The sequence below is a fragment of the Bos mutus genome, chromosome 1 (assembly GCF_027580195.1).
Source record: "Bos mutus isolate GX-2022 chromosome 1, NWIPB_WYAK_1.1, whole genome shotgun sequence".
NCBI classification, from domain to species: Eukaryota; Metazoa; Chordata; class Mammalia; order Artiodactyla; family Bovidae; genus Bos; species Bos mutus.
Window position 1 is genome coordinate 150,219,145 of NC_091617.1, and position 72,089 is coordinate 150,291,233.

A 72,089-nucleotide genomic window follows, 5' to 3' on the forward strand; every position below is an offset into this window, starting at 1 on the left:
CTGAAGAATTGGTGCTTTTGAACTGAGTGCTGGAGAAGACTCTTGAGAGTCCCTTGGACTGCGAGGAGATCCAACCAGTCCAACCTAAAGGAAATCAGTCCTGAATATTCATTGGAAGGACTGATGCTGAAGCTGAAGCTCCAATACTTTGGCCACCTGATGCGAAGAACTGACTCATTGGAAAAGACCCTGAGGCTGGGAAAGATTGAAGGCAGGAGGAGAAGGGGACGACAGAGGATGAGAGGGTTGGATGGCATCACCAACTCAGTGGACATGGGTTTGGGTGGACTCTGGGAGTTGGTGATGGACAGGGAGGCCTGGCATGCTGCAGTCCTTGGGGTTAACAAAGAGCTGGACATGACTGAGCGACCGAACAATAACACCAGTAACAAAAGTGGCAAGATGCGGGTTAAAGTCACAGAAGCAGATCTGGCATAACTTCAAGATGAACCTTCCCAGTTACACACCTGCCTGTTGCTGTAAACCTCTGTATAACACAACTCCTCCCCCGCCTCCAGCTCCTCAGAGCAATTCTCTCAGGGTTACTTTAGATGCTGTCTCCCAGGCTTGAAGTCCTAAAAATTCCCACCGAGTAAAACATAACTCTCAACTTTTAGGTCATGACTGTTTTTAAGTTGGCCGTGTGTGACATGTCTGTGATTTTTCAAAAGAAAAAAAATAAAAGTCCAAGTCTCCCAATGAGTGGGCAAGAGGTTTGACTCTTCCTTGAATATACAATTCCTGGGAAGAATGTGTTCCTCTCACAAGGTCAACATCACCATCTGGACTCCAGCTGACTTGGCAAGCAAAACATGTAAGGAATTCACTGCTTTAATACAATCGATCACTTTCGGCAAGCAGATGAAAATAAATTAAAAGGAGCCAAATTTTCTAATTGCCAGTAAATCTGCGGATGATCAACTTTGAAACCTTGTTGGTTCCTGTCTTTCCACGGATCGCCATGTGTCATATTCCGCTTCCCATGTTGTTGGCAAGCTGACCAGATGGAAACCAGGCTGCAGCCTTCAGGCAGGTGAGAAACAGATGGCCCAGGAGGAAAAAAAACCAGAAAGCCAGAAGGCTGGGAGTCGGCACACGAGCAGCCTGCCTGGGTCAGGCGCCCGGGCCATGCGGGCTCCAGAGGCTGTCCCAGCTCTTTGTCCTTGTTCTGTTATCAAGGATGGGATGCAGGTCACCTGTAGGCTAGAAGTGTGATGTGGGGAGAGGAGGGGGGTCTGCAGGGTGGATCCGACCATCTGGCTCCCAGCCTGGCTTACAGATGAATAAAGGTGACTATTTCTGCTCTTCTTCTGAGACCACTGTATCTGTGAGACAGTCTTTTCTATTCCCTTTCCATCTGCCTTTAGTGTCTTTACTATCTTCTGTCTGTTCTCTAGGAAATGGTCTTCTGCATCTCCACTGTTTCCCACTTGCAAATCCCTTGACAATGTATCTGGTCATGTTGAAGGAGGAAAGGAGCTGGCCGAGCTAACTCCATCTTGAAAAAGAGGGAAACTCCATCTTACATTCCCAGTGAGTTTTGGAGTATGTGCCTGGGAGCCATGGAGATTACATGCCGACGGCCGAACAGGCCTCCCAGACTGAGAGACACCAGATTCCACACCAAGAGTTCCCTTCGCCAGAAAGAACGTAAGAATCCCCTGTGTAGTCAGTCTCCTTTGTAATCTGTATGGCACCATTGCTGTAGGTTGCAACATGTAACCAGCGGACCCTTCTGATTATGAATCATGGCTGTGACCTGATTGTATCTCCCTTCAACACTTTCCAGGCCAGGTTTAAGGAATTTGGGGATGTGGGCTTGAGCAGTACACTTAAGGTATATAAGATTTTCACAAATGTCTATCCGGGTCCCTGGCGAAAGGGGAGACCCTGCCTCGGTCCTGCTGATGTAATAGCCCTCCACAATCCACGCTGTCCTGAGTGAGTTGGTTTCCTGGAGTGTTTGGCTATAACAATGTATGCAGTCACAGCAGAGCCAAAATCAAGCTTGTAATTCACACTTCTCCATCGGAAGGTTCTCACAATCCTTCTCCCAAAGAACTCTGAGCCCAGACCCTGTTCAACTTTGGGTGGGTCCTCAACAGAGGATCCTACTTGACCTCATTACTTAACAACAACCCATCAGGAAGGACTGGCTCTGATAAAACAGAATTAGGATGTGGTCCCTCTGGAAAAACTATTTCTGAGATGCAAAACAGAACCGCAATTCTATCTGTTCTCCTCCAGGTCTCTTCTCCTGGGGCCAGACGCTCAGTGATTTGAATGGACCAGCTCAAACACCATCTCATCTCACCCGTCAGTGAGGTATTTTCTTCCTGTCATTTCCTTCTGTCCTGGGCAAGGCAAAGGATGCTTTCAGATTTTCAACCATCAGGGCACAGCAGGATTTTCAGCTTAGAGGGCAGTGCTGGTGAGGCCAAGGTAGAAGCTAAAAGACAAAGGAGAGGCAAAGTAGAAATAGATCCAAGACATATGGGAAAGCGGGGAAGCAGGAGGCCCCAGAGCAGCTGTGGAGTCACAGACAGAGGGTGCCATTCCTAATGCCTTCTATTTGCAGGGAGCAGCCTTGACCTCTGAAAACCTAGCCCAAATGCCAGCTCTGCTATTTCTTTTGTGTTAAAACTGAAGTATAGTTGATTTGCAATATTCTGTTAGCTTCAGGGGTATGGCAAAGCAAATCAGTTACACACACACACACACACACACACACATATGTACATATCCATTCTTTTTCAGATTTTCCCATATAGGTTATTACAGAATGCTAAATAGAGTTCCCTGTGCTGTACGGTAGGTTCTTGTTGATTCTTTTATATAGACTAGTGTGTATATGCTGATCTTAACTACTAATTTATCCCTTCCCCTAACACGTCTGCTTTGGTAACCATAAGTTTGATTTTGAGATCTGTGAGTCTGTTTCTGTCCTATAAGTAAGCTCATTGGTGTCACTTTAAATTAGATTCCACACATAAGTGATATCATAGGATATTAGTCTTTCTCTGACAGAGGAATGAAGAAGATTCAATACACACAGATACACATTGAAATATTGCTTGGCCATGAAAAAGCATGAAATAAAGCCATCTGCAGGCACACAGATGGACCTTGAGAGGATCATACCAAGTGAAGTCTCAGTTCAGCTCAGTGCAGTTCAGTCGCTCAGTCGTGTCTGACTCTTTGCGATCCCATGGACTGCAGCACTCCAGGGCTCCCTGTCCATCACCAACTCCCAGAGTTCACCCAGACTCATGTCCATCGAGTCGGTGATGCCATCCAGCCATCTCATCCTCTGTCATCCCCTTCTCCTCCTGCCTTCAATCTTTCCCAGCATCAGGGTCTTTTCCAATGAGTCAGCTCTTCTCATCAGGTGGCCAAAGTATTGGAGTTTCAGCTTCAGTATCAGTCCTTCCAATGAACACCCAGGACTGATCTCCTTTACAATGGACTGGTTGGATCTCCTTGCAGTCCAAGGGACTCTCAACAGTCTTCTCCAACACCACAGTTCAAAAGCATCAATTCTTCAGTGCTCAGCTTTCTTCACAGTCCAACTCTGCTACTTCTTAATTACAGGGTTTTTAGTGAGTTACTTGCTCTCTCTAGGCCTAGAGATCTTATATTTGGCCACACAGCATTACTAGGATGAGAGGAGCAGGGTACAAATCATGAAAGTCCCAAGATTGTGGCAGACACACAAGGTTAGTAGCTATTACAGTGACCACATTGTGTGAAGCTCAGCACAGGTTTTCACTATTCCCATGTTCTTAACTGGCCCCTAAACCCAGGGGAAAAAATGAAATTGGATAATATAGTCTCTTACACTTAAAAACAACTCTTTCCTAAAATTCTAAGAACAGCGCTCGAAGTTGTAGGTTTTTGTTTCATTTATAATTTGTAAATGGCCAAATTGAGACAGTGAAAATTGTGCCAAAAGAATAGATCCCCAGATAGTTAGGTAAAGAGAAAAAGGGAGAGGATGAGAGTGAGGGGGAAATAGGAAGGGAGGAAGGGGAGGGAGGAGGGGGAGGAGGAAGTGGGAGGAGGGGAAGAAGTGGGGGAAAGAGGGGGAGGAGGGGCAGAGGAGGGGGAGGAGGGGGAAGGCAAGGGCAAAGGGGGAGAGTCCGAGTGCCTCTGAGCACATAGGTAAGTCCTGAGATTAAAACAGATCCTTTTCCTCCATATTCTCTCTGCTGCTGCTGCTGCTAAGTCACTTCAGTCGTGTCCAACTCTGTGCGACCCCATAGACGGCAGTCCACCAGGCTCCCCCATCCCTGGGATTCTTCAGGCAAGAACACTGGAGTGGGTTGCCATTTCCTTCTCCAATGCATGAAAGTGAAAAGTGAAAGTGAAGTTGCTCAGTCGTCTCTGACTCTTAGCGACCCCATGGACTGCAGCCCACCAGGCTCCTCCATCCATGGGATTTTCCAGGCAAGAGTACTGGAGTGGGGTGCCATTGCCTTTTCCCCATATTCTCTCTAACGTTTATTATTTGTTGATTTGTTTTTTGATGATGCCCATTCTGATAGGTGTGATACCTCACTGTAGATTTAATTTGTGTTCCTCTAATAATGAGCGATGTTGAGCATCTCTTCACATGTCTGTTGGCCATCTGCATGTCTTCTTTGGAGAAATGTCTGTTTAGGTCTTCTGTCCGTTTTGTGATTGGGTTATTTTTCTGATGTTGAGCTGCAAGTATATTTTGGAGATCAATCCTTTGTCAGTTGCTTTGTTTGTGTATGGCAGAAACCAACACAACATCATAAAGCAAATATCCTCCAATTTAAGAAAATAATTAATAATTAAAACACTCCCAACGGGTCCCTGGTCACGAGTGTGGAACTACTGCAGAGAGGTAACACCTCTCAATTGTAAACCACCATGCAGTGCACAGCAAGTGGCCACCTGTTGTAAGTGGATTTCCTCTTCCTTCCCATACTGTGCAGGTTTCATGACCCTGGCGCTTCCTATTTTACAGATAAAGAACTTGAAGCCCAGATGTTTAAGGAACTGGTCAAGATCATTAGTGAGTAGGGAAGCCAAGGCTGAGGCCCCACCTCCTAACAACTTCTCTGTTAAAAGATCACACTGTTAAAACAAATGGAAATGCCTCCACTCCCAAGTGGTCTGCTTTCTCTTCTACTCATTTGTGCTCAGATACTCAGTTGTGTCAGACCCTTTGCAACCCCATGTCAGGCTCCTCTGTCCATGGGGATTCTCCAGGCAAGAATACTGGAGTGGGTTGCCATGCCCTCCTCCAGGGGATCTTCCCAACCCAGGGATTGAACCCACGTCTCTTATGTCTTCTGCACTGGCAGGTGGATTCTTTACCACTGAGCTATCTGGGAAGCCCATTTATCCACATTTATTCTTGGATGTTTGGAGACTGGACCAGGCTCAGCCTCTGGATATCATAGAAGATGGCTCTGGAGTTCCTCAATGAGAAGTGCCTATGGACATAAGTTGACAAGCCTCTGATTCATTACTCACAGTCTTATCTTATTTCACTGACTTCCTTGGGCTTACAAGTTAGCAAAAATAATATTTTATAAACATGGACTTTGGGGGTAGTACTTGTAAGAGCTACTCAAGAAATACATACTTTGTTCTGTATTTATTTGCCATACATTTCAAGAACTAGGTGCATTTAAAATATTTACATTATTTGAGGAGGGGGGATTATCTGTGTTGATTGGGTTGGTGCCAGAACCAAGCACAGACATACACTAGATGAGCTTAGTCTACACACCAGTCCCCCACAGGTTTAGTAATTCTATTGTGTACATAGGAGCACCCGGGACCAGAAGACATTATCACTCATCCAAGGTGGGACAGATCCGAATTTGATCCATGTCGGCCTGATTTCAAATCCTGAGCTTTTGACACCCCCACCCTGCATTCATTCTGTTAGGACTGGCTATAAAATTGGGGGGATCACCACGAAATAAAAACACAGTACCCCCTGTTCAAAAAGTGTTAAGGATCTCAGGATGGTGGCCACAGAGCGCGGCATCAAGCTCAGGGCCCTTGTGAGTGTGGAGTCCTGTGTGCCGCACCAGGTTCCATGCTCCCTGATGAAGTCTGTCCTGCATCCTTCTACTCACACACCCGACAGAAGTTCCTTGCCTTAGGAGTGAATTACCTGTGAGCAGGAGACTCACCCCGAGAGTGAGCCCTTCAGCCTTCACTTACAATTTTGTCAGATCTGTGACTGATTTCTTCTCAATAAAAACTAAAGCGGAGCGCTAGATGGACACACTGAAAGAGATTCACAGATGCATTTTTAGAGAAACGTATGCAATGTGCCGATTCTTCAAGGCATCTCAGCTTTGTCTGGATTTTCTATTTTTGCAAAACAGCTGGGACACAGGTCCAGTGAAATAGCTCCCTGGTTCCTTGACCGCTTGGAAATCAGAATGTGGCTAAAGGGAAGATTAGCTGATCACCCAGGTTCGCTAGAAGTGCCTTCCAGAAGCAGAACCGGACACAGGATGTTTGAAGACCAGTTTCCGACCGACCGCTCCGTTTCCGTTTCCGTTTCCTTACGATTGGAGAGACGTTAATGGAGCCTGTGGGCACTCGATGTGTGTTCCGGTGGAGTTTCCCTGGAGAGCAGCACAAGACACCGTGTCCTCCGTGCCCTGTGCCTCTGCCCACTGGAGGCTCAGAGGGGCTCCTCAGCACACCCAGAGTTCCCACCCACACCCCTCTGTCTCCTTGGGACCATTGCTTCATGTAGTTGAGATCCATCTGGTTACAACCACAGCCCTGGATCCCAGTGTGCAGCTCAGAGCCCCTTCAGAATACACACCGGGGAATCACAAATCCGAGGAATCCACCCTGGCAGTGTGCCGACCACATGTACGATTCTGGAGCGTGAAGAGTCTCGAGGTGAGTACTGCTGATCACTGAGGGCCCTGCTGTTGGATTAGACTCTTTTCAAAGCAATAAGAGCATTCAAAGATTCTTCTAGAAGGTGGAAATTTGCTGGAACAAAGGTCCTAGAGAGACATCCTTAAATGTCAGTGGAGTTTGAATTATTATTATTCCCTAGCACAGCAGTTCTTAAGAGCTATAAAGTCACCTATGAATTTGTTGCATACTCCTGGGCTGCCCATTCCAGAGTCTAATTAAGAAACTCTGCAGTGGGGCCCGGAACCTGGAGTTTTGGCAAACACCTAGGGAATTTTGAAGCAGAGAATGCATGGCTATACTGGAGGAGTTTTAATCAATGCCCAAGAAATCATCCAGGCTCCTTTACCCAAACGGGACTGGAGAGCATCAGTTTTTCCCACTCTGGGAAGCAAATTTCCTATCTTGGCCATGTTTTGTGTTCTGGACTAACTGGGTATATTGCTATCTCTTTCTCTCTGTCCCCTTCTGCTGTGGATTCCAGAAACCCATTGCATCTCATGCTTCTCAGGGTTTAGTTACCTTCAAATGCAGAGAGGTGTTAATTCTGATAAGAAAAACACTTTGATTTCCTAGATATCTCAGGAACAGTACACTAGCTATGTCCACTTAAGAGCCAGATTTAAAGGGCTAAGAAAATATATGTCTTCAGATTGAATGGTCTGACATAAACCTGGTTGGCTCAAAAAATCTGAAACATTTTAATGTTAAGACCCTTCTTTTATCCACGCGTTTCTTTCACACACTAAGAATATTGTCTATTTTAGTTGCATAAATATAGAAGAAAAAGGACTGAAAGTAAAAATGCAGATTTTTTTTTTTTTTTGAGTGTCCACAATAGCTAGACACGGGAGGGATCCAGGAAAACTCTTCAAACGACATAAAACTGTCACCACCTGTCGCAGCAGAAATAGTGGGCACTTCTCAGCATCAACCACGCCCAAACTTTGTTCCAAGAGAATAAATTAAATGGCATTCATCTCAGGGCAATGGACTGAGCCTCTGAAATTCAACCCTTTCTTTTCCATGTAGTTGGTGCCCCCTAGTGGCTGAAGCTCCAATACTTGGGCCACCTGATGCAAAGAACTGACTCATTGGAAAAGACCCTGATGCTGGGAAAGATTGAAGACAGGAGGAGAAGGGGACGCCAGAGGATGAGGTGGTTGGATGGCATCGTGGATTCAATGGACATGAGTTTGAGAAAAGTCCTGGAGATAGTGAAGGAGAAAGGAAGTCTGGAGGGCTACAGCTCATGGGGTCGCAAAGAGTCGGACACAACTGAGTGACTAAAGAACAAGCGGCTGAAAGGACCTTCCCTCAACCAGGAGCTGGATGGTCTCAGGAACAGACCCAGTCAACTCTCTCTCTCAAATTCAGGTTTTTGAGCTGTGCCCTCAGTTGCTCGTGAGACCATCAGGGACTGAGGACCAAGATCGGAAGTGGAGGGAACTTCACTGATTTTCCATTGCAACGTGCTGAGCATTCCCCATGCGTTGTCTCATTAAATCCTCAAAAATCGGGGGGACTTACCGTCAGCATCCCATTCTACCATCAGGTAGTGGAAACAGTGGGGTCATGTGTCTGAAGTCATTATACTGGTACCTGCAAAGCCAGGATCTGAAGCGAGCTTGACTTGACCCCAGTGCTCATGCCTTTCCCCAGCACCCAGTAAAACAACCAGAAGGAAAGGGAACAGTGGGACCCGCTGCCATCAGAGCATCTGGGGCTGGGAGAGAGCTGAACCTTCTGGGCCTCTGCCGGTACCTTTGTCCACATCAGCCTGGGATGGAAGGATGTTCCCCTTTTGCCAAAGATTCCTGTTGCTTTTCCAGCCCTTCCTGAAAAAAGCTACAGCCTGCACCAGAGAGTGCAGTGGAGACTCCCTTGGGGACTCAGTTTCCCTCCAAATATATATCCCAGCAGCATTTTATCTTCCGCAACTGCTGACTTGATGATCAGGGTAGGTTTCTCCTTCTTCTAGAAAAAAAAAAAAAATCCACCCTTAAAGAGATGTTCTGATCTTTTCCTCATTTCTGGTCACGTGCACTGTTATTCCTCAGATCCTTACCACAACCCCTCTGATGCTCTATGTCTCCACTGAAACTGATTTCACATTGAAACTAAAGCCGAGTCTGTCCTGTGGGCAGTGCAGGTCAGAAATTGTTGGACTAGAATGATTGGTGTATAATTAGGGTACACTGAAAGTCTGGTAGGGTGCTTCACTCCATCCATCCTGATGGTAGGGTAAGGACCAAGAAGAATTCATTCAATTATATGAAATTAATGAAACTGGAGAATAGGTAGCTGGACTGACTTAAACAGTAAGAACTAAGTCAAGGTATTACAATCGCCCATTTAAAATCTTGAGGTTTGCTCTGCTGCTGCTCCTGCTGCTAAGTCGCATCAGTCGTGTCCAACTCTGTGCGACCCCATAGATGGCAGCCCACCAGGCTCCCCCGTCCCTGGGATTCTCCAGGCAAGAACACTGGAGTGGGTTGCCATTTCCTTCTCCAGTGCATGAAAGTGAAAAGTGAAAGTGAAGTCGCTCAGTCGTGTCCGACTCCTAGCGACCCCATGGACTGCAGCGCACCAGGCTTCTCTGTCCATGGGATTTTCCAGGCAAGAGTACTGGAGTGGGGGGCCATTGCCTTCTCCCGAGGTTTGCTCTAGAGTTGTCATAAACCTACTTCCCTAAGAAAATTTATTTTCAGAGGGAAAATGCTAGAAGGTGAGCCAGAGTCACTGTATTTTGATAAGACAGGCATGAAGCTGAGGACATCTTGGTACTTGTAGAGCTAAGCTCTGCCTTAGAGAATGCCAAGGAAAGCTGGTTGAGTCCATCTACTCAGGTGAAGTCCACGTAGGCACCACCTGCCCAAGACTTCCCAAGAGCAACCCCAGGACACGGGGGGCTCGGGAAGCTACAGAGGGTCACACAGATGGTGGGGCTGTTGCTCCTTTCAGCGGCACAAGGCATCACTGCAGTGCGGAATGGTCTAGAAAGATGACAGCATCTCAGCACAGAGCCACCTGCTTGAAAAGGGGTACCTTGGCTTCAAAGGCAGCCAGAGTCAAGCGAGGGTTTAATTCTAAAGAGGCAACAATAACTGTTATCTACTAGGTACTTCAGAGCAAGGAAAACATGCAAAAGAAAGGTGTGTCTTTCATTCCAGTTTCATTTGTCGAGTGTCCTGTGGCTGTGGGGCATCTAGAGAAGAGGAAGCCCATGCCACACACAGAATGAGGCTGTGCAATGAAAGCTGGGTTTAGAACCCCACAAACCAAACCCCATGGGTATTACTAAACCACAGATGGAACCAGAATTGAAAACAAGACAATTTATCAACACCAATAATCAGCAACAGCTGCAATGGATTGATAGGGGAGAATCAAAACTCAGTACTCTTGCTTGTTAGATCATTGAACATGGAATAAAATTGCAACATTATAACATTTCTAGAATAGCAGAGGTGCAAGAGCACGCTTGGAATAAGGGCCCAGCCTGCAGAAGCTTCCCAGGTGGCTCAGATGGTCAAGAATCTGCCTGCACTGTGGGAGACCCAGGTTCAACCCCTGGGTAGGGAAGACCCCCCTGGAGAAGGGAGTGGCAACCCATTCCAGTCTTCTTGCCTGGAGAATCCCATGGACAGAGAAGCCTGGTGGGCTACAGTTCATGGGGTCACAAAGAGTCAGACATGACTGAGGGACCAACATTTGTCCAGAAACTCAGTGTACTGTGCCCTCAAGATCCTTCAGTTCAGCAAGACACCAAGAGAGCACAGTAGCCGAGTACCCACCAGGACATGAACGGTGTACACTACAGAGGACCAGGCTTTCCAGTTAACAGAATTGCCCGTGCAGAGCTCTGGCCCTGGGGACTTAACGGCTTCAGTTTGCTTTAATACCTCTTAACAAGGTGTGTGTGTGTGTGTGTGTGTGTATGCCTACACACTCCTGTTTGGCTCATGTTTGTCCATTTTCTGAGATTATCTTATCTCCTCCAAAGCATCTTCCAACGCCTTTCTCTGAGCCCGCTTGTATATCTCTCTGGATTGCCAACCACCCACCACCTCTTTACAACTGCAGTTTCCAGAAAAACCCCCATCCTCCTAGAAGCCTAAAGAATCATGACTGTTTTGCCTCGGGGTAGGAGAGTCATTCTCCACTACTTTACAGAAAACCAGAAAGCATGAACATCAGTTATCTCCCTTCAGTGTTCAGTGTTCGACGTTCAGTGTTGAACGACCGTGCTTTTTCTGAAGTCACTGCTTGTTCACTAATTCATACAGAGGGATGTTTCACATACTGTGAAGGGCTGATGAATCAGAAGTGTGAGTCTCTTGGCGGTTCCCCAGATGTTAAGAAAGGGAATTAAAGAACATTATATCACATCAGGGAAGATTCACTAGAGAACGTGGTCATCCTGCTGACACTATCTGTGGAGCTCTGGTGCGAATATTTAAGCCATTCTAAGCCATTCCCTTAAACTTATCTGGTCTTAATTTTTACCTCCTTAACTCTAGAAGCATTTTTCAACTGTTATCTCCCACCTAAACAGCCAAGTTTTCTTAAAAGCACAGGAAGCAGAACTTTACTGGAGACTAGGAAGAGGAAGATTGTCAGTACATAGCTGCAAAAGCTATTGTAATTTATTAAAGCCTCTTTAGGGAGGCATATTTCCAAGACTGTTTTTGTTTCAATAATATGGTGCAAATCAGATGCAGACTTATTAAGCTTTGGAAAATGCCTAGCACATACGAAAGATATCTGTGCAATGAGGTATGATAAGAATTTTTATGGATGGAAGCTTTGCAATTAAGTACGTGTTCACTATTGTGGAAACAAATGAGAACAAACAATAAAAGGAGCTTTAAGGGAATTGCCACAGAGCCACCTGGATGGACTCCTTGTGAGGTGGTACTGTAGGTCATGGTATAAACATTCACGTTATTCCAAAAGAACTTCCCTCATTTCCAAGGGTTATAACATTGTTGAAAGCAAACAGTACGTGGATCCACTGACATTGGCAAAAAGGGTCATTTTGTCACCCCATTCAAGAACCTACTGTCTCTTGCCCATTAAATGGATTCTTCACAGCCCTCTGGGTGAAAACCAAGACCCTCACTCATGGCCCCCAGTGACAGCCCCTTGGCTCCAGCTGACCCACTTCTTCTGATACTTCCACCATTCTTTGCAGATTTCTCATTCCACATTACTAGTGAGAATAATGTGAAATGAAGAATTCACCTGCCTCTTCTCTGAAAATTCATGCCCTTGACTTTCTTTAAGATTGGTTGGAGGGCTTCCCTGATGGCTCGATGGTAAAAGAACCTGCCTGCCAATGCAGAGGATGTGGGTTTGACCCCTGGTCCTGGAATCTCCTGTATGCCAGGAGCAGCTAAGCCCGTGTGCCACGACTATTAAGCCTGTGCTCCAGAGCTGGGGAGCTGCAACTTCTGAAGCCCATGCTCTGCAACAAGGGATGCCACCTCAAGGAGAAGCCGGTACACCGAAACTAGAGAGGAGCCCCCACTGGCTGCGACTAGAGAAAAGCCCACATAACCCAGCACAGACAAAAAATAAAAATAAAGTGATATAAGAAAAGATCTGATAGCAAAGAGGTTTCAAAAAGCATTCCTCTACTTTTCCCCCCAATAATTTTACAATTCATTCTTTATTCACTGCCTCTAGCACTTACAGAAATAATTTATGAAATAGAATATTGGTCTTTTTTACATTTTATTGGAAACATCTCCTCAATTTCACTGGTGTGTATATTTAATAATCCAATAATTTATTTGAAATGGACCTCTATGTCTTCCTTTTAAAAAAATTACAGTATCAAGCATTATCTGGAGTCAGAATAGCGAATCCTATCATGGCCATCCAATCAATTTGTCTTGACTGTTCCATTCTCAAGCTGAAGTTCATGGTCCTGCTTCATGCTTATCAACACACAAAGCTGCGCTGATGTTGCCTTTCTTTAAACATGACTTGCCCACACTCCACACGACCTTCAATTGCGACGCTTTTCCTCTGTTATCTTTACATCAAAACTGCTCCAAAGAATTGGCTACCTTTACTGTTTTCTCACAGTAAGTTCTCCCTCCAGCCCATTTCATTCAGGATTTTGGAAACCACCCTGGTTGAAATCACCTGTAACTTCCGTCTCACCACATCCCTGTGAAAGTCTCATCCTTCATCTCATTAACATCTTTATCAGCATTTGACCCTGATAATCCTTCTCTCCTCTTTAGACATTCAGAAGACTACATCTCCACACTGTTTTCTCACCTTCTCAGTTTCACTGGCTGGTATCGACTCCTCTTCCTGACCTCTAAGCACTCTCCTAGTCTTTTTTTTAAAACTTTTTTATTTCATGCTGGAGTATAGACAATTAACTGGAGAAGGAAATGGCAACCCACTCCAGTATTCTTGCCTGGAGAATCCCATGGACAGAGGATCCTGGTTGACTACAGCCCATGGGGTGGCAAAGAGTCAGACACGACTGAGCACACAGCACACACAGACATATTAGCAGTGCTGTGATAGTATCAGGTGCTCAGCAGAGCAGCTCAGCCATACGTATACATGTATCCATTCTCCCGCAAACTCCCTTCCCGTCCAGGCTGCCACATAACACTGAGCAGAGTTCCCTGTGCTCTACAGTGGGTCCTTGTTGGTTATCTTATTTTTATTTATGGCTGCATTAGGTCTTAGTTGCGGCCTGCGGGGTCTCTTCACTGCGGTGTGTGGGCCCTTTGTTGCAATGTGCAGGCTTCTCTCTAGTTGTGGTACCCGGGCTTTGAGGCCCTGGAGCAGATGGGATCTTAGTTCCCTCTGTGTGATGTGCTCAGTCACTCAGTCGTGTCTGATTCTTTGGGGCTCGGTGGACTGTAGCCCACCAGGCTTCTCTGCCCATGGAATTTTCCAGGCAAGAATGCTGGAGTAGGGTGCCATTTACTTCTCCAGGGGATCTTCCCCACCAAGGGATCAAACCCGAATCTCTTTTGTTCCCTGTATTGGCAGGCAGATTCCGTAACACTAGAGCCACCTGGGAAGCCGCCTTTCTCATTCCTTGACCAGGGATCACACCCAAGTCTCCTGCATTGGAAGGCAGATTCATAACCACTGGACTGCCAGGGAAGTCCTTGTCCATTTTAAATACTGCAGTGTGGACTTGTCAGTCTCCAACTCGCTAACTATCCCTAACACTCTCCTAGTCTTGACTGAATTCCTTAAGGCACTCAAGTATACTTCAGGTCCCCATTTCAACCATCTTTATTCTAGAGCATTTCTCAAATGCCATTGTTTCCCAGTTTCCCAAAAGTATATGGAACTCTGTTCTTGGACCTCACCTCAATCTCTATTTATTCCCTAGGTAATATTCTCCAATTGCCTTCCTTGAGTTACCATCTGTATGTTGATGGCTCCGATTTATATTTTCAACCTCACCTTTCCCCTGAGCTCTAAGCAGTTGGATACACAAGTCTTCTGGATGCCTCCTTTTGTCAATCAGCTAAAAGGCTGGAAACTTAATCTTCCAGTTTCACCTGCCTTTCCGTTTCTGGTTACTGCTGCGTTCTGTTACTGAAATGCACTAGTGTGAGATTTTAAAGGTAAAGGAGAAAAATTATGTATTCTTATGTCATGTGCATCAGTGTTGGACATTGGAGCTCTGGCAGACAAGTTCTTTTCAGTGACCTGTGGGAGGTCCATTGAGACTGTTCCTCATGGGGGCAGCTGCAAGCATCATCTCAGTTTCCTGTAGTTTGCTAATACCTGGTTAGAGGCAACAGCTCCTAAATTCACTGGACCAAACAGTGGTGGCAGAACTGAACACTGTTGGTCACCTCCCCTACCTTGTGTTTCCTCAGCTCTTCCTAGGTTTCTGGAAGCTCTCAATTCCCTCTATCAAGCCTCTTTCAGCTCAAGACACCTGGAGTAATTTCTTTTTTTTTTCTTTTCTGCATGAAAACCCTCAGTGATATAGTTACCCATCCTCTTTAGCTAACATTTACCCAGTTGCAAAAAACAAAAATTTGGGATTCATCCTGACTCCTCACTTTTCTCTGTACATCCCACATTCAATCCAGCAAAACATCAGGCTGGATTTTCCTCCAAAATATATGCTGAATCTTACTCTTTCACATCCAAAGTGTTCTCATTTCAATGAGACGATCTGTTTACCAAATTTCTTTGGGATTATCTATGTTATCCACCAGAATGTTCACAAGATGGCTTGGTCAGCAAGTTCACCACTGTGTCCCATTGCTTAAAATTCCATCTAGCATGTAGTAGGCATTCTATAAAAGTTGACTGAATGCATAACTGGATTGCATTCCTCCTCCCTTCAGAGACAGTGAGCCTTCCAAGAGGCACAGGTAGTCACACTCATAAGACACTGAGGAAGTCAAAAGGAAAATTCAAAAATGTCAAGGTTGTTAAGGACAGAGATCACTTACCTAAATATACCTAAACTCTTAAGGGGAATTCATCTGAAAATAAAGATAAAAACTATTTTGTATGTCCCTCCCTGAGTAGCAATTTCTCTGGGCACATGTTTTTAGAAGTTTCTTAAATATACTGTGTCCATGTATAACATTCTGAAGTTGATTAACACAGCTCAGACTCCCTGGGAGGAATCCAGCTAATGGATTGACCCTTGATAAGTGAATGTATATCATATGTCAAGGTCAATGCTATGCGCTACTCAAGTAATATAGTGAAGAACAGAAAGTCAGTGGAGAAGAGAGCAATGGAAAATTACAAGTTAACAGTCATCTAATGGCCAATGAAACTTATTTGACTGCCAATTTTTTGCCTTGGTGGAATTATTTCTGAGGAGCCAAAATTAGTAGGGGAAGTTTGAAAGACATTGAGCAAGAAGTTCAGAATGAAATGCAGGAGGCATGATCTCCAAGAGCTAGTAAATAGTTGCATATTTGCATGTTAACTCTTCCCCCCACCACCAAGGGTGTAATTGCTTCCATATGAAAGCTTCTTAATATCAGCTCAAGATGCTAAACTGCTCATCTTCTTGGTGACTGATGATCTCATAGCTCAGGGCTGTAACTATTGGAGGAGCTGTACCATCTCTTAATAAGCATACTTATCTCTGCTAAGTAAGATGGAGAATATGCTTGCTGCAGAAAGCATCAATCTAATGCTAAGTCTTTTGCCCTGAGCAAGGAAGCAAAGGAAAGTTGATCCAATACTTCATAATACTAATTAAATATGTATAGACATGAATAAATACATGCTATTAATAATAATAACTGTGAAAGATATTAATTCTGTCCTCCAATTATTTCATTTATCTCCCTTCCAGACATATCACTGACTTTTTTCCTGCTTCCCTTAAGGCCCCACTTGACTACTTAAGTATTTCCAGCCCAAAAAAATGAGATAGTCATCACTGCAGTGAGGCTATCTTAACTGAGACAAGCAATTACTGAGTGCCAGAAACTTTGTATTAAAATTACTTGTATTAACTCATTATTTCTCATAATATTCTTACAGTGTAGTCATTTTTATTATTCCCATTTTACAGACAAGGGAACTGAAGCCTAGAGTGGTTAAGTAGTTTGCCCACAAAGCTCCCAAGTGGCAGAGTTCAGGTTTAGATCTGTCGAGCTAAATCTATCTCCAGGACTTACGCCCTCAATCTTTCCAGTGTTGAGAAGGTCTTTTGCTGTGTAAGGAAGCAAAGCAAAGTTACACATTTGAGGTAAAGGACATTTACATGTGATGGTCAATGACTCAACTCTGGGTATCCATCGTAGCTTTTTATTTGAGTTAAGATGGTCTTTTTAAAAGTGCTATTTTATAAATGAAATTGTATTAGTCAGGGTTTTCTTAATAGGATATCTCTATGTATCTACATAGAGATAGGTGCATCATTATATAGGTAGATATAAGATATAATCTACATCATGTACAGATGTGAGAGTTGGACCATAAAGAAGGCTGAGCACTGAAGAATCAATGCTTTCAAATTGTAGCGCTGGAAAAGACTCTTGAGAATCACTCGGACTGCAAAGAGATCAGACCAGTCAACCCTAAAGGAAATCAACTCTAAATATTCATTGGAAGGACTGATGCTGAAGCTGAAGCTCCAATACTTTGGCTGATTCATTGAAAGAGACCCTGATGCCGGGAAAGGCAAAAAGAGAAGGGTGCAGCAGAGAATGAGAAGGTTAGATAGTATCACCAACTTAAAGGACATGATTCTGAGCAAATTCCATGAGATAGTGAAGGACAGGAAAGCCTGGCATGCTACAGTCCAGGGGTTGCAAAGAGTTGGACATGACTTAGCAAATGAACAACAACAACAATATCTATATAGGTAGATACTGATAGATATACACAGAGAAAAACAAAGATCAGAGGCAGACAGACAGACAGATATTGAGGGGAGAGAGAGAAAGAGATTTTAAGGAATTGCCCTGGGCAAATATGGAGGCTGGCAAGTCTATGACTGCAGTGTGGGACCCAGGAGAGCTGAAGGTGCAAATGAAGTGTGAAAGCGTTCTGCCAGAGAATTCCGTCTTGCTGAGAGAGGTCCATCTTTCTGTTCTATTCAAGTCTTCAACTGATTGGTGAGGCCCACACACATTATGGACAGCAATCTGCTTACCCTCAAGTTCACCAATTTAACTGTTCATCTCATCCAAAAATGCCCTCCAAGTTGACAAATAAAATGAACCATGTCAGGAATACAGACCCTAGAGAGGATGATTCAATAGTCCAGGGCTACGTGGCCAAGCCAATGAAAGAGCTCAGATTCTCTGGTCTCCCAGTCAGCATGACCACACCACCACACCACCTCCCTGTGAGGCCATGAGAAGCATCTCCCACCCCCAAGGGAAGGTGTGAGGAGAGAGCTAAGGCATCCTGTTTATCCAGCACTGCAGCCACCTGGCAAGGGTGTAAAGGAACTCAAATTCTTTTTTGTCAATTCTTTGGTAGGTTGATGTTTCGATGAAAAGTTTTTAATACTAACTTTGGGTTTTATTTGTTCTTTCTCTAGTTACTTTAAATGGAAGATTATGGTATTTGAGATGTTTTTCTTATCTCCCATGGTAAGCTTGTATCACTATAAATTTCCCTCTTAGAACTGCCTCGGCTGTATCCTGTAGATTTTGTGTTTTGTGTATGTGTGTCCCATAGATTTTGAATCATCATGTTTTCATTTTCATTTGTCTTTAGGTTTACTGTTTTAATTTCCTCTTTGATTTCTTTAGCGGTTCTTTGGTTGTTTAAGTAACATATTGTTTAGCCTCCATGTGTTTGGGTGTTTTGCAGGTTTTTTTTTTTTTTCCTGTTGTTTATTTCTACCCTTAGTGTTGTGGTCAGAAAAGATGCTTGATACAGATTTTTGTTTTCTTAAATTTGCTAAGGTTTGCTTTGTGGTTCAGCATGTGGAGAATGTTTCATGTGAACTTGAAAACAAAGTGTATTCTTCTGCTTTCAATAGAATATTCTATAAATGTAAATAGCATTGTTCTGTTATTTATCATTCAAAAGCATGGTGACACAGGAAGCCCAAAATAAGGCTTAAAATTAGGTAAAGCATATGATTTTCCCAAACTCTGGAATTTTTGTTTATGAGAACTATCATGTAACCTCCTCAATTAAGACAGATTGGATCTAGTCCATGATAAAGAATAGGAGACAGATTAAACTTGAGCTTATCGGAAAATTACATTTTAATGGCTTCTTTCATTTTAAGAGTTCCTGGCTTCTTCCCAAATGATTCTTCTTGTCTACCTGCCACATGCCACTCTTTGTGACATCAGCAAAGCATTTGTCAAACATTGTGCTTAGTGTATGTAATATTGACGATCAACTCAGAGTGCTTGGAAATACATGATCTTGATCAAGGTTAAAGGCATTGTTTTCATCATCTATACATGTAACAGACATGTTTAGATAAGACCTGGGCAGCAAAAACCTCAGGGCACAGATTCTGTCTGTGCAGAGATGATATAACCAGGATATCTGTGAGAACTGAGATGTTCAAGAAGTTTATCCAAAGTCAGCCATTTTTTTCGCCTTATGATCCCACTGACATGATATTTGTATGCCAATAGCTAATTTCTACATGGAGCACTTCTCAGGTGCAAAACACTACTGAGAACTTTCTAAGACTGCTGATTTTTTTTCTTACACATCTCTAAGGTAGGTGTTTCTATGACTGATTTATAGATGTGACAACTAAAGTGGAAAAAGGTTAAGTTACCATCTCAGTGTCACTCTCCTGGTAAACACTGGAGCCAGAAACTGAAGCTCTCATCATCTAGGCTGCAGCTAGCTGATGTTTCCTGCAAAGGGCCAGCTGATAAAGACAGTAGGTTCTGTGGGCTATACATTTTATATTGCAATTACTCAGCTCTCCAACTGTAGCCTGAACGCAGTCATAGAAAATAAGCAAATAAATGAGCATAGCTGTGTTCCAGTTAGACTTTTAAGGACATTCCTGCATCATAAAAAGTAAGCAACCAGCCAGATTTGCTCCATGGGCTATAATTTGCTAAGTTGTGATCAAGATCATCACAGAGGAACTTCCCTGGAGGTCCAGTGGTTAAAACTCTTCCTTGTAATGCAGGGAACCCAAGTTCAATCCCTGGTTGGGAAACTAAGATGCTACATGCTGCAGAGCAACTAAACCCATACACTGCAACTACCAAGCCCCCGTGCTGTGGAGGAGCCCACGGGCTACAGCAGAAGATTCCACATAATACAATGTAGATCCCCCGTGCTGTGGAGGAGCCCACGGGCTACAGCAGAAGATTCCGCATAATGCAATGTAGATTCCACATGCTTCAACTAAAACTTGATGCAGCTAAGTAAATAAATGAGTATTTTTTAAAACATCATCACAGTGTCTGACTTGAGAGAGAATTATAGAATGAATACAAGAATTAGGAATGAAACACATTACTTCTACTAACCCATCATAAAGCTTTAACTGCCAATATTGGAAAGACAGACTGTATGTCTACTCATAAGTGGGTTTAAGTATCAAAGAACCTGCAGCCAAAATGTCAAGATGTGTGCATAGAACAAAATGGCCTTAGTGAAAGTGAAAGTCACTCAGTCATGTCCGACTCTTTGCAACCCCGTGGTCTATACAGTCCATAGAATTATCCGTGCCAGAATACTGGAGTGGGTAGCCTTTCCCTTCTCCAGGGGATCTCCCCAAGCCAAGGATTGAACCCAGGTCTCCCGCATTGCAGACGGATTCTTTACCATATGAGCCACAAGGGAAGCCCAAATGGCCTTAACCTTGACCTAAAGTTCTATTTGAGAATATTTGGGCTGGGAGTAGAAAGAGGTGAGGAAAATGATTGCAACTCTCAGAACATACATGTAGGACCATGCTCTAGGGGAAGAATGAGTTTTTTCTGTTGTATTTTTTTTAATCTGTTCTAGCAAGACTGATAATGGAACATCACCTTGCCTTTTATAAAGCCAGTAGAGCAACTTTGAGCTCAAAGGGGTATGTAGCTGCCTGTAGGTGAGTAGGGGGGCAGCTTTCCTTCCTGAGGAAAGGGGTCCAATCAGACTGTTGGGATGTGAGAGCCTGGGTTCCCTGCACTTTAGGAGAATGGAGCAAGAGGAAACCTCTTAGTCCATAAGCTGCTCACCAAAGTCTGAGAGCCTCAGTTCCGAGCATCATAATTGACCCTTGAAGGAGCACAGTGGTTAGGACAGGGACCAAGGTCAGCAACTGCCCTTCAGTCTTCTGGGTGGATGTGATCAGGGAACCCAGAAATCTTGATGCCTTCAGTCTGCAGCCCCCTGGACTCCCAGATTCCCAGCAGAAATAGGAGGGAAACTGGAAGTCCAGCTCGGAGACTAGTTACCCAAGAGCAGGTGGCAGGGTAGAGACTGGTTGAGTGAGACCTCTGATGTGGGACTTGAGGAAGCCTAAGCTCATCAACACTAATTCTGTTTATTGACCTTGAGAGATGAGCAAAGTGAGAAGAGGAAATCAAAAGAAATATGCATTTGAAAAAATGTTAATTTGCCTATATTCTCTGCCTAATTCCCAAGAAGCAATAATTGGGATTGCTTGCAATCACCAAGTGTCACATTTGCTTTCTTTCTAGTGCCTTTTATTCTCAAGTCTACATCCTTGGGCTCTATGGTTGCAGCTCTGATGAATGGGTCTGTCTGCATGAGCGGCAGGTACATTTTTGCATTATCGCTTTCTCATTATTCTTCAAAGATGTATTATCTTCTCTTAACAAAAGATAGGACATTGCTCCCAGGAGGCGACACTTTAGACCAGACAGCAAGCAGCTCTGGGTCTCTTGTCTGCTTGGGTCTTCCAGGTCCTTGTATTAGCATGCTTTATATTCTTATGCTTTACATCTGGGGGCTGGCTAACAAAGACTGCTCCTCCCAGAGGCAAGCCAATTCCCAGAGACAGTGAATGATTCACCCACAAGCATACCTTACGTACGCAAATCAGCTGACCCAGAGCCCACGCCTTAACCACCTCCCACAGGCCAGGCCACTCTGCCCTGGCCCTAATCACTTAGGGGCCAGCTACAAGGCAATCTGAGACAGTCCTTATACTTTGGAGACCACTGAAATTACTCAGATGGGTTAATCCTCCGCCCACTTGCTATGTCTCATCCTTCCCTTCCCACAAAGACCACAATGAAGGCTTTCACCCACATTTTGCTCCCTTCCTCTCTCTGCCTCCTGACTCACCCTGGTGCTTCCCACATGGCCCCACGTGGTGTGACGTTGCCCCATCTCTCGGTAACTGTGAGAAATGAACTCTCTGTTCAGTGGCAATTATCTCTGGATTCCTAATCTTGAATAACAATAAAGCCTGCATTTTAAACCAGTCATGTCTCCCCACGTTCTGCAGAAACGCAGATCCTATAAAAGCTTAAAATGACACAAACTTTCATGTGTAAAGGTTTCCTAGCCCAAGTGTGTGAAGAAATGCCATTGGTGGGAGAGACCCTGGCTTTAGAATCAGATTCTGGCGCTTGAACTTTGATTTCCGCCCCTTCTGCTGGATGCCTCGGTCTGACTCAATTTCTGCATCTGCAAAACAGGGGCTCAATCAGGACCCAACTCAGAGGACTGAAAAATGCACCAAAAGTGTGCGTCGTGCAATGAACACTCAAAACTACCTTTGTTGTTGGTAACATTGTTTTTTCTCAATATTTGGTTACCTCAATGTTTTTTAACCAGTAGGGCAAATTTTATCTGCATGAAGATTGCCATTGTTCCTTTTCCTCAACTATTTTTTAAGTATTTGATTATCATATGGTCATTAGAAATGGCACAGATCTTCTCATTAATTACTATGGCTTCTAAACCTTTGGGTCGCAACTTGACTAAGACATAAAGTAAACTTGAAAGTTAGGGCACCCAAGAGCACTTCTACAGAACCCAGTTTGAGAAACCCTGCATTAAAAATTAAATACGGTCAATAGAGGTGATTGCTTTATGTTGACAGATTCATAAACTCTAACACAACTGGAACCCTGAAATGTTGCAATGCTTGGGTTGTTACCCAAATAACCTATGACATGAATATAAATGTATGAACGTAGATGGAATCTAAATGAAATGCAGTGGAAAACCTTTTCCAAGAGAGATCCCTATGGATCCCCAAGGAATGTAATTACAAAGTAATTTGAATCATCTTTTAAATTCCAAGAAATTCAGGGTCGGAGCCTTCTTTTACAAATAGACAGTTTTCCTCTGGAAGCACAACTTATGTAAGAGTCATCTTTCCAGTCCAAAGTATTTAATTGGCCGCTAAATTGCAAACCCCAACTCTCTGGCATGACTACTAACTCGATAGTGAGAAAGAATTTGCTGTTCCTTGCTGGTACCCCAGTGCCGGTTTCATGAGTTTGTGATGCCTGAATCACCTGGACCCTGTTCTCGGGGGGCTCCCCATGTGGTCCAATATCTGCTGTCTCTGTTGTGAAGGTCTTACTGCTTTTTGAACAAAGTACCCGCATTTCTATTTTGCGATGTATCCCTCACATTATGCTGCCAATTCAAAGACCTTCATTTACTGCCGCTGGATAAAGGGAACACCGCAGACCTAGAGCAACACGGGGAGGCTGCCTTGAGAATGGTATGACACTATCACGCTGTCCTGAATGTGGGCGGCTGTTCAGAGAGACCCCCGCCACCCCAAGTAGAAATATCAGTGTGATGAGCACACTCAGTGAAAATTCAGCACACATCAACTTACAAAAGATCCGCCACACTAATTCAATTGAAAATACCAAAACAAAAAATAAAGGGAAACTCATGCACTTTTCCCTTCAAACTCCACCATCTGGCTGTTCTTTCTTATGTATCTTAGCATCTGACTCTTTATTTGGCAGCAAATTAATCTGGGTAGTGATCCTTACTGTAAGTCTTCTGAGTGATTTAAAGGGCTGATTTTGTTACAAGAGGGTAATTCTTTGATGTTCATAGCCTGTTGCAAGGGTGCAGAGCTGGCAGGCAGAAAATGCTGCCTGCTCTACACAAGGTCAATGGTCCAGAGAAGTAACATCTTGTATCTAAACAAACAGCCTAGGTGAGGCCAGCCCAAAGCACTCCTTCTTTGTCTTTGGCATTCGAAATAGGGAATTGGACCACTCTGTCGATCTTTGATCATTCTGGGAACAGACGCAGAGATGAGTGCTGTCCTGAGCATCTACCTGTCTCTTTCCAGAGTCCCTGCTTTCTCCTTGTGAACTGTCTCAAATCCCAGGCCCCATTTCCTTGGGTGATGCTCTTGGTTCTCTGATGGACCATTCCTCAGTGGGGGTACCTGTCCTTCCAACCTCCTCTGTCTCAGGCCCTGGATCCTGCAGTCTCAGATATCTGGCCTCAGCCACTTTTCCCTAGAAAGCATGAGGCAAATAGCAGAGCTAATGACTTTGCCATGGCAATCAAGGAATGTTTCCATTTCATAAAAGATGAGATTCTTAATACGGAACTCTAATCCATGGGGAATGCTCTCACATGTGGACATTCAGTTCTACTTCAAGAGTAACAAAGGCTTGATTTGAGAGTAAGATGGGCTGGGAGAAAGGCTGTATTTTAAATGTTGGGAAAAAGTCTTACCATTAACCCTTCAATCATGCAGGGGTTTAGGGGCACCAGCCTTCCATGCTGTTCAAACCACATTGTAACTTATAATTGGCCATCCATATCCGAGGTTCCTCCAGATCCAGTTTCTCAATCATGAGTTCAACTAACAGATTATCCTGTAGTACTGTAGTATTCACTGTTGAAAAAAATCTGCATGTAGGTAGACCCATGCAGTTCATACTTGTGCTGTTCAAGGTCAACTGTATTTTGTTTAAATGTTGGTTTGAAACCTTATGTTGTCCGAAAAGAAGATGGTTTATTTAGCTGAAGCTGTCTCAATACATCTTGCATAAAGCATTTTGCAAGCAATTGAGCTAAACTGGTGGGTTGCCAAAAGGTATGATTTGACTTCCCATAGACTTATCTGATATCAATGCACTTGTTCAACTGATTTCTTATTTCAAATAAAAATAAGAAAATCAAAAATTTTATTAAGCTAGGCAATCACCAACATCAAAAAACAAAGTTATCCCCAAGTCAACATTTAAAGAAGGTTAACAGTAAAATGTAGCTTAGATAGTCAAGGAACATTATGAAAGACTTAGAAATGGACGAACAGATGAGTGATTCTGCTGTCCAGGGCACCCAACTGCCCTGGCTCTGCTTTTGAACATCTTTGAGCTATTTTGCAGTTCCATAAGTTGCAGAAAATAGACTATAATGCAATTGCTTCTTATCTATAATAGAAACTCAAATAAGTCATGCCCTTTGCAGCACTATTTAACAATATCCAGGAGATGGAAGCAACCTAGACGTCCATTGACAGATGAATGGATAAGGAAGATGTGGACTAATGGAATATTAGTCAGCCATACAAAAGGAATGCATTTGAGTCAATGGTAGTGAGGTGGATGAAACTGGAGCCTGTTATACAGACTGAAGTAAGTCAGAAACAGAAAAACAAATACCATATATTAACACATATGTATGGAATCTAGAAAAATGGTATTGATGAGCCTAATTGCAGGGAAGGAATGGAGGTGCAGATGTCGAGAACAGACTGTGGACACAGGGGTGACAGAGAAGCTGGGAAAGACAGAGACAGGAGCTATGGCATTTATACACCACCATGTGCAAAGCAGATAACTAGTGAGAAGTTGTATATACAATAGGGAGCTCAGCCTGGTGCTCTGCAATGACCTGGAGGGGTGGGATGGGAGGAGGGAAGGGTAGCTCAAGAGGGAGGGAATATATGTATAATTATGTCTGATTCACATTGTTAAATGGCAGAAACCAACACAGCATTGTAAAACAATTTTCTTCCATTAAAAAATAAATTTAAGGGAAAAACAAGTAACTTATGTCCAGTGGAGATGCAGCTGGTTACTATTCCAAGAATATTAACCAACTTTCCTTTACTTGGTCTATTCAGATTTAATATTTTTCTGGAGTGAATTTTTTAAAATGGTAATTGCTAGAAAATGGTTTAAGATTCAAATTGACTGACATTGTGTTCTCTTGTGATATTAAAAATATTTACTGCATGCTATATAGTCCGAGGGGCTTCCCAAGCGGTGCTAGTGGTAAAGAATCTGTCTACCAGTTCAGGAGACATCAGAGACTCGTGTTCAATCACTGAGTTGTGAAGATCCCCTGGAGGAACATGACAACCCACTCCAGTATTCTTGTCTGGAGAATCACATGGACAGAGGAGCCTGGAGGGCTACAGTCCATGGGGTCACAAGGAGTTGGACATGACTGAAGTGACTAAGCACAGCAAGTATTTAATCAAATATGAATCTGAGTGTTACTGTGAAGGTATTTTCAGTTGACGTGAACATCTGCAATCACTTGATTTTAAGTAAAGCGGATTGCCCTCAGTAAGATATTTGGGCTTCGTCCAATTAGTTAAAGATCCTTAAGAACAAAAACTGAGATATGCCACGGAAGAGGCAAGTCTGCCTCCAAGACTGCCTGACTTTCTCAGCTGCCAATCCAACTTACAGAGTTTCAGTTTGCTAGCCCTGACATTGCATAAACCAATTTCTTAAAATATACCTCCTTAAAAATTTTTTTTTAATTTTATTTATTTTTGGCTGTGCTGGGTCTTCACTGCTGTGGGGGCTTTTCTCTAGCTGCGGTGAGTGCGGGGCTACCCTCTATTTGGGGTGCGCATACTTCTCACTGAGGCGTCCTCTCTTGTTGAGGACCACAGGCTCGAGGGTGCGTGTGCTCAGCAGCTGTCCCTGGCTGGCTCTAGAGCACAGGTTCAATAGTTTGTGGCGCATGGGCCTAACTACTCCACAGCATGTGAGATTTTCCCAGACCAGGGATCAAAAACTCGTGTCTCCTGCATTAGCAAGTGGATTCGTAACCACTGAGCCACCAGGGCAGCCCTCTTTTAAGCTTTTAAGAATGTAAATTAAAATATCTCTATCATCTATCTATCTCCTCTTGGTTCTGTTTCTCTGGAGAACCCTGACTGATGCAGGACCTTATTTTAATATAAACACATTTCCCACTGGTGGGAGACAGGTGCAAGTCTGGGTGTCTGTCGTGGCTTGTTTTTTTATGACAATCTTTATGTACATTTTCAGAACAAAATGTGAAATTTGGTGAAGATCTGCTGGGGTTCTGAAATCAGACAGAGGAGGCAAAGGATGGGAAACCAGCCTTACAGGCATGGCTCCCCAGGAGTGCTTTCCAACTTCCAATAAACATAATCTTTGGAAAATTGACAAATTCACTGATCTGCCTGGGTTCTTGGGCTTCCCAGGTGGCACCAGTGGTAAAGAACCCTCCTGCCAATGCAGGAGATGTGGGGTTCGATCCCTGGGTTGGGAAGATCCCCTGGAGGAGGAAATGGCAACCCACTCCAGGATTCTTGCCTGGAGCATCCCATGGACGGAGGAGCCTGGTGGGCTCCAGTCCATGGGGTCACAAAGAGTCAGACACGACTGAAGTGACTTAGCACGATGCACGCCTGAGTTTCCCCCATGATTACATTTATGGAAAATGAAGAGCCACAACCCCCCTCCGGCTCTTTCCACTCTGCTCTTTCTAGGCTGTAATTAAAGCTTTCCAATATCAGGGACTTCAACCCTTGAAAGATTTTCTTAAGGGAAGGCAAAGAATATAAAGCATCTCAATTTTAATTAAAAGGAAAAGGACCTCATTACACAAGTGAATAAGCTACGGTGCTGATAATTATCAATTCAAAAGAGCAAAAATGGTAATTTCTAGTCAGGAAATAAGTACCAGTTCACCCGCCTTATTTAATCCGTCCGATTTTAATTTCCTTCTTGTTTATGTAATTGAGGAAGAGCTGCCAGATTGGGGATGATAGGGCTGCAGCCTTCTGCTTCCAAAGGAGGGGGCTTTCGTCTTCATTGTCACATAAGCAATTAAAGCCTCTAAACTGGGCTGTCTCAGATAGATTTTTCTCCTTTCCATGTACTCGTCCTGCCAAAAATAAGGAGGTTTGTTAACCTCACACTGTTAGGAAATGGGGCTTATCAGAAGTCTGGAATGGGATCCTTCTAGGAGCTGGGAAGGAAGGACCGCTTTTCCTAAGGGGAGCACTCCTCCCGGCTCCCAGAGCATCAGACGTCAGGTGACATCTTCCTTCTCTTCAGCATCCATCAGCCCCCTTAGCTCAGTGCCCCCCGCCCCCTGGTAAGAGAGAGGCTCCAGGAAGCAACATAGTCTCTAAATACTAGCATGCAACGGCAAAGCAATCAAATCCTGCCAAATGACGAGCATGACATTTGGGTTTATTGTGCTCAAGTGCTGTGTCAGAGACTTCAGGACTTCTTCCAAGAGGAGGGCAGGACCAGAGGGGAAGCTGATGAGAACAGTGGGATTGCCCTGGAAAACCGTGTTATGTCACCAGCCTCTAGTGCTCTCAGATGCCCTCATAATACTTGATAGCTAGCTGTGTTAGTAGCATTTGCATTATCTTTTCGGCTATTGGGATAATTAATGATGTCCTTTACTAGCCCCATCAAGCTTTGGAGACGTTTTAAAATGAAAGCATAGCTTTTGTTTTTCTTTTCTTTTTTCCCTTCCTCCTTTGTCCTTTTCCTTGCTTCCAAGTGGTAGCATCCTTCAGAATAAAAGCTGGCCACCACTGAAACATCTTTGCATGCTTGCCAAGTATCTTCAGTGGTTTCTGACTCTCTGGGACCCTGTGGACTGTAGCTCACCAGGCTCCTCTGTCTGTGGGAATACGGAAATGGGTTGCCATGCCTTCCCGATTGGGAAGATCAGGATCTTCCTGATCCAGGGATCAAACCCTCATCTCTTATGTCTCCTGCATAGGCAAGCTGATTCTTTACCACTGGTGCTTCCTGGGAATATCTTTAAAGATTAATCGTGGTTCCCACAAAATGTCAGAAAGGCAGACAGAGGGAAGCAATACGTGGATTGTCCACTATGCCATCAGGTGGTGCTAAAGTAATGAATCACACTCGGGCTGGATATAACTTCTCTGTTCTGCATTAACAATAGAAATTAAAGAAATGAATTTTCTGAAGTTAACTTGCAGGGAATGATTCCTCAGTTGTTTTGGGCAAAGTGGGGCTCAAAGGTTAATGGTAGGTTATCATCAAAGAGAAACTTTCCTTAGAGCAGAGCTTCTCAATCTCATCACTTCTGACATTTAGGGCCAGGTTATTTTTGGTGTGGGGGAGCGTCCTGAGTGTGTCCTGCGAGCTCAGCAGCACCCTGGCTTTTACCCCCAAATGTCAGTAGGACCCTCCACAGTGGAGACAATAAAAATGTCCCCAGACACTACCAAATGTTCCCTGAAAATGAGTAGGGGTCAAATCATCCCTGGTTAAAATCACTGCCTAAAATAATGTGGCCTCCCGTTGAATACATGCAAAAAAATAGGTCAAGTATTCCTTTTGAATTGTAAATACAACATGCATTTAAAGTTGGTTGTTTAGTCGCCAAGTTGTGTCTGATTCTTTTGCAACCCCATGGACTATAGCCCACCAGGCTCCTCTGTCCATGGGATTCTCCAGGCAAGAGTACTGGAGAGGGTTGCCATTTCCTCCTCCATAGGAGCTTCCCAACCCAAAGTCGAACCTACATCTCATGCACTGGAGGATGGATTCTTAGCCACCGAAGAAGCCCTGTAATTAAAGTTAGAAATACACTCTTCAAATCTTCACCTGTTCCTTTGTTGCCCCCCTTTTTAAGACATTTGCAAATAAGTGATCATATAACTGTTATAAAAATTGCTGTGAAATAGTAATATTGACAGTAATTGTCTCTGAAACAAAGACATAAAGTTTGGATTCTTTTGCTAACAGCACAAACGATGAGTGTGTGCCACACATTCACATTTACTTCTCTAGAGACCAGGAAGGAATTGGTCTCAGTAAAATTAGCATCAAATAAAGTTAGTCCCCACAAAAATTAATTAACCACCTCCTGTTACTTGTTTTTTTAATAGAATTCTACCTGTAATTATGCATGATTGCCAACTCTCATGATCCTTCTTTAAGGACAAAGTTCCCATTGTCCTCTCCCCTCAAATTTTTCTGGCTGTGGTGTCATATGGGGCACTACCAGATGTTGTTAACCACAGCCAGAACTGAGAAATCTGTTCTCAGCGTGTCTAGATGGTTTTCACTGGCATGTATGATTGGCTGAGGGGTTTTAATGCAGTTCAGTAAAGGGAGATGCTACTCCCAGCAAGGGAATGGTCTCACTTCCTAAACCATCACAAACCATCAGCATCTGGATTTACAAACTTATGCTTTAAACTTTTAAAACCTTGTCTGCCAGCTTGTAAAACTTCAGTTGCCCCCAAAACCACTCATCTGTAGAACCTGAAGTTTTTATGAACTGACACTGAGAAGCATTCATAAGATTATAATGGGGTAGGGGGGGTTGTTATTTCAATAAGAAAAGGTAAAGCAGAGCTTCAGATCCACTCTCTAAGTTTTCATGCCAACACCCCTCAACACACACACACACACACACACACACACACACACACACCACATCTATGTCTATGTCTATATATGTCTCCTGTTTCCCAAGAACATATTTTGAACAAGGTCAGATGCATTTACTACTATTACCATTCAGAGCATGATTCCGCAGAACACCATGGACCACGACTCCTGTGTTAACATTTTGGCAGTCTTTCTGGGCATGTGTGGGAAGACAGATCCATCCAGCTGGCATCTGGCGTTTTCCTGCCTGTGTCTTAGACAGAATGTTGAGCAGACACCTGAGGCCACACAGAGAGACCGCCAGCATCACACCTGTCCTTCATTTCCTCCCAGCAGCAAGGTCATGACCGCGGCCCAACCAATCTGGTGAATCTGGCTCAAGTGAAACTTACTGAGGCCCCATGTGCTGGGGAATGGGATCAGAAGCAGCCCACATCCCATCTTCCTACCGTGGCTCTGAGCCAAAGGAGCAGTGTCCTAGCCTAGTAGGCCTGGAGGAAACTGAAACTTTTCAGGTCAAACTCTTTATGTCAACAGCAAGGGGACCAAGACTGGGGACATCTAAGGGGTCCATTCCATGTCCCAGGGTTAACAAGCCCAGAACAGATGGTTGTACTGAGAACCAAGACGTCTGAGTTTATGGAGCACCATCGTGCAAGGCATTGTTCTGAGACCTGCTAGGCATCCAAAGAAGTATCAGCTATGGACTCTGTCCAAAGAGCTCACAACAATTTTGGAAAAAAAATAACTAACTGCAAAGAAAAAATGCAAAGTGATCAAGACAATAATTGAAGAATAACTCAGGAAGTGCTCAATTGTGCCAAATAGAGTGGTTTGTAGATCATTAATTTTTATGCAGTGGAGCTACTTCAGATCTCTTTTGGATGAGGTGCTTGGGAGAAATTATAGCAGGTAAAATTAAATTTAAACAGGATTTTGAATGATGAACAGGTTTTGATCAGGTGCAGGGGAGAAAAGAGACTCTCAGACAAGAAAGTAGCAAGGTAGGGCCAGGAAAAATAAACATAAATAAGCTTGCTCCTCTAGGGTTCAAATTCTGAGGCTGGACCTGACCAGCTTAGCAGCTTCACCCCGCAGAGCCTCAGCTTCCTCCCTGTAAGTGCAGTAGTGGCCCCAGCACAGAGGCCTCGGTGAGGCTGTGTGTGCCTCACCCGCGCGGCAGCAGTGGCTTCTCTGTCCTTTGAGTCTCCCGTTGCATGTCTGAGTGAAAACCTGTGATCCATGACCACTCCAAGATTTCTCCAAGCACCCAGTGGTATAGATGATCACCACTTTCCAGTCTCAGAATCTCCTTTCCAAATTCATGGCTCACTTCCCATGGCTGAGTTCTCTCTGACTGGCCATGACACATCCTTGAAAGCAACATGCAGGATGCCAAGATGATCAAAGACAGGAGGATATGGGGTGTTTGGAGGCAAGGAACACTACTGGAAGGTGATCGTACAGACTGGGCATATTAGTTTCTGAGGTCTGCCGTAACAAATTGCCACAAACCAGGCAGCTCACAGCAACAAAAATATATTGTCCCACAGTCCTGGAGTCTAGAAGTCCTAAATGAATGTGTCCAAAGTGTTGGTTCCTTCTATAGACCTTGAAGGAAAATCTGTTCTGTGTCACGCTTCCAGCTTGTGGTAATTACCAAAAATTGTTGACGTTTCTTGGCTTGTAGATATATCACTGCAATCTCTGCCTCGGCTGTTACATGACCTTCTCCCCGTTTGTTTCTGTGTCCAAATTTCCCTTTTGTTATAAAGATACCAGTCACTGGATTAACTCAGTTCAGTTCAGTTCAGTTGCTCAGTTGTGTCTGACTCTTTGCGACCCCATGAATTGCAGCACGCCAGGCCTCCCTGTCCATCATCATCTCCTGGAGTTCACTCAAACTCACGTCTATCGAGTCGGTGATGTCATCCAGCCATCTCATCCCCTGTCATCCCCTTCTCCTCCTTCCCCCAATCCCTCCCAGCCTCAGAGTCTTTTCCAATGAGTCAACTCTTTGCATGAGGTGGCCAAAGTACTGGAGTTTCAGCTTTAGCATCATTCCTTCCAAAGAAATCCCAGGGCTGATCTCCTTTAGAATGGACTGGTTGGATCTCCTTGCCATCCAAGGGACTCTCAAGAGTCTTCTCCAACACCACAGTTCAAAAGCATCAATTCTTCGGTGCTCAGCTTTCTTCACAGTCCAACTCTCACATCCATATATGACCACAGGCAAAACCATAGCCTTGACTAGACGAACCTTTGTTGGCAAAGTAATGTCTCTGCTTTTCAATAGGCTATCTAGGTTGGTCATAACTTTCCTTCCAAGGTGTAAGCGTCTTTTAGTTTCATGGCTGCAGTCACCATCTGCAGTGATTTTGGAATGTTACCTATAGCCTAAAATATAATAGATCATTTTCAAGGCTCTGACCTTTAAAGGTGTAACACGTTTCCATTCATATACAGATGAAAAGTTGCAGAACAGAGAATAACATTTGTCTTTTTGGGAGGCAATAGGAACTTCATGTCCTGACCTACGTGGACAGATGCAAAAAAGAATTATGACACCAAATAGTTTGCAATAAACAATCACAACCCTCATTTTTTAAGTAAAAATGAAGTATGAATTCTAACTTGGGTGAGATGAGTCCTCTGGGACACTAGTCTACCATCTTCTTGGTAGTAGTATGAACTTGGACTTGTAACAATATTCTCTTGTATTTGTCCTCATTATGAGGCTTTCAATAAAATTTGAGCAGAAAAGAGTGGGAGGGAGGGAGTAACAAGAGGACTAAGTGAGGTTACAAAGGGAAGGAGAGAGAACAGATGGGAGAAAGCTGAGAATTTACAAGGGGAAACCATCTCTGGAGAGAGTAAGTCTTCAGTGTCAGTAATGCTGAACATTAAATTAAAAGACACTTGCTCCTTGGGAGAAAAGCTATGACAAACCTAGGCAGCATATTAAAAAGCAGAGACATCACTTTGCTGACAAAGGTCTGTATAGTCAAACTATGGTTTTTTCCAGTAGTTATATACAGATGTGAGAGCTGGACCATAAAGAAGGCTGAGCACTGAAGAATTGATGTTTTTGAATTGTGGTGCTGGAGAAGACTCTTGAAAGTCCCTTGGACTGCAAGGAGATCAAACCAGTCAAGCTTAAAGGAAATCAACCCCAAATACTCTTTGGAAGGACTGATGCCGAAACTGAAGCTCCAATACTTTGGCCACCTGATGTGAAGAACTGACTCATTGGAAAACACCCTGATGCTGGGAAAAATTGAGGGCAGGAGGAGAAGGAGGAAGCAGAGGATGAGATGGTTAGATGGCATCCTCAACTCAATGGACATGAGTTTGAGCAAACTTTGGGAGATAGTGAAGGACAGGGAAGCCTGGGGTGCTGCAGCCCATGGGGTCACAGAGTCCGACACAATTTAGCCACTGAACAACAACAAATGCTAAATATAGATTCCTATGCCCATGAACCCAGTGGAAATATGTTACTAGATCTCAGACAGATGTCTCATATTCATTTGGCATCTGGAATACAAATAGATGGAATAAACAGTGATAGCCCAGAAATGGAGACAGAAAGGTAACAACCAGTTTGGGAGTCGTTTTTGTCAGACACCAACCCCTCCTTCTCCTAGAAAAGTGTGGAATAAGATCTTCGCTCAAGAAAGACCCTGGAGGCATTCTTACCTAGAAAATTGTCCTGACTCATATTTATACAGAGTGTGGCAGGTTAGGTGAAATGAACTTAAGATTCGGGGACTTTCAACCCCCTGCAGATTCTGCATGTTGTATGGATGCTCTGAAGAGTCTTCACTTTATTACAGCCTCCCTAAATTTGACACACATAAGTAATAAAGTCATTATAACTTCTTTATTTTTTATTGCCTCTGATGAAATTGTACTGCAAATACGCTTAGAGAATTCGGATTTTAATTGTAACTAATTGCATTCAGACTCATAAAATAGTGAAACAACACCCAGAGACAAATAAGAGGAAGGAGAAGCAACAATTCACAAAAGAGAATTTACTGACCACTTTCACAGGCGCCTGGGAGCCACATTTTCTTATTAGCACATGTGTGGGGATATCTCAGGGCCTTAACCAAGCCTGCTATGGGAGAGGCAGTAGGCTTCTGTTCTAGTTCCTAATGCATTCTGTTAGGTAGTTAGAATAGGAAGAAGGAGTTCAAAATAGTGTGGCTAAAAGACAAAGAAAGGAAAAAGCCTGTGAAAATAGAACAAACGAAGGTCCAAGGACTGGAGTGAGAACCTCAGGGGAAACAAACCAGCCCTTCTGGCTAGCCCAATTTTCATAGAGCAGGATCAAGGGGAGGAGAAAAAAACATTTAAAAAGGAGCCAAAATTAAGCCTCTCTCTTCTCTTCGCTTCTCTTCTTATGGGTGGGCCAGCTCTGACGCCTCAAGGATGTATTTTCCTTTGCTTGCCAAATAAAAGTGAGCTGTAACCAAGCTGTAACACTGGTCCGTCCGTCGCTTCGAATTTTTGATGTGGCGAGACAGAACCGAAGAAATTACACACTCCCCTGACAATTCCAAGACAGAACTGGGCTTGCTCCTTTATTTTAAAATCAAGCTAAAACAATACTAGAGGGTCTATGCAGGGCTCTCCTCTAGAGGGCGCCAAAGTGCAAACCAACAACTCCTCCCGCAGGGGTAGGGGGGCCCTCCAAAGAGGCAGTGGGCAACTTTTCAGAAATGACCAGGAAGTTGTAGAGGCTCAGGCCAGTTGGTCAATATCCCACAATTTAAAACTAAACAGCTTGTGAATGTTTATATGTAAAACACTGTGGGTAATTATGAGGGATCAAATATAGATGAAATCTTCCCTTGAGAAGCTCAAGATTTGGTAAGAAAATAAAATAGGTACAAGCCTTCCAAGTTGTAAGTGTCATAGACAAACACAAATTAAGGGCTGTCCCACTCAACTTTTCTGAGCCATGAACTCTTTGATTGAGAGATGACAATGAGGCCAGGAGGGACTCTACTTCCTAGTTAACGGATAAGGGGTTGACACTGGGTTTCCAAGCGGTTTGTAATCCTTTTTTAAAAAAATTTATTTATTTTAATTGGCTAATTACTTTACAATACTGTGGTGGTTTTTGCCATGCATTGACATGAATCAGCCATGGGTATACATGTGTCCCCCATCCTGAACCCCTCTCCCACCTCCCTCCCCATCCCATCCCCCTGGGTCGTCCCAGTGCACTGGCTTTGAGTGCCCGGTTTCATGCATCAAAATTGGACTGGTCATCTATTTCACATACGGTAATATTACATGTTTCAATGCTATTCTCTCAAATCATCCTACCCGCACCTTCTGCCACAGAGTCCAAAAGTCTGTTCTTTACATCTGAGTCTCTTTTGCTATCTTGTATATAGGGTCTTCATTACCATCTTTCTAAATTCCATATATATGTGTTAATATACTGTACTGGTGTTTTTCCTTCTGACTTACTTCACTCTGTGTAATAGGCTCCAGCTTCATCCACCTCATTAGAACTACCTCAAATGCATTCTTTTTTATACCTGAGTAATACTCCATTGTGTATATGTACCACAACGTTTTTATCCATTTGTCTGCTGACGGACATCCAGGTTGCTTCCACGTCCTAGCTATACTTTTCCACTGCACATTTGAAAGGATAGTTGAATTCATCTCAACCAATATTACTGAGGTCTTCAACTATTTTACTGCATCCCTTTCTAGCTGAGTGGGACCAGCAATGAAGAGAACTTAAAAAAAACTACACCGCCAGTCGTAAAATCCAGTTGTTGCTGTTGTTGTTGTTCAGTTGCTCAGTTGTCTCTGACTCTTTGCTACCCCATGGGCTGCAACACCCCAGGCTTCCCTGTCCTTCACTACCTCCCAGAGTTTGCTCAAACTCTTGTCCACTGAGTCGATGTTCATATCCAACTATCTCATCCCCTGAGGCTCCTTCTCCTGCCCTCAATCTTTCCCAGCATCAGGGTCTTTTCCAATGAGTCAGTTCTTCACATCAGGTGGCCAAAGTATTGGAGCTTCAGCTTCAGCATCAGTCTTTCCAATGAATATTCAGTGTTGATTGCATTTAGGATTGACTGGTTTGATCTCCTTTCAGTCCAAGAGTCTTCTCCAACACCACAATTCAGAAGCATCAATTCTTCAGCACTCAGCCTTCTTTATGGTCCAAATGTTCTCAAAGTTGAAAATATTTAGCAGTGCTATTCAATTTGAAACTTCACTCATGTCTCTATCCCTGGAGGAATGAGCTGCGTGAGCACTTTTTCTAATTTGGTGAAGATTGCTTGATGGATTGATAACCATGTATAAGAATGCTCAAATAAACGTTTGAAAATAAAACAAACACCAGGAAATAACAAGTGTTGGCAAGAATGTGGAGAAATTGGAATCCTTGTGCCCTGTTGATGTGAATGGAAGTGGTATAGCTGCTATGGAAAACAGCATGATCATGCCTCCAAAATGAAACATACAATTACTGTGAGATCCAGAATTCCACTTCTGGATAAGTACTCAAAACATTTGAAGGTGGCGTTTCAAAGAGATATTTGTGCATCCTCCTTCATGAGAGCATTATTCAGAGTGAACAAAAGGTAGACGTGATCCAAATATCCACTGATGGATGAATAGATGAACTGAAGGTATATGTGCACATGTACATGTATACGGAGAAGGCGATGGCACCCACTCCAGTACTCTTGCCTGGAAAATTCCTTGGATGGAGGGGCCTGGTGGGCTTCAGTCCATGTGGTCTCTAAGAGTCGGACACAACTGAGTGACTTCACTTTCACTTTTCACTTTCATGCATTGGAGAAGGAAATGGCAACCCACTCCAGTGATCTTGCCTGGAGAATCCCAGGGACGGCGGAGCCTGGTGAGCTGCCGTCTATGGGGTCGCACAGAGTCAGACACGACTGAAGCGACTTAGCAGCAGCAGCAGCAGCACATGTATACTATGTACATGTGCATACACACACACCATGGAATACTATTCAGCCTTACGAAGAAGAACATTCTGGCACATGCTACAGCATGGATGAATTTTGAAGAATTATGCTAAGCAAAATAGGCTAGTCCAAAACACGGACAGATGCTGTATGATTTCACTTAGATGGGGCACCTAGAGTAGGTAGTTGGCAGAAACAGAAAGAATTGTGCTGCCAGGGGCTGGGGAGGAGGGGATGATGACTTATTGTTTGATGGAGACAGAGTTTCAGTTTAGGAAGATGAAAAAGTCTGGAGATGAATGGCTGTTTTACAGTAGTGTGAATGTACTTAATGCCACTGAACTGTACACTTCAAGATGGTTTAAATGATATATGTTATATATATATAGTGCCACAATTTTTAACAGATTAAATTTTAATTTAAAAATGTTTCAGATACACAGGAAGACTGATGTGCTACCATAAATTAAAGTAGATGTAACATAAGCAGTAATTCGGTGCCTACTCCTCTACTCCCACTCAGTGAAGTGGAAGAAAAAAGCAACATTAATGTCAATAGTTGGAATTACAGATAAATCTAGATTTTGAAATAAAAATAAGAGTAGATAAAAGTAGCCAGCCTTAGGAAGTGCTAAGACAGAAACCTCTAAATCTTACATTAAATGAAAACCTTCAGTTTAACCAAAGCAAAAAGGAAACTGGAGGGAATGAGAGATGTAAACAGCTCATGTTTGGTTAAATAAACTGCTGAGTCAGAGTCCATTGCTCTCATTAGAGCTTCCAGTTCTAAGAACCAGAGCAATGCTTACACAGGTTTTCAAAAGGTGTTTTTACTGTATGTCATTTACTGAGATAAATGCATTACATGTGTTGCTTGTAAATCTAAAGACAACCTTGCAAAGTAGTTCCCATTTTATAGATGAGGAAACAGAGGCTCAGAAAGAGATATCATTCCATACAATATAGTTTAATAACTAAGAGCACAGTCGTTAGAAGCCAAAAGACTCTACACCTTGCTGGACTAAACATTTTGAGCAAGTCGTTTACCACTGTAAGCTCTTTATCTGTAAAATGGTAAATACTAATAATGATACCCTTACCTCCCTCATACTCTGGCTGTGAGACTCTAGTGAATTCAGTTCAGTTCAGTCGCTCAGTCGTGTCCAACTCTTTGCAACCCCATGAACCACAGCACACCAGGCCTCCCTGTCCACCAACTCCCAGAGTTCACTCAGACTCACATCCATCGAGTCAGTGATGCCATCCAGCCATCTCATCCTCTATCATCCCCTTCTCCTCCTGCCCCCAATCCCTCCCAGCATCAGAGTCTTTTCCAATGAGTCAACTCTTCACATGAGGTGGCCAAAGTACTGGAATTTCAGCTTTAGCATCAGTCCTTCCAAAGAAATCCCAGGGCTGATCTCCTTCAGAATGGACTGGTTGGATCTCCTGCAGTCCAAGGGACTCTCAAGAGTCTTCTCCAAACCACAGTTCAAAAGCATCAATTCTTCGGTGCTCAGCTTTCTTCACAGTCCAACTCTCACATCCATACATGACCACAGGAAAAACCACAGCCTTGACTAGACGGACCTTTGGCATGTTAAATGTTGACTGCAACATCTGACACATTGTACGTGCTTTGCAAATGCTCACTGTGGTTTTTAGGAGGATTACAGCTCTGCTGTAATGGGCATGTTGCCCACCGTCCTCTTCCAAGGAAAACCCCACCCTCCACAGCATGTTGAAGGAAGTAGCATTAAGCAGCCCTTGAGATAGGGGTGGCCAGGATGTGACCCAAGGGTAGCCAATATATCAGGTGGCCAGTGACCTTCAGAGTAGCCTGGACTGCACCCCAAGTGTCTGCTCAAAAAGCATTGCTGAGAGTTGCTGAGGCTCCAAGAGTGACTCTCAGACTGCTAGACCGTCTCCCCTTAGGATCTGAACAGGGGAAAACAGAGAGCATGGGCTGGCTGGTAACTACTGGAGAGACAACATGACTCATAACGAGACGAAGAACCAAAAGCAATGGCAACATCACCACGGCTGACTTCACGAGGCACTGAAGCCAGCGTGAGTGACCTTGAAGAATCTAGTTCTGGACCATGGCTGGCAGCAAGTCCTACTGCTTGGTGAGACTGTAACACAAGGAGCTGCCAGAATGTTGCCCAAGGTCATACAGTTCTTTAGTGCTGGCAATGGCAACATCCCTCAACAGGTCTGACCACAAAGATGTGGCTTTTCTGCTCTGGCCTTCAGCCTTTCCACAATTATCTGTGTTGTTCTGGGAACTGGGAAATGCATATTGTGGGTCTGTGTTGCCTAACTTTACAAATGACATTAAATGAAAGCTAAATGGACTACTGGGCTTCCCAGGTGGCACGAGTGGTAAAGAAAGTGAAAGTGAAGTCGCTCAGTCATGTCCGACTCTTCGTGACCCGTGGACTGTAGCCCACCAGGCTCCTCCGTCCATGGGATTCTCCAGGCAAGAATACTGGAGTGGGTTGCCATTTCCTTCTCCAAGGAAGTGGTAAATAATCCACCTGCCAATGCAGGAAATGCAGGAGATGTGGGTTCAGTCCCTGGGTGGGGAAGATCCCCTGGAGGAGGGCATGGCAACCCACTCCAGTATTCTTTCCTGGAGAATCCCATGGACAGAGGAACCTGGCAGGCTATAGTCCATAGGGTGGCAAAGAGTTGGACCTGACTGGAGTGACTTAGCATGCACACACACAAATGACTATTAAGATATCAGTGTTTTGTTGCTGTTGTTGTTACTATTCTTGTTTATGAAAAATGTTTGAATGGAAATCATGATGGGATGAACTGTCTTATGTTTAATATTCAGACATAAATCTCTCATGTCCTTACTGAAATATAAATTAAGATTGAGTGTAATTTAGCTGTTTTATAAATGATCACACAGTCTTGGAAACCACGCAGAAAAGTTTGCCCAGCTAATCTCTAATTTCTATGGGTAAGAAACACATGAATCTCATACAGAAAAAAGTGAATGTTGGTTTGTGACAGAGCAATATTCCTACTCTACAAAATGGGGATAAGAGGAGTGCCTGCTACCCCTTCTTTGACCAGCCCAGTCCCACCTGCTTCTGGAACTCAGGTCTCCCTGTGTTCCAAGGGTGGTGTGCTGAGACCTGAGACACAGAGTCCTGTCCGGATTGGAGTTTGGGGAGACGGTTTCAATGACTTAATACATCAGTGCACCGTGGAAATGTGGCTACGAAATCCTGTGTCTCACTCCAGAAAAGTCATGCTAGAAGCTATCTACACAGTAAACCATCTGTGAGATAACATGCTTTCTAACACTGCCCCAGTTCAAACCTAGAAGCACAAACCCCATAATCAGCAGCAGTTATTAGGAAAAGCAGAAAGGGGCTGACTTTTGAAATATAAAAGCTTTTATTTTCATGCAGTCATATCAACCTTCTGCTGTGACTATTTCATATTGCTTTTACACTTAAAAGGACTTTATTTTTTCGCTCTGAGATACACAAATATTCTGCTACATATTCTTCCAGGAATTTTATCATGGCTAATTTTTCACATTTAAATCTTTAATCTAATATTTATTAGGGATAAGGTATCAAAACATATATCTACATTTACTTCATATTAACATACTTATTCTGTTTGGGGAGTTTCTATTTCATTATTTTATTCTGATCATCTTTTCTGGGCCACCACCACCTGTTTTGATTATATTAATATTAAATTATGTTTCTATATCTAGTATGGCAAATATCACAAGTTAATCTTTTTTTATTTTGTTTCTGTTTTAACTTTTCTCAGGTCTGCTCATGAATTTATTCTTCCAGATAAATCTTAGCTTTACTTGAATGTGTTTCAGAATAAATCCCACTGGAAATTTAAATGCAATTGCATTGAATGTATAAATGAATTTGGGAAGAACTGACACCTTCCCATATAGAGAATGGGGTGATTTTTATTTAACAGATTCTTTTTAATGTAGCTATCAGATTTTTAGGCTACCTTCACATTTTTTTTCAAAATTTTTATAAAGCTATTTCAGTACTTAATATTTTGTGTTCTCATTATAAATGGGAAATTATTTCCATTAAATATTATACTTAGGTTTTTTCTTGGATTTTAGAAAAGCCATTTATTGTTAGAAATTCATTATGTGTCTAGCCACTTCATTTTTAAATTTGAAGGTCGAGAGTCTTTCTGGGCATGCAGCCATTATTATCTTAAAGTAATAAAAAGGTAAATTTCTTATTTTTTAAATACAGTCATGGAATTCTCCAGGCCAGAATACTGGAGTGGGTAGCCTATCCCTTCTCCAGCAGATCTTCCTGACCCAGGAATCGAAATGGGGTCTCCTGCATTGCAGGCAGATTCTTCACCAGCTAAGCTACCGGGGAAGCCCAGTAAAAAGGTAAATTTCTTGTTTCTCCCAATGTTATATATCTTACTATGTTGACTAAAATTTCTGGAACCCTAAATGGTAACGGTGGCAGCAAGCATCCTTCACTGGCTCTTGGTTTTGGTGAGGATGTATTAATATTTCCTTACCCACTTGTGTCTTTGGCTGTTAGTTTCATACAAAGATTCTGTCCTGTGTTGAAAAACAATGCTTTCATTTCTGACGATGCTGCCTGCTTCTCCTCTCTCTCTAATAACAGAGATTCAAATAATAATATGCTAGCAGAAGCTAGCATATTGACTACTTATCACTACTTCTGTGTGTGCATGTTAAGTCACTTCAGTCACGTCTGACTCTGTGACCCCATGGACTGTAACCCACCAGGCTTCTCTGTCCACGGGATTCTCTAGGCAAGAGTACTGGAGTTGGTTGCCATGCCCTCCTCCAGGGGATCTTCCTGACCCAGGGATCGAACCCACATTTCTTATGTCTCCTGCCTTGACAGGCGGATTCTCTACCACTGTACCAGCTGCGAAGCCTGTCTTTGTCTCCAATTAAGCATAAAAAAAAAAAACAGAGATGTGACATCTGTGACTTAGATCACATTTTACAGTAACTATTCTTCAATTTTTTAAAGAGGAGACAGAAATGTTAACTAACCAGTCCTTGATCACATAGCTGCCAAGTGCCAGAACTCAGCTTCAAACCCTGGTCAATGATAATGGTCTACAGTATGACATGCTGATGTTTAAATTACACAAGGAGCTTGTGGCCATTATTCATCTCGTGCCCATTATTCATCTTGTGCCCTCTCCCACATGAATTTCCCCCTATCTGTGCTCTCCTCTGTGCCACCAGATGGATGACCTCTGCAGACCACTGTCCCCTGCCTCCCTTGCTGGCTGCCTTCCAGTGGGTTTGGCCAACTAGCATCACTGACATGACATTGGAGGATAACAAGAAGAAGTAAGGATATTTCACCCTCTGCTTTTCTCCCTGCCTAGGCATGAAATCGATAGTAGTAGCTGAGTTCTAGTTGTGTTCACAATAATAGTGAAGTGCCAGTGTGAGGCTCCAGCACCAACCCTTCCGTGGCAATAGCCTACTGTGCTCACTATCTCTAGGTGCCTCACAAACCCTTTATGTTTCCTGAAGTTGTCTCTTCATTAAATTCTCTATTTGAAAAATCTAGAGGGGATGCTGACTAATTCAAAGATTCTATTTTTTTTAATTAAAAAAAAAACATACCTTGTAAAACTTCAAGAATATAACATAGGAGAAAATATAAGTGACTTTGGATTTACTGATAACTTCTTGGGTCCAAAAGCATAATCAATAATTTTTTTTAAAAAAGGGATAAGTATGACTTTATTTAAAATTAAAAAAATTGAAAATTACACTGTTAAAAGAATAAAAGAGCAAGCCACAGGCTGGTGAAGGTTTTTTCAAAACACATATTGGATAAAGGACTTGTATCTAAAATATACAAAGAGCTTTTAAGGCTCAACAATAAGAAAACAAAAAACTCACAATAGGCAAAAGATCTGAACAGATACCTTAACCAAATAATATATGGAGAGAGATAGCAAATAAGTTTATGAAAAGATGCTCAACATCAATAGGGAGCTAGAAATTAAAACAAGGAAATACCACTATACATCTGTTAAAAAATGGGCAAAATCCCAAACAATGACAACACCAGATGCTGGTGGGGAAGTGGAGCAACAGGAGCTCTTATTCATTGCTGGTAGGAATGCAGAATGGTAGAGCAATTTTGAAAATCAGCCTGACAGCTTCTTATAAAACTAAATGTACTCTTATGTGATCAAATAATCACCCTCCTTGATATTTATCCAAATGATTTGAAAACTTACTTTCAGACCAAAACTTGCACAGGAAAAGTTTATAGTGGTTTTAATTTTAACAGCACAAATTTGGAAGCAAACTAGATGTCCTTCAATAGGTGAATGCATAAAAATTATGGTGCATCCAGACAATGCTATTGGAGTAGGAAATGGCAACCCACTCCAGTATTCTTGCCTGAAAATCCTACAGACAGAGGTGCTTGGTGGGCTATATAGTCTATGGGATCACAAACAGTCAGACATGACTAAGCACACACACACACACGCACACACACACACGGCAATATTTATCAGCAGTAAAAAGAAATGTGCTGTAAGCCATGAAAAGACATGGGGGAAACTTAAAAACACATCACTAATTGAAAGAAATCAATCTGAAATAGCTACATCTTTTTGATTCCTATTGTAGGAGAAAACAATAATAATTTCTTTCTACCCTTCTGAGTCCTGAGTTGAGACTCTTGTAATAGAAAACAGGTTAACAAGAGGAAAACAAACAGAAGGGTGTTAACATGTCTAGTTCGTACAGACTTGGGAAATACCAGGGCAAATGCAGAACTCCCTAAGGTGACTTAGAATCCAGGATTAAATACTGTCTTAATAGGGTAAGAGAAAGGGAGATGCAGGCCTTTTAGGGAATAATAAATAAATTTTAGGAAAGATGATGGGGGCGTCTAGAATAGTAGACAGCCATGACAGTTGGTGACAAGGTTTGTCTGGGTGTGATGTTGACCTCTAACCTCCTCTCCTGTGGCAAGAGTCAATTTTCCCCGGTCGACGAAGGGGATTTGACAACTGCACTCCTTTGGAGACTCTGTCTCTAGGCAGATAAGGGGAGTTCAGAGAAAGCCTCTTCCTGTATTTGCTATTTTTCAAATGCCTCCAGCTTAAACTAATCAATGAGCCCAAGAGTATATTTCAGAGTATTGTGTCCTGAATCCCTACAGTCATATTTTGGAGTGGCGTATTCTGCTACCCTCTCTAATATATGGCATTCTGAACAATTCAAAACTATGGAGCTAGTGAAAAGATCAAGGACTTTTGAATTTTTAGTGCAGCAAAGTCACCTGCATGATATTTGTTGTTGTTGTTCAGTCGCTAAATCGTGTCCAAATCTTTGCGACTCCCGTGGACTGTAGCATGCCAGGCTTCCCTGTCCTTCACCATCTCCCGGAGTTTGTTCAAACTCATGTCCGTCCAGTCAGTGATGCCATCCAACCTTCTCATCCTCTGTCATCCCCTTCTCCTGCCTTCAACCTTCCCCAGCATCAGAGTCTTCACAAATGAGTTGGTTCTTCGCATCAGGTGACCAAAGTATTGGAGCTCCAGCTTCAGCATCAGTCCTTCCAATGAATATTCAGGGTTGATTTCCTTTAGGATTGACTGGTTTGACCTATTTGCAGTCCAAGGGACTCTCAGAGTCTTCTTCAGCACCAGTTTGAAAGCATCGATTCTTTGGCGCTCAGCCTTCTGTGATACAGTAATGGCGGATATATATCATTATACGCTTGTCACAACCCATAGAAGGCACAACACAAACTTTACACCCTAATGTAAACTATGGACTTCAGCTAATGATGATGTGTCAATATCAGCTCATCACTTGTAACAAATGTACCAACTGAATGCAATCTACTAATAAAAGAGGAAATTGTGGTCAAGAGTATATGGAATCTCTCTGTATTTTTGACTTAATATTTTTGCATACTCAAAATGGCTCTAAAAAGTCTATTTTTTTAAACTATCAATTTTCTGAATGCATTTTCAGTATTTGCAGAGATCATCGTGTAAGTTGTACTAGAGGTTAAATTGATAGATTTCTTAGCATAGACTGATCCTTGTGTTCTCAGAATAATTCTATTTGATTATGATATGTTCTCATCTTTATTTGGCACTGAAATTGATCTGTTAAAATTTCATTTAGAATTTTTGCACTTATATTCATGTGTGAGTGTCTCACATGTTTTTTTTTTAGCTGCATGCATGGTTTTGGTGCTTTTCAAGCTTTAGTATCAAGTGAGTCTAATTCATAAAGATGTATTGAGATTTATACATAATTGTATATGTTTATGTGTATGTGTGGTATTATATAAAGTATTTTATATGAAACCACCTTAACTTGAAAATTTCATATATTCTGAATAATCTTCTCAGTAACATGCCAAGAGCAATTGGCAAAAAAGCCAAGTTTTCTGCTTTTTAAAAAGTTCTATCATTTATACTTGGCCAGAAAATTGCCCTTTTCATAAAAATATCAAATTTATTTATAGAAAGTGTATTTTTAAAGTTACCCTTATTTTTGCAGTTTCTTCTCAGTCTGTAATCTCATCGTTTTTTTCATGCCCCCACTTATATATTTTAATTTGAATAAAATTTATTTAGTCCAAAAAGTAAAATTTTAAAGTGAATGCATATCTTTTTTGATTTCCTCTTATTCAAGTAACTAGATTTCAGATTTATTAATCTACCAATTCAACTGTTTCCCCTTTCCTGATGTCATGCTGCACACTCCTTCTCTTAGTCATGTCTCCTGGGGTCTGACTCTTTGTGACCCCAAGGACCGTAGCCTGCCAGGCTCCTCTGCACATGGGATTTTCCAGGCGAGAATACCGGAGTGGGTTGCCATTTCCTTCTCCAGGGGATCTTCCTGATCCAGGGATCAAACCCATGTCTCTTGAGTCTCCTGCATTGGCAGGCAGGTTCTTAACCACTGAGCCACCTGGGAAGCCCTTCTGGATGTTAGGGAGGAAAATCTGTTCCTGTACCTAGGTCTCCTGCTGGGGCCTCTATAAGAGACTGGCCAAAGGCAGGTTAATAAGAGAAGAACCATCAGAAGTGTATTAACACAGGTGTCCTGCATGTGCATACAGGAGCACTCAGTCATCCTAAGCGCTGGTTAGAACTCAGGTTTAAGTACCAAACCCTGAAAAGGGGTCTGGGAGCTTCAGAGCAGGAGAGGCACTTTGTGGGAAGCAGACCAGGAAAAGAATGGTTTAGCAAGGGGTGCTTAGTGAGGTTTGTGAGGCCGATTTCTCAGTGCCTCCTCAGCTGGTGCAAGAGAGGGACACATCGCTACAAACGGAATTTTCCTTTCCAAAGGGAAACCTGTACTCTGCTGTTAGAGCTTTTCCTGTATCTGCTGATTCTCAGTGGCCTTTAGCTCAAAGTAATTCCTCTACCGAAGAATAAATTTGGGGATGGCATATTCTGGTTCCCAGGCTTCCCTGGTGGTTCACATGATAAAGAATCCACCTGCAATGCAGGAGACCCAGGTTCGATCCCTGGGTCAGGAAGATGCCGTGGGGAAGGGAATGGTACACACACCAATATTCTTTCCTGGAGAATTCCATGAAGAGAGGAGCCTGGTGGGCTACAGTCCGTGGGGTCATTGTGTATTACACCTCCAGCACTCACTCACTTCTCTAATAACAGATCTTGTACCGTTTGATCCTCTTCAATAATCTGACCCATGCCACCCCCAACCTGACCCTGACCCTTTCCTGGCAACCACAAATCTGTTCTCTGTGTCTATAAGATCTTTTGTTTGTTTGTTTTATTTTAGATTCTGTAAATGAGAGATTTTATAGTATCTGTATTTCTCTATCTGATTGGCTTCGCTCAGAATAATGGCCTCAAGGCTCATCTATGTTGTTGCAAACGTCAAGATTTCCTGGGCTTTTTTTGTGACTGAATAAGATTTTGTTCTGTGTATATATCACATTTGCTTTACCCATTCACCTGTCAGTGGACCCTTGGATCGTTTCCACATCTTGGCTATTGTAAACATGGGGTACAGATATCGTTTTTAGGCAGAGATTTCATTTCCTCAGGTAAATACCCAGAATGAAATTGCTGGATCATATGATAGTTCTATTTTTAATTTTTTGAGGAAACTCTGTACTGCTGTCCATGGTCACTGGACCAATTTATATTCCCACCAGCAGTGCACAAGAGTTCCCTTTTCTTCATATCCTTGCCAACACTATTTCTTGTCATTTTAATAATAGCCATTCTAAAAGGGGTGAGATAAAATATCTCAGTATGGTTTTGATTTTCAGTTTTTTAATGATTAGTGATATTGAGCATCTTTCCATGTACCTATTGACTATGTGTATGTTTCTCCCACACTGATAATTTAATTTTGGCCTTTATGTTTATTAGAAGCATTCTCCTTTAAGTCTTGTTTATTTTGGCATTATTTTCTTAATTTCTAATGATGAATAACTAGTTTTAAGATAACTTAAGGTTTTCTCTTAATAATGATATATATGGGGTCTTCCCTAGTGATCCAGTGGTTAAGAATCTGCACTTTCAAAGCAGAGGTTGCGGGTTCGATTCTTGGCCAGGGAACTAAGATCCCACATGTCTCGAGGCATGACCAAAACTTAAAACTTAAAAAACAGCTAAAAATAATGATATATAAGGATATATATTTACTTCTGAAAGAAAACTTTAACTTCATCTGCTAAGTTTTAGCAGTTTTCCTACAATGTACCAAAGGATGATTTTCTTTTTCTTTCTTTCTTTCTTTTTTAAATGCTGAACTATTTGGGTTTCTTGAATTGGTGAATTGATGTATTTTATCAATCTAGGCGAATTTTTTGGCCATTACCTCTTCAGTGCTTGCTTTTGCTCCTCTCTCTCTCTCTGTCTCTCCCTCTCTTTCCCTGCACTTCCAATTACACATCTGCATTTTTTTTGTTGTTTTTTTTAGGATTAAAGTTTATTTATTTATTTTTTTATACACCTGCATTTTTAATAAGACTCAGCCTGTCTCTGCTCCTTCCGTTTGTCAGGCAGGACTCTGCGAGGATTGGAAAGCCTGGTGGATTACTGTCTCCAGCCGGGAAAGACTGGGCAAATCTACTTCTTACCTCTAGCTCGAGCTTGCTTCTCTATCTCCTATTCCCTGTAGCTTTCAAAGGTGGCGAAAATCTTAAATGGACAATTGACCTTCCCTGTTCCTCTGGGAAATGTAATCTCCCAAGCACTCTGAGATTCAGACAGACTCTACCCTGTCTTTTAGAAACTCTTGGATGGCACATCAATGTTCCATGTGCGCAAGAATCTTCATGACCTTGGATTAGACAAAAACTATTTTTAATGTTTTTACATTTAGTAACTAGATATGTGTATACATATGTTTTTTTTCATTCTTTTTTTTTTATTATTTGATTTTATTTTTAAACTTTACAATATTGTATTAGTTTTGCCAAATATCGAAATGAATCCACCACAATATGTTTTTAATTAGTTAAGTTTTTTAAATCTTAAAGCATTTACTTGAATCGATGTATTTGTTTAATTATTATTGCCAAGTAAACACAGTTTCTTTTGATGCTTCTTTACATAAAAATTTTAAATTAGCAGTTTTTTGTTTTCTTGCTCTTCTTCTCCATCTACTTTTTAACTTTGGTTGTAATAATCTTGGATTTTAGAAGTGTGTGTGTATGAGAGAAAGAGAGAGCGAGATGGGAGGGCTGCTTTCATTTTCAGAAACATTTAAAAATATATTCACTATGTTTTCAGCAATATTTTTAATACTTATTAGAATCTAAAAAATAGATCTGAGTGTTTTCTAACTTATCTGTCATAATTTCCATGTTCCCAAGTTTTGTAATACATATTCAGTTTTAATACATATTCAGTTTTGGATTTCTTTGGGTTTTTTTTATTTTTTAGAAATGGCATTGAAATGAGCTACTTTTTAAAGCCTTGACTGTTTACTTTTGCCTTTACAGAAAAAGGAAATCTTCTTCAGTCTAGATATCTGGGTTATGACCTTTCCCCTTTAAACCTCTGCAAATGTTAGTCTTATTTACATCTGATGTTCATTATAAGGAAAAAGTCTGAGATAAGGATTATTTTTTTTAATTTGTATGAAAATTGACTTTTCTGCTTGAATACTCTCAGTGTGGACCTTTTGCCTTGAGATTTATAAATTTCACAAAGCTGCATCTAGATATTGATCTCTGCTTTTATTCACATGAAAATAGGTAAAGCATTTTTATTTGCAGATTTAAATTTTTCCAGGGAAGAATTTAAATGCTTTTTTTTTTTAAGTTTTGATCATTGCTTTTGTTCCATTTGCTATATTAACACACACACACACACACAGAACTAAACTTAACAATCTTTTACTGTGTCTGGATTTTTAGTTTTTTCCTCCTTCCAAGATAATGTTATATTTGAATATTTCTGTGGCTTCAGTGTTACTTTTAGATAATTGATCCTTTGAGTTTCTTATGTGAAGAATTGAGATGAGTGCAATTGTGTGCTAGTTTGAATTGCCAAAGAACATTCAAACTACTGCAAAATTGCACTCATCTCATGCACTAGCAAAGTAATGCTCAAAATTCTCCAAGCCATGATTCAACAGTACATGAACCATGAACTTACAGATGTTCAAGCTGGATTTAGAAAAGGCAGAAGAACCAGAGATCAAATTGCCAACATTCATTGGATCATCGAAAAAGCAAGAGAGTTCCGGAAAAACATCTACTTCTGCTTTATTGACTATGCCAAAGATTTTGACTGTGTGGATCACAACAAACTGGAAAATTCTTGACGAGATGGGAATACAAGACCACTTTACCTGCCTCCTGAGAAATCCGTATGCAGGTCAAGAAGCAACAGTTAGAACTGGACATGAAACAACAAACTTATTCCAAATAGGGAAAGGTCACCCCTCCTCCTGCAATGCAGAAGATGTAGGGTTCAATCCCTGGGTTGGGAAGATAGCCTGGAGAAAGAAATGGCAACCATTCCAGTAATCTTGCCTGGAAAATTTCATGGCTGTAGGAGCCTGGTAGGTACAGTTCAGTTCAGTTCAGTCACTCAGTCGTGTCCGACTCTTTGCGACCCCATGGACTGCAGCACACCAGGCCTCCTTGTGCATTACCAACTCCTGGAGTTTACCCAAACTCAAGTTCATTGAGTTGGTGATGCCATCCAACCATCTCATCCTCTGTCAACCCCTTTTCCTCCTGCCTTCAATCTTTCCCAGCATCAGGGTCTTTTCAAATGAGTCAGCTCTTCACATCAGGTGGCCAAAGTATTGGAGTTTCAACTTGAACATCAGTCCTTCCAATGAACACCCAGGACTGATCTTCTTTAGGATGGACTGGTTGGATCTCCTTGCAGTCCAAGAGACTCTCAAGAGTCTTCTCCAACACCACAGTTCAAAAGCATCACTTCTTTGGTGCTCAGCTTTCTATATAGTCCAACTCTCACATCCATACATGACTACTGGAAAAACCATAGCCTTGACTAGACAGACCTTTGTTGGCAAAGTAACGTGTCTGCTTTTTAATATGCTGTCTGGGTTGGTCATAACTTTCCTTCCAAAGAGTAAACATCTTTTAATTTCATGGCTGCAATCACCATCTGCAGTGATTTTGCAGTAATAAATTAGCCACTGTTTCTACTGTTTCCCCATCTATTTGCCATGAAATGATGGAACTGGATGCCATGATCTTAGTTTTCTGAATGTTGAGCTTTATGGAATTGCAAAGAGTTGGACACAACTGAACAACTTCACTTTCACTTTCAGCCTGGAGTCTGAAACTGGCTTTGCTGGTTTGGAATGTTTTCTTTCATCACACTTAGAGTTTATATCATTCTTTGTCTCCTAATTTTACTATGATGAGGGTTGTAAGTGACTTTTCTGTGTGGTTCTCAATCTGTATGGTTTAAGGATAGGTGGAGAGATTCAGATAGAGGCCCTTTTTAATTTGGAAGAGTAGACCTTAAGTGCTTGCTTTTGTTTATGATGGTGAAAAAATTATAGCAATGCATATAACATATATAGCATATTTATAATATCTAACTTCAGTTCAGTCACTCAGTTGTGTCTGACTCTGTGACCCCATGGACTACAGCACACCAGGCCTCCCTGTCCATCACCAACTCCCGGAGTCCACCCAAACCCATGTCCATTGAGTCGGTGATGCCATCCAACCATCTCATCCTCTTTCGTCCCTTCCTCCTCCTGCCTTCAATTTTTCCCAGCATCAGGGTCTTTTCCAATGAGTTAGTTCCTCACATCAGGTGGCCAAAATATTGGAGTTTCAGCTTCAACATCAGTCCTTCCAATGAATATTCAGGACTGATTTCCTTTAGGATGGACTGGTTGGATCTCCTTGCTGTCCAAGGGACTCTCAAGAGTCTTCTCCAATACCACGTTTCAAAGGCATCAATTCTTTGGTGCTCAGTTTTCTTTATAGTCCAACTCTAACATGAGTACATGACTACTGGAAAAACCATATCTTTGACTAGATGGACCTTTGTTGGAAAGATAATGTGTCTGCTTTTTAATATGCTGTCCAGGTTGATCATAACTTTTCTTCCAAGGAGCAAGCGTCTTTTAATTTTATGGCTGCATTCACCATCTACAGTGATTTTGGAGCCCAAGAAAATAAAGTCTGTCTCTGATTCCATTGCTTCCCCATCTATTTGCCATGAAATGATTGGACCAGATACCATGATTTTCATTTTTTGGATGTTGAGTTTTAAGCCAGCTTTTACACTCTCTTCTTTCACTTTGATCAAGAGGCTCTTTAGTTCTTCTTTGCTTTCTGTCATAAGGGTGGTGTCATCTGAATATGTGAACTTATTAATATTTCTTCTGGCAATCTTGATTCCAGCTTGTGCTTCATTCAGCCCAGTATTGTGCATGATGTACTCTGTATGTAAGTTAAATGAGCAGGGTGACAATATACAGCCTTGACAGACTCCTTTCCCGATTTGGAACCAGTCTGTTGTTTCATTCAGTTCAGTTCAGTTCACTCAGTTGTGTCCAAGTCTTTTTGACCCCATGGACTGTAGCCCCCCAGGCTCCTCTGACCATGGGATTCTCCAGGCAAGAATACTGGAGTGGGTTGCCATTTTCTTCTCCAGGGGATCTTCCCAACCCAGGGATTGAACCCAGGTCTCCCACATTGCAGGCAGACACTTTACTGTCTGAACTGAAGGGTTTAGAGGCTGTCAAATGGACATGATTTATAAAGGCAATTTTTGATGGTTTTACATAGAAATGACCTCTAAGGAAGAGAACACAAATGGGAACTATTTGAGATACATTTCTATGTAAAATGTAGTTTGCACATAATTCAGCATTTTTAATGGGCACTCTGCAACCGAGACCAAATATCAATCATCTCTTGAGGTTTTCTACTATGTAGCAACATCAAATCTACATAAGAACAAATGTTACTCCTGCTTTTCTCTTCTATATCAAATGTCCTGAAGCCTCTGTGTCTCTCTGGAGCGAGGCCGAGTTTCTGAAGGCACATTCCAGTATAAACATCATCAATGGGGTAAAGAAGGACCCAGTCAGTTATAACTACTATATCAACATGTGACAAGAAGAGACCAAGAAACCTCAAAAATTTGGTCAACAACTAAGTTAGAAAGTGAGATTAATTTTATGCAATCTCTCATTATTATTTTTTAAAATAAGTTCTCACTACAAACTCAGCTCCACAAGAAATGAATGTACTCCTTGTGTACTCCTTCCAAGGAACCTCTATGCTAATTGACATTAATCTTTGAGTTACCATTAAAAATTGACTGAAGAATGAGTGCACAACCTGTATGGGACTCTGAATATATTTGTGTTTTAAATTACTTGGACAACTGTCATTGTAATTACTATTTGTATCAAGTGATCATCAGCCAACAACTCCACTGCGATGTTTACAAAGAAACCAAGTAATAGCTGGATAGATATGGGATGAGATAAACTATGCATAGAACACTTTTCCTTATCCATTTGAAATCAAGAAATTTTTCTTCAGAGTAAAGCACCCAGAACTTTCCCTTTGTCTACCTATGAAGAAGGTAAGTTGGTTTTGAAAATTCTAAGATGACTAAATCTCCTTTTAGAAATAATTCAATGTCAATTGAGTTAGATTTTGTTATAGTGCTGCTTCCAATGTTTCTAGATGCCTATTTATTAAATCCAATGAGTCAATAAAGAAAGACTAATGTTGCTTTGTTGAATCAAAACTGAGCTTTAGGGAATAAAATAGGGTTATGTCAAATTTCTATGAAGACAGAAGATTTTACCAGTGATAGGCTGTTTTTTTTTTCTCAGAAAATAATTACTATTTTTAGTTATCTAATCATTATTTTCTTCAAACATGTCTTTCTAGACATTTTTTTGACAGACAAGTTTGAATGTGAGTCATCACTAAGAATTATTATTCATATCACATTCAATGTTTTAACAAAGTGGCACACATCTTAGTTTTAAAAATCAGTAACGATTCTGGGAATCTCCCAGAATAAGCTCCCTCCCACCAGTCCTGAATTTCTCTAATGAGTGAGACTGCATTGTAAATGGGCTTTTTTCCTCCTTCCCCTTGTGGCTGGATGTCTAATCACTTGGTACTCAGTTGGTATGGTTTACACATTGGACTTTCCTGCTGGCTCAGATGGTAAGGAGTCTGCCTGTAATGCAGGAGACCGGGTTTGATCCCTGGGTTGGGAAGATCCCCTGGAGAAGGAAATGGCAGCCCTCTCCAGTATTCTTGCCTGGAAAATCTCATGGGCAGAGGAGCCTGGCGGGCTATAGTCCATGGAGTTGCAAAGAGTTGGACATGACTAATAAACTAACACATACACACACAGAGGGCTTCCCAAGTGGTGCTAGTGGTAAAGAACTCCCCTGCCAAAGCAGGAGGCATGAGACGTGGGTTCGATCCCTGGGTCAGGAAGATCCCCTGGAGAAGGGCATGCAACTCACTTCAGTATTCTTCAGTATTCCAAGGACAGATGAGCCTGTTAGGCTGCCATCCATAGAGTTGCAATGAGTCAAACAAGACTGAAGCAACTTGGCACACATGTGCATACATAGAGCTCAGGTAAGTAAGTATTTGTCATTCAGTAATGCCCGACTCTTTGCGATCCCACAGACTGCAGCCCACCAGAGTCCTCTGTCCCTGAGATTTTCCAGGCAAGGATACTGGAATGGGTTGCCATTTCCTTATCCAGGGGATCTTCCTGACCCAGGGATCGAACCCAGGTCTCCTGCACTGCAGGCAGATTCTTTACTGACTGAGCTACAAGGGAAGCCCACTAAGGTCTAAATATGGAAAGGAAACCCCCCAGGGTTGCAAACCCTCCCCCAACTCTCCCCTCTGACTCCTGCAGTTAGAGCCCACTTCTTGTCCCGATTGCTGTCCCTGTTCACGGTCATTCCCAACTGGATGAGATTAAGAACTTCTGCCTTGCTACCCAGGGCCTTTTTTTTAATTGGATCCCAGTTTTCCTAGCCTTCCTTTCTCTGTCCTTCCTTCTACTGTCAGATCACTGCCTCCCATGGATGTAAGAAGAAAAAAAAAAAATAGCCTGGCTGAAATCACATTCATATAGTACTATCCCCACTCTGTTTACTTTTGCCTGGTTTTTCTGCTTCAAAATTGGTGTCCTTCTGAAAAGGACACTCAGAGAACTAATTTCTATCCCACATATCATAACTTAATGTGACACTGCTTCTCTAATATTAAGTGCAATATGCTCTCATTAAATGTACTCACAACTGCCAATTTTCATGTGTATCTGAAGAGCTGGAATTGGAAATGCTTCCTTTAAATGGGATGCTTTTATCCGATTAATATCCACTTACCACTCTACATGAGAATGTGGTCTCTAATCCCCACAAACTGGGGGCAGATTCTTACCATGTGGGCTCCATGGGGATGTATGTTCATTTACTCCTTGGGGAAAAATAAATTGCATTCCTATGTAGTAAGTTCTCAACTTCCTTCACTAGGCTTTATTTATAGGTCAGTTTACTGAACTTAAATGACTGAGGTTAGACATTTTGATTCATCTCCTTTGAGATACATGAAAATGAAGGAAAGAATTATCAAATTTCATCCAAGGTTTCTTCTCTGGAAAATGGTGTCCAATATATACAATGTTTATATGTCGGCTGTAAAATAAAATGTCAAGTATATTTATGTTGTGTGATAATTTTGGCAAAGTCATGGATTTATAAGGAAATAGTATTGCGCTCAATGAGAGGAAGGACTTTCTAACAACCAAAGCTGTGGAACATACCCTCCCTTGCCCCCTGCACCAGGGTTGGCTGGTCCCTAGGGATTCAGAGGATGCAAACATAGCCTGAGGCGATTTAAACCAGATCTACTTTTGGATTCCTTCTACTTTGACAGCTAAGACTCCAAGGTAACCAAGCGCAGGAAGAAAGTTACATAACATTCCAGACAAACAAAACAAAAATGCCATTTTCAAAGGTATCCTCAGATGACTCGTGTTGAAGAATCTAAAGTCTTGCATAAATATTTTCTTTTCCACAGTGGGTTTATCATTCTGCCTCTGCCTCATCCCTCAGTTATGTCTCACGACCATCTTCCTCATGGTCAGAACAAATGAACAAGAGGAGCAACTGAGTCTTCCTTGCTTCTTGCCCTAAGCCTGTCTCAGGTGGGATGGGGGATGGTAGAGCTGACAGCAGATTTGTGTAACACCTACATTCATGATATGTTCACAGATGCTTCAATGGCAAGATAGAAAGACAATAAATGGGTATTGCCTGCCTTGTTTTTCCCATTCTCCTTACTACTTTATCTTTTTTTTGGACATTTACCCCTTTATAAAGCTCAACAGGATTTAAGTATCGACATAAAAGACCAATTTTTATCTCCTTTCCCATTCCAACATGCTATGATATTATGATTTTTATAGGTTCCTCTGACTGTACACGGAGAAGGCAATGGCACCCCACTCCAGTACTCTTGCCTGGAAAATCCCATGGATGGAGGAGCCTGGTGGGCTGCAGTCCATGGGGTCGCTAAGAGTCGGACATGACTGATCGACTTCACTTTCACTTTTCACTTTCATGCATTGGAGAAGGAAATGGCAACCCACTCCAGTGTTCTTGCCTGGAGAATCCCAGGGATGGGGGAGCCTGGTGGGCTGCCGTCTATGGGGTCACCCAGAGTTGGACACGACTGAAGCAACTTAGCAGCAGCAGCAGTGACTGTACAGACAATAGATCTATCACTGGCCAGGAGGCAGGACATGTCTAGGCTTTGTCTTAATCTCTGAGGGTCTTACTTCCCCACAAAATGCCCTTGATTGCCACAGTCAGACAGGGTCCTGGGCTGGGTGGATTGTTGTTCTCTTCTTGTGCAATATGCCTAAGTTTTTATGCTCAAAGTTATTCCTCTATTCTGCTGGCTACCCTCCTCCATAGAGAGTGGGCTCACAGAAAAGTTAACACACTGGCATTTCTTTCCTTTATACTGAGACACAAGTGGGTTCATTAACTAGCCACAAATATGTGCTAGGTTATTTATGGGGCTTCCATGGTGGCTCAGATGGTAAAGGGATCTGCCTGGAAGATCCCCTAGGGAAGGGAATTGCTACCCACTCCAGTATCCTTGCCTGCAGAATTCCATAGACAGAGGAGCCTGGTGGCCATAGTACAAAATCTATTTATAGATTTTTTCTTTCTTAGAACCTGGTGAAGGCTCTCATGTAAAAGGAAAGACTTGAGAGTTCTGGTTGTAGTTCTGACACGTAAAGAGCTAGAAATTATTCTATCCTGACAACAAGTAAAGGTTGAACCTTTCTCTTGGAAAATCAATGACATTTCTTGGAGCCAGGAGAGAATTCAGAGTGTGAAAGATCTCCTTATGTCTCTGGCAGAAGGAGGGGAAGAGTTCTCTCTGAAATGTGTCCACAACAAAACCACCTGCTCCATGGAAAAAAGCCTGGCTAGAGTCACATCACAGCTAGGGGAAGGGTGTTCCTCCCACTACAACACCCTCTAAAATTCCTGTCTCCTTAGATAGGGGGTGAAAAACCATAGTCAACAATGGTAACATCTTCAAGACAAAATGCTGGGAATCCTGCAACCAGGAGAGAGAGTAGGGCCAGGGTGGACCAGTGGAGGAACACTTGTGAAAGACCCGGGTCCCAGCTACAGACTCATGGAAAGACAAAGATTTATTCATGAGATTTTAGAATCCTTCTCCTCTCCAGTGTCTTAGCACCGGTAGGATCCAGTATGATAGCAGCAGAGCAGCACCAACAAAGCTGATGCAGATGCAGAAAATCCCAAAATCAAGTGAAAAGAAAATGTTAGTCACTCAGTTGTGTCCAACTCTTTGTGATCCCATGGACTGTAGCCCACCAGGCTCCTCTGTGCCTGGAATTCCCCAGGGAAGAATACTGGAGTGGGTAGCCATTCCCTTCTCCAGGAAATCTTCCTGACTCAGGGGTTGAACCTGGGTACTCCTGCATTGCAAGCAGTTTCTTTATTGTCTGAGCCACCGGGGGAGCCCCAAAGTCAAGAGAGGAGACAAAAACAGGAACTAGAGGAACTTGAGACCTCTACAAGTTTCTACATCTCATGGAAAAGCAAACACTAGATCAGTGCGTGAAAGTTGCTCAGTCGTATCCAACTCTTTGCGACTCCATGGACTATGCAATCAATGGAATTCTCCAGGTCAGGATACAGGCATGGGTAGCCTTTCCCTTCTCCAGGGGATCTTCCCAACTGAACCCAGGTCTCCCACGTTGCAGGCTGATTCTTTACCAGCTGAGCCACAAGGGAAGCCTTAACACTAAATAAACACAGTCAAACTCCTAGCAATATGACACAATCAAAAATGGGCAGAAGACCTAAATAGACATTTCTCCATAGAAGACATACAGATAGCTAAAAGCACATGAAAAGATGCTCAACATCTTTAGTTCTTACAGAAATGCAAATCAATTCTACAGTGAGGTATCACCTCACACCAGTCAGAATGGCCATCATCCAGAAACCTATAAATAATAAATGCTGGAAAGGGTGTGGAGAAAAGGAAACCCTCTTACACTGTTGGTAGGAATGTGAATTGGTGCAGCATCTATGGAGACAGTATGGAGGTTCCCTTAAAAAAAAAAAAAAGAATATAGAGCTACTATGTCATCCAGTAATCCCACTCCTGGATGTTTATTCAAAGAAAATCATAATTCAGAAAGATTAGCACAGCCCTATTTATAGGACATGGAAACAACCTAAATGTCCCTTGATGGAAGAATAGAAGAAGATGCAGAACACATGCACAGCAGAACGTTACTCAGCCATAAAGAAGAATGGAATCGTGCCATCTGCAGCAATACAGATGGAAGTCAGTGAGACTCAAAAAGACAACATCATATGATACTGCTTATGTGTGGAATCTAAAAGAAAGGATACAAACGAACTTACTTACAAACCAGCAGAGTCAGGAATGACATTCATGGTTACCAGGGGATAAGGGTGGGGAGGGATAAACTGGGAGACTGGGATTGACATATACACACTGCTGCTGCTGCTGCTGCCAAGTCGCTTCAGTCATGTCCGACTCTGTGCGACCCCAGAGATGGCAGCCCACCAGGCTCCCCTGTCCCTGGGATTTTCCAGGCAAGAATACTGGAGTGGGTTGCCATTTCCTTCTCCACATATACACACTGGACTATATATAAGATAGGTAGCTAATAAGAACCTGCTGCCTAGCACAGGGAACTTTATTCAATACTGCGTAATCACCTATATGGGAATCTAAAAAAGAATGGCTGTATAACTGATCCACTTTGTTGTACAGCAGAAACTAATACAACACAGTAAATCAACTATACTGCAATAAAAATTGATTTTATAAAAAGATGATCACACATTTTCATACTAAAGGTCTATTTACCTTAATGCCTGTTAACTAATACAACATATTTGGCTTTTAATGAAAAATTACAAGGTATGTCAGAAAAAAAAAAAAAAAAAAAAAAGAAAACCCAAAGTCTGAAGAGAAAAAGAAACATCAGAACCAGACTCAGATGTTGGAATTATTAAAACAATAATTTAAAATATCTATGTTTAATATTTTAGGGGTGTTAATGGAAAAAGTACACAACCTTCAAGAACAGATGGTAAACATAAGTAGAGATGAAAACATATGTGATAGGTAGATATGTATAATGAATTCACTTTGCTGTACAGCTGAAAGTATCATGACATTGTAAAAAACTATACCTCAAAAAAAAAAAGAAAAAAAAATATTGAGACACATGCCCATGTTTACAAAACAAGGGAAACTGAGAAGTATCTATATTTTCCAACACGTTTACACACAACTCTTACACATAATGGGAAAAATTAAAATCAGTAGTTACAGAAAAAGAACTGCTGGAAATCAAAAACACTAACAGAAATGAAGAATGCCTTTGATGGGTTCATTAGCAGACTTGGCACTGTCCAGGAAAGATTCACCGAGCTGAAGATAGGTCAGTAAAAACTTTCCAAACTGAAATGCAAAGACTAAGAGGAATAAAAATGAAGAGAACAGAACATTCACGAATTGTGAGATGATTTCAAAAGGTATAATATTGTTGGAGAAGACTCTTGAGAGTCCCTTGGACTGCAAGGAGATCCAACCGGTCCATCCTAAAGGAGATCAGTCCTGGGTGTTCATTGGAAGGACTGATGTTGAAGCTGAAACTCCAATACTTTGGCCACCTGATACGAAGAATTGACTCATTTGAAAAGACCCTGATGCTGGGAAAGATTGAGGGCAGGAGGAGAAGGGATCGACAGAGGATGAGGTGGCTGGATGGCATCACCAACACAATGGACATGGGTTTGGGTAAACTCTGGGAGTTGGTGATGGACAGGGAGGCCTGGCGTGCTGCAGTTCATGGGGTCACAAAAAGTCGGACACGACTGGGCAACTGAATTGAACTGAACTGAATTAGAAGGAGATGAGACACAATGCAACAGAAGAAACAAGTGAGGTAACAATAGCCAAGAACTTCCCAACAGTAAAGAAAAGTACAAAACCACAGATCCGGGAAGCTCAGAGAACACAAAGCAGAATAAGAAGCAAGCAAACACTGCTTGCTTCAACAGCATGCATACTAACATGGGAATGGTACAGAGAAGACAAGCAAGGCTCCTGTGCGTGGATGGTGCACAGACCCAGGAAGAGTTCCACACATTTTTGTGACTATAGTTAATAACGCACGTGCACGGGCTCAGTCATGCAGTTGTGTCCGACTCTTTGTGACCCTGTGGACAGAGGCTCCTCTGTCCATGGAATTCCCCAGGCAAGAATATTGGGAGTGGGCTGCCATTTCCTTCTCCAGGGGATCTTCCCCACTCAGGAATTGAACCCTTGTCTCTTTCATTTTCCTGTATTGGCAGGTGGATTCTTTACCACCTGGGAAGCCCATAGTTAATAATACTGTGCTGCCTATTGGAAAGTTGCTCAGAGAGTAGATTTTTAAACTTCTCATCAATAAAAAAAATAATAATTCTGTAACTGTGTGTGGTGATGGATGTTAACTAGATTTACTGTGATGATCATTTTGCAATCTATACAAATATTGAACCATTACATTGTATACCTGAAACTAATATGATGTCATATATCAATTCCACCTCAATTAAAAATGAAAAAATCAAATGAATGTATCTAGGTAAATCATGTTCAAACTTCAGTAAACCAAAGACAAGAGAAAGTCTTGAAAGCAAGAGATTTGGGTTTCAACAAATCAGGTAGAGTCCTAGCTAGCTGTCCAGCTTACTAGTTAATCATTACTGGACTTTACCTCTTTTAAACATGGCTGGTTTTCTCCTTTATATAAAGGGAGAAACGGTTCATGTAAAAATACTTTTTTATAGGTATTGCTTTCTTTTTTATATAAATGAAGAGCAAATGAGGTCATAAATGTATGAGGAAGCACTTTTTTAAAAACAGCAATCTCTAAATATGAAGTGTCAATCATTAATGAATTACATCCTCATCACTCTTTCAGGGACCTTGAAATGAGCTTTCTCAGCAAGGAGAATCTTGGAGTCACAAGGCATTACTTTAATGGATATAAAATTGGATATTGTTTTTGGCTTAGATGAGAGTGAAACCGATGCTTCCAAGGTAAAGTTTATGTAAAATGTAAGAGGACAGTGAGATGCAAACTCATGAGATAAATGGGTAGGGTAGGCATGAACTAACTGAGATGCTTTGGAATCCACAGGAAGTAAAAATATTCTGATACAGATATATCTGTATCTATATCTATAGAAATATCAGAATTCCCAGGGAGGTATCTGAAAAAAAAAAGAATTTTAACTTTTTCAGCTCACTAGAGCAAAAATATATCAGCAGAAAAATGATTAGAAAAACAGGCTCTTGCAAGTAAGAGAGGAATTGACATACACACATTTGCATTGAGGTTTAGAATTTACAAAACACGTTTACAAGCATTGTATCATTTGAGTTTCATAATCAAGGGCATTTAGACTCAATAAATTAAGAGATTTTCTGACTTTGCTTGACATCAATCATGGTTGAATAATTAATTTCCCTGCCTGTATCTTTTGAACTCTGAACCAAATAGCTAATGAAATTGCTTTTCTATATGAATAAAAGGCAGCAGTGATAAGCAGAGAAAATTTTCATGTAGACATTTTTAAAATTTCAGGATAATACTCAAGTGATTTATATAATATTTAGTTTATAAAGTGGTTGTGCAATGATCTCACTTTATGCTTGTTCCCCACCCTTGTAAGATTGGCGAGGGCCACTGGACTCATTCTGATTTCAACTAGACGTCCAGGGGAAGCCTGGACAGTGAAGTCCTGCCCTGCAAGCTATGGAATGCCAGAGCTGGGAATCAGAGAATCTGAGACTTCTGACCCCAAACCTGCCTCGGTCAGTGCAGGCTTACAAAGTACCACAGACTGCCACAGACTGGTGGCTTATCAACAGCAGACATTTATTCCTTACATTTCTGCAGGCTGGATGCCCGATACCAGTGTGCCAGCATGATCAGGGTCTAGTTGCAGACTGCCAACTTTTGACTATGTCCTTGTATTGTGGAAAAAGGAGGTCAGGGGTTCCTTTATAAGGGCACTGATTCCATTCACGAGGACCCCACCCTCATGACCTAATTCCCTCCCAGAGCCCTGCCCCCAGAACTCCATCAAACTGGGGCTCAGATTTCAACCTATGACTTTTGCAGGGACACTGACATCCAGTCCTTTGCACAACCGCGTGTGGGCTTTTTATTTCACTTTGCTTGCCACCTGTTCTCTCTGTCACTAAAACGCTCCTCGTTCTGACTTACTTTACTCTGTATGAGAGTCTCTAGGCCATCCACATCTCTGGAAATCACACAATTTTGTTCCTTTTTATGACTGAGTAAATATTCCATTGTGTGTGTATGTGTGTGTATATATATACACACATACACATATGATGAACATCTATATGTGTTCCATATATACACATACACATATATATACACCTGGAGAAATCCATAATTCCAAAAGAATATATACACATATCTATACGCATATATATACATATATACTCCATGTCTTCTTTATCCATTCTTCTGTTGATGGACATTTAGGTTGCTTCCATGTCCTGGCTATTGTAAACAATGCTGCAGCAAACACTGGGGTGCGTCTATCTTTTGGAATTATGGATTTCTCCAGGTATATATGCCCAGGAGTGTATATGGAATCTAGAAAAAAATGTACAGATGAAGTTATTTGCAGAGTGAAAATAGAGACACAAATGTAGAGAAAAAAAATGTATGGATCCTAAGAGGGGAAATGAGGAGTGGGATGAATTAAAGTGGGATGAGGGCCAAACTCCTAATTTACCCTAACCTCCCTTTCCTCTCCCAAGTCCCTTTACATAGGCTTCTGCCTTCTGCTCCCCACAGTTCATCTAACCAAGATAATGCCTGATTCCTAGTGGATTTCAGGAGATTGGATTGACATATACACATGATTATATATAAAACAGATAACTAATGAGAACCTACTGTAGAGCACGGGGAACTCTATTCAGTGCTCCTTGGTAAGCTAAATGGGAAGGAAATCCAAAAAAGAGCAGGTATATGTACACATATCACTGATTCACTTTGCTGTACAGCAGAAACTAATACAACATTGTAAAACAACTGTACTCCAATATTTTTTTTAAAAAAGAACACTCCTCATTTAATCTTAATTTAATCTTCACAACACAAAAGAGGTAGTTTTACCTTCACTCATTCCAAAATTTTAATTTCATCTGCTTCTTTGACATCATGAATCAAATCCACTTCTTTGATAACTTAAGAAAGAAATCCTTTCAGTTTTCCTTTCCAGCACACTTTTAAAAGTTGTCTCTAAAAATGGGTGCTCCTGGCTTATTCATCATTTGCATCAAAGGGTTTTTCTTTTTCCTCTTCTTAGAGGTCTAAAGGCAGGAATCTACTTCCATCAACATCTCTTCCAATGTATCCCTTCTGTTCTGTTAGTGCTAGGGCTCAGAACCCAGTTATTGGAATCTGACTGCATTTTGCCTCAAATAGGAGTCCAGACTACAAATGATGTGCCCCACATTTCTCAAATCACACAAAGGTGACAGCAAATTTCTTTAAATTTGTGGAATTTATTGACTTTTTAAGATCCAAAACAAATCTGATAAATCCTGTTAGGCCTTTACGTTATGATTGCTCTCTGCACCAGAGGATTTCCTTCCTGATTCGACAGATCTCAGCCATGTGGAGACATAATCGTGCTTCCACATGACAGCTAATTCAATATCAGTTAAGCTGCATGAAAATTGAATGTTCTTTCTAACTGACTACATCACTTTACAACACTGCTGGATTACATTCTCATGTCACCTCTGAGTCATTCAACCATCCATCAGTGTCGCTCAGGGGGCACCCTAGCCAGCCCTGAATTAGGAGGAAAGTGTTGATGGCAGATCTTAGTGTCCGAGGCATGTTAACGTCATGTGCTAACTTATTAGCAAAAGGCTTAGTGAACTGTAGCCCTGAGAGACATTTTGAATGCCACAGATCTTTCCAGTGGTGATAGGCAGAATTTTGTGCAGTATTAAACAGTGTTGCCATATCTCATTTTTTTTAAAGGCTAACGGAGCATTTGTAGAGCATTCATGGAAAAGACCCTGATGCTAGGAAAGATTGAGGGCAGGAGAAGGGGATGACAGAGGATGAGATGGTTGGATGGCATCACTAACTCAATGGACATGAGTTTGGGTAAACTCCGGGAGCTGGTGATGGACAGGGAGGCCTGGCGTGCTGCAGTTCATGGGGTCACAAAGAGTCGGACACAACTGAGCGACTGAAATGAACTGAACTGAACGTGGAGTTCACAGTCTCTCTACTCATGTTTTTTTCCTTTGATTCTCATGATAATATATGGGAGTAGATCCTAGATGGAGTTGGGAAGAGCTGTCCTGGACACCAGACCCAGGAACGGGGAGCTGCAAGTCTGCCTGGCCCTTCTTTCCTCCTCCATCGCTCACTGCATGAGGTCGGCTTCAGCTTGACACCCTGCAGACAGATCCTCCTTTAAAATGTGCTTTGATGGCATTCATTCATTCATTTTCTAATTGGAACATAATTGTTTTACAATGTTGCATTAGTTTCTGCTGTACAACAACATGAATCAGCCATATGCATATCTATGTCCCCTCCTAACCCACCCCCCCACCTCTAAATCATCACAGAGCACCGAGCTGAGCTCCCTGTCCTATACAGCAGCTGCCCACCGGCTATCTCTTTTACACATGCTAGTGTATACAAAAGTGAAAGTGAAAATGCTCAGCCCTGTCCCACTCGTTGTGACCCCATGGACTGTAGCCCACCAGGCTCCTCTGTCCATGGAATTCTCCAGGCAAGAATGCTGGAGTGGGTTGTCATTCCCTTCTCAAAGGGGTTTATCCAACCCAGGGATGGAACCTGGGTCTCTTGCATTGCAAGCAGATTCTTTACCATCTGAGCCATCAGGGAAGCCAATCCTATATGTCAATCCTAATCTCCTAATTCATCCCTGCCTGTCCTTGGGTTGTGTTTGTTATTCATCTTTTGAGGGATAAAGACATTAAGGAACTGATGAAAATCTATTGATCTATTCCCTAGGAAATATACATACATCTCCTGCATTTTACATACAATTTCAGAAAGCTGATTTTTGGGAAACGGATTTCAGCCATTTCGCATCTCTTCAGTTTCTTACACGGGACAGCTCTTCCCTTTTACAGCTTCTTGTTACCTGCACACGAGGGACAGAAGTGAAATAACAAAGGAACTTAAGTCAAGAGTTCACTATGCTGTGTCCTCCAGGAATCTCTAGAATTAATATCCCGAACACCTCCATTCAGGACTGACTTAAACAATGGAAATGCTATCAACAGAGATAATAAGATCCCAGAGGGCTGTGGAGGAATCAAAACACCTTTATTGCTGTGAGTTGTCCGCACAAAGCCTCGTTGGCACTTCTGTTTAGCAGGCAATTGTGTTTCCCATCCCTTTGACTGGAGAGATAGACCCAGTTGTATAATATGTAGTTCCAGCAGCACCTCAGGCTAAAGGGGAGACAAGCTGTTTTACCATGAATGTGTAAATATACAGCACATTCAAGGATAAAGCATAATTCGTTTCCATGGTGTTTTCCTCTTCGAGTTGCTCAGCTTCAATAGCCTTCGTATCTAGGCTTGAACCGACTATTTAATTTCATGGTCAGTCACTTGAGTGGACAGGGGTGGAAGATTTGATCTCTCCTTCGGGTAAATCTAATTTCCTCTTTTAAAGACTGAAAGTTCAATTTTCCTTTCCCCAGGGTGTGAGCCCGGGAAATGATACTCAATCAAGTCACCCGAAATGTAAGTTCACCTTGTTTACAAAGAAGGAGGGCTCCCCCGAGAAAGAAGCACTGACCTTCCATCAGATGGTTCCACACCTATAAGCACTGAGTTCCCACTCACTCTTCGGCTGACCAGGAGGCTTTGGGTCAGCTGCTCATATGAAATCAGATTCAAACATTCTGTTTTCAAAGGAGCACATTTATTAACACAGTGAATTAGTAGATCAGTGTTTTCACTCTGACCCTTTCAATCTAGATTCACCATATCTTTTATCAAATCAACCCGTTAGCATTTATTTGGAGTTTGTTGACAAACAGGCAAGGGAGAAGAAAACAAGAGTAGGGGAAAAAATCAAGGGGAGATAAAGTATCAGTTAACCGTCTGAAATGAGCATGCAAATTCTGATTTTATATTCTCACCTGCTGGGCAGGTGAGAATATAAATAATTATAATAATTTGAATAATTGAAATTAAATAATTGAAATAATTGAAATTGTACTTTCAATTATAATTTAATTGAAAACCATGCTGGTCAACAGGGATTTCATTTAAAGGTTCCCTCCCCGCAAATATCTAAATATGGGTGGGACACCTCCTACCATCTTTTGAAAACATTTGGAAGCCAAAAGTACAATGTGATTCAAATAAATATAAGTTTGGTAGTTTCGTCACACACACACATATGCACACGCATGCTCAGTTGTTCCATGCCGGTTATGCAGAATGACAAAAATAAGCGATTGATCCTTGAGGCACATTTAATTTAAGTCCCTTCACTTTGAAAATTGCCTTAATTTTTCACGTCACATTTAGCGGGCAATCATCTATCACCCAGTCTAATAACGTTGGGTACATTTTATAATTAGGCATAAAGGAGATCTTTTTGCCAAGCCCCCAAATTAAGTTTGTGCTGCAACATTATACAGACGGCCTTTTCTGGGTGGTTCACAGTGTGCATTTCCTGTTGCCTTGACGACTGTCTGGCTGGGCCTGCTTTGCTTGGAGAATGAGGATGCCTTTGCCTGATGAAACTCCTCAGAAATGATAATGAACCCTAAGCAAAATGATACCGACCCCAGTAGGTTTGGATACACAAATAGAAAATTCTGCCTAAATTGCATTATTATCAATTCTAATTAAAAAAAAAAAATACAGGATAAGATCAGCAGTCAGTCATGCTACGAAGCCAGGGAAGATCGTGTGAGGCATAGTGGTGTGTAGTGGACAAAATTTGTGTGACTTGTTAAAGCTTCTGTTAGCTTTGTCACAATATAATCAGTGCACACAAACCTGCATTTTATTATGTCAGTACAAGTAAAGCATAAGAGAAAAATGAAGGCTCTCATTCTGTTTGGTCACAAATACCCACCAACTCCATCTGTCATTCTGTTTAAGTGTGTTCCCACTTTTGTGTTTTAAGGCAGAAGGCAGTGAGTCTGTGACACTTTGGTCTGGGACACTCTGACCCTATATCCTTACATATGTACTAAGTTGCTTCAGTCATTTCTGACTCTTTGTGACCCTAGGGACCATAACCTGCCAGGCTCCTCTGTCCATGGGATTCTCCAGGCAAGAATACTGGAGTGGGTTGCCGTGCCCTCTTCCAGGGTATCTTCCTGATCCAGGGATCGAACACACCTCTCTCATGTCTCCTGCATTGGCAGGTAGGTTCTTTACTACTGGCACCACCTGGGAAGTTCTATATACAATGCAATAATTTTTTTTCTCCCGTATAATTTGAAACTTGGTAGAGAGAGATGGGCTTTCCAGGTGGCACAGTGGTAAAGAATCTGCCTGCCAATGCAGGAGACTTAGGAGACTTGGGTTCCATCCCTGGATCAGGAAGACCCCCTGGAGGAGGGCATGGCAACCCACTCCAGTATTCTTGCCTGGAGAATCCTGTGGACAGAGGAGCCTGGTGTACTACATTCATGGCGTCACAAAGAGTTGGACAAGACTGAGCACAGAAAGAGGTGAAGATGAAGAATTGTGGGAACAGAGTCACAGTAATGGCAGAGTTTTAAAAACTTCTATTATTGAAGGTCCTAGGACTGTGCTGGTCTTTCTTTTTCTCAAATCTGATATCTTTAAAGTTTCCCTAACTTTCTAGAATTTTCCAGTATCTGTCTTCCCAAAATTAAAAACATGCATTCTCCCTCCCTCTCTCTGGTTTTCTTTTGGTTGTTGCTGCAGCTTCAATTTAGCCAGAATTGTTTTCTGTTCTTTGCAACCAGGAGAAAATTTTCTCTTATAGTATATGTGCAAAATTCATATTGATTTTTTTAACACTTTCTTTGGAGCAAGATTGTCCCCCTAGTTTGCAAGCTCCCTGGAGAGAGAAATTATCTTTCTCATTCCCATCTAAAGTACTAGAAGCCCCTGACATGGAGGGTCTTCAAGGTATGCTTGCTGAGTAAAAACAACAGTTTTCTGAAGTACCACAAAGCTAGCAGCTTACAACACAGTACTCCTTGTTTCCTGGCAGTTCTGTATGTCAGAAGTCCAGGCACAGCTTGATAAGCTAGTTTTCTGCTCCAGGTCTCATAGGCTGAAACCAAGATATCAGCAGGACTGAGTTCCTTTCTAGAGGCTTGGGGTATGAGTCTGCTTCCAAACTCATTTGGTTATTGGCTGACTTAAGTTCCATGGGTTGTAGGACTGAGGTCCCTGCTTCTTTGCTGCTCATCTGTAGGGCTCCACTCCCAGCTCCTAGAGGCCCCACTTTATATAGCATGTGGCTCTCTTCCTCCATCTTCAAAACCAGCGATGACAGAGCATGCCTTCTCACGCTTCCAGTGTCTCCAGCTTCCTCTTCTGCTGCGTGTCTCTGACTTTCTCCCTGCACTTAAGGGCTCATATGATTACACTGGGCTTTCCTGGTGGCTCAGACCATAAAGAATGCACCTGCAATGCAGGAGACATGGGTTTGATCCCTGGGTTGGGAAGATCCCCTGGAGGAGGGCATGGCAACCCCCTCCAGTAATCCTTCCTGGGAAATCCCATGGACATGAGGAGCCTGGCAGGCTATAGTGAAGGGGTCAGGAAAGGTTGGACATGATTGAGCAACTAAGCACACACACTCACACATGATTACAGTGGGTCCACCTGGATAATCCATGGTATAATTGCTGTATATTAAAGTTAGTTGGTTAGCTTCCCAAAGTTCCATCTGCAAAGCCCCTTAACAACATGATCCAGATAAGTACTTGATTAAACAGCCAGTGGATAGCATCATGGGGAGACAGCTTTAGAATTCTGCCTCCCATAGTAGGTGAATGAGATCAGGTGAGACAGGCAGAGTTTCAGGTATGTCCAGGCCAGTCAGGAGAGGGGCCAATGCAGCATCTTGCCTTCCTCTCTTCTGGAACCTTCTGCTTCCAGCTACCCTGATCTCTGTGGCACCCAGGGAGGAAGAGTGTAATTCCCAGCAGTGCTATGAATTCTGTCTTCAGTTTGTACCAGAATATACAACTATTTCCTACCAACACTAAATGTATTTCACAAGTATTTTTTTCCCCACTAAACAATATATTGACAGCATCATGACCAAATTTGGCTTATTCCAAAAACTGCAAGACTGGCTTGATATTCAAAAATAAACCAAAGCAATTCACACATTAGCAGGCTCAGAAGATTAAAAAAATACAATTATCTCAATATATGCAGAAAAAACATTTGAAAAAAGTCCAGACTTATTCATGATAAAAACTTTCAGCAGCCTAGGAACTTATTATCAACCAGTAAATGACAGCTAGGGCTTCCCAGGTGGCTCAGTGGTAAAGAATCCAGCTGCCAATGCAGGAGACCCAGGAGACAAGGGGTTGGATCCCAGGGTTGGGGGAAGATCCCCTGGAAAAGGAAATGACAGCCCACTGAATATTCTTGCCTGGGAAATCCCTGGCAGACTACCGTCCATGGGGTCACAAAAAGTCAGTCAGGGCTGAGCAAGTGAGTTTGAAGGACGTCTAAAGAACTAAGTATCAGTACTCAGTAGTAGGACTGAATGCTTTCCCTCTACAATCATCAACATGGCGAAGATGTCTTTTGTTACCACTTCTGTTCAAAACTGTACTGGATTCCTAGTCCATGTGATAAAAAAGGACAGAGATTGGAAAATAAGAAATAAAACTGTCTCTACTCTTAGACACTATTGTCTGCATAGAAAATCCCAAAGAGAGCTTCCCTCGTGGCTCAGTGGTTTAAAAAATATATATATGTCTGCTAATGCATGAGACATGGGTTCAATCCCTGATCTGGGAAGATCCTACATGCCATGGAGCAACTAAGCCCATATGCCATAACTACTGAGCCCACGTGCCGAAACTACTGAAGCCCATTCACCTTGAGCCTTGTTCACAACAAAATAAGCCAACGCAATGAGAAGCCCACACATCACAACTAAGAGTAGCTCCCACTCACTGCAAGAGGAAGCCTTCATGCAGCAACTGCACAGCCAAAAATAAAGACCCAGAACAACCAAAATAAATAAATAAACTTTTAAAAACAAGAAAACCCTGAAGAATCTATATTTTAAAAAAAGTAAACACCTTGTAGATCTAGTAAAGATGTTTATCAAGGTCACAGGGTAAATGCTTTCCCTAAAAAGAAACATTGGAATAATTTTTTTAACTAGAAATCAAAAAAGAAAAAAAAAAAAAAAAAAAAAAAAAAAAGTACACAGAGGATCTGTATACTGAAAACTAAAAAACTCTGATTTTAATTTTTAAAAAATCTAAATAAGTGGAAAGATATACTGTGGCCAACAATTAGAAGACAATATTGTTAAGGTGTCAGTTCTTCTTAATTTGATTTATAAATTCAATATAAACATAATCAAAATCCAGAAAGGCCTTTTTCAAGTAGCTATTAAAAAGCTGTATGGAAAATACATATTGAAAAACAAAGGAAATAGAATAGTCAAAACAATCTTGGAAAAGAAGAACAAAGTTGGAGGACTCCTACTACCCAATTTCAACTTACTATAAATCTACAGTAACTAAGACAGTATAATATTGACAGAAAGCCAGACACATAGCTCAATAGAATGGAACTGAGAGTCCATAAATAGTCCAGAAAATCAAGCAACCAATTGATTTTGAACAAAGGCACAAAGGCATTCAGTGTAGGAAGAATACTTTTTTTCAACAAATGGTGCTGGAATTATGGGACAAAACATGAAAAAAAGTGTTGAAATACACCTCATATTTTATACAAAGTAAAATTAAAAATGACACCTCAAAGTGGATAATAGGCATTTAAATTATTAAATTCCCAAAAGAAAATATAGAGTCAATCTTCACCACCTTTGTTCAGGCAGCATGTTTCATTATAACACCAAACCATAGTACATAGAGGGAAAAAGTACATGGGACCTAATCAAATTTTAAAACTTTTCCTCTGAAAAGGATATACTTAAGAAATTTAAGACAATTCATAAATGGAGAGCAAATATTTGAAAATCACATTTCTGACAAAAGACTTTGTCCAGAAGACTGAACTTTGAAAACTCAAAAATTAAGCAAACAAGCATCTCAAATTTTTAAAAATAAGTTAGTGACTCAAACATGTATGTCACCAGTGATGGCACATAAGCACTTTAAAAATGGGTACCATCATCTGTCATTGAAAATGAAAGTTGCTCAGTCATGTGTGACTCTTTGCGATCCCATGGACTGTCCATGGAATTGTCCAGGCCAGAACACTGAAGTGGATAGTCTTTCCTTTCTCCAGGGGATCTTCCCAAACCAGGGATTGAAGCCAGGTATCCCACATTGCAGGTGGATTCTTTACCAGCTCAGCCACAAGGAAAGCCCTCATCTGTCATTAGGGAAATGTAAATAACATCACAATGTAATACCATTACCCACTACCACTACCCCAAATGGTTAAAACAGAAAAACTTAACAATATCTTATTGCAGAAGAACTGAAACTCCCATTTATTGCTAGTTTTCTGGTGAGGATGCAAAATGGTAAACTGGTAAACCATTAAACATTTTCTTAAATATTGAATAGCCTTAAATGTACACCTACTATATGACTCAGTGATCCCATTTCTAGCTATTTATCCCCCCAAAAGGAGATGTATGTTCACATAAAGACCTGACTATGAATTTCTATAGAGGCTTCATTCATCATTTTGCAGAGCTGGAAATAGCCCATGTGACTTCCAAGAGTCAATGGATAGATTATTGTGCACCCATA

General features: G+C 41.9%; 2 long non-coding RNA genes and 1 other non-coding gene across 5 annotated transcripts; all 3 read left to right on the forward strand.

Moving 5' to 3' along the window:
- The first annotated feature begins 915 nt into the window (after positions 1 to 915).
- On the forward strand, positions 916 to 2,337 carry LOC138991853 (uncharacterized). The gene is made up of 3 exons (XR_011467749.1): positions 916 to 1,033; positions 1,398 to 1,650; positions 2,248 to 2,337. It is a non-coding gene; the product is annotated as an uncharacterized lncRNA (long non-coding RNA).
- Positions 2,338 to 6,615: 4,278 nt separating this feature from the next.
- Positions 6,616 to 45,549, forward strand: LOC138989371 (uncharacterized). 3 transcript variants are annotated; one of them, XR_011465563.1, is made up of 5 exons: positions 6,616 to 6,906; positions 7,960 to 18,011; positions 41,218 to 41,363; positions 42,210 to 42,317; positions 44,483 to 45,549. It is a non-coding gene; the product is annotated as an uncharacterized lncRNA (long non-coding RNA). The 3 variants fall into 3 exon arrangements; XR_011465564.1 differs by having other exon boundaries at positions 7,960 to 8,887; positions 14,309 to 18,011; positions 42,210 to 45,549; XR_011465562.1 differs by having other exon boundaries at positions 42,210 to 45,549.
- Positions 45,550 to 60,107: 14,558 nt separating this feature from the next.
- Positions 60,108 to 60,210, forward strand: LOC138989450 (U6 spliceosomal RNA). The gene has a single exon (XR_011465755.1). It is a non-coding gene; the product is annotated as a U6 spliceosomal RNA (small nuclear RNA).
- The last annotated feature ends 11,879 nt before the right edge of the window (positions 60,211 to 72,089 follow it).